The sequence below is a fragment of the Ananas comosus genome, linkage group 18 (genome assembly GCF_001540865.1).
Source record: "Ananas comosus cultivar F153 linkage group 18, ASM154086v1, whole genome shotgun sequence".
Lineage (NCBI taxonomy): Eukaryota > Viridiplantae > Streptophyta > Magnoliopsida > Poales > Bromeliaceae > Ananas > Ananas comosus.
The window spans coordinates 1,032,228-1,104,316 of NC_033638.1; the positions used below are offsets into that span (position 1 = coordinate 1,032,228).

Sequence of the window (72,089 nt, forward strand, 5' to 3'; positions counted from 1 at the left end):
GTGATGAAAGACAGATCACTGATACTGTACAGCTGATGTGGCGCACGCTGGATAACACTGGATAAACAATAATATCTCAATTATAGTGGGAGATAATTTGTCTTACCCTTGGACCACTTTTCATGTCCCAACACGTTTTAATGATCATTTGAAAGTGTTGTTGGTTTAGGCTCTGCTTGAGTATTGATTTTTGTTATTCGTGAATTATTCGTGAATTATTAAAAATCCGAATTAAACGGTCCGTTTACGAATTTTTTCCAAAGAAATGAAATTATTCGCGAATTTTTGGGCCAGCCAAATTATTCGCGAATTATTTCTGAATTATTAAAAATCTGAATAAAAAATTTATAATTTTTATGTTTAAATATAAATTATCTTTATATTTTATACCGAATTCGTTTTTTAAGCCGAATTTTTCAACAAATTTAAAAATTAGAAAACAAATTTTATGCGTGTTATACCTGTACCAAATTTTTGCCAAATCCGAATTAACTAACTATGAGATTGAAACAAGATATACAGTAATAAATTATTCAGTTTTAAATTATTTTATGTGATTAAATATCAGGATTTTTTTTTTTTTCGAAAGATTCGGTATTAATAATTTAGTAAAATAACGTATTTTATTTTTGAAGTGATTTATTTTATTTTGAAAAATGACTGAAAGACTTAATAAGATATATATTCATTTTAGAAATTTAATGTTACTTCTCGCCTATCAAATAGAATATGCTTCTTAAGTAAATTAGAAAAATAGGTCGAATAAGATGTTCATACATTCAAACATATTTCTTTAACTAATCAAATTAAAATTTTACTTATTTGATAAGTGTACTGATTTCGCTGGTCCGTTCAATTGTCTACCAAATTAAATCAGAAACCGATTGATTGAAAGAAAATTAGTACATCAAGAAAAGAATTTGAACAAAAATGAGTTGAGATGAAGGATAATTCATTTTAACAGCCAATGTAACGAGAGCTCCCCGTTAGATAGAGATATAGACCTGACAATCTCGACCCAAACCCGCGGGTGCCCGCATTACCCGCAAATTTACTGGTATGGGTACCAACTTTTCCAACCCAAAAAATTACGGATAAAACGGATGGATACCCATTAAGTTATGGGTAATTTGGGTAACCCGCAGGTACCCATGGTGCTCGCACATATATTTTTTAATTATAAAATATATTTTCTTAATTGATATATATTTTTTTATTTACATATCCTAAAAATCGTAATCCTAATTTTTTATTGCGTGTCTTTTATATTATGAAATATTTTTGCTTTAAAACTTTAAATATTTTTATATATGCTATGATATTTTAAATAATGAGTTATATTATGCTTTTAAAATTTATGTATATGTGTTTTGCATTTAAAAAATATAAGAGAAAAAAAAATTGTGGGTAACCTGCATACTGACGCGTCCACCCGCGGGTGGGTATGGATAAAAATGTTTGCCACTAAAAAATTTATGAATAAATTTTATTCATGCCCAAGTAACCCGGGAGTACAATTACCCATTCGCGGGTTGGGTAACCCACCTATTTGCTAGATCTATAGAGACAAAATTGACACGTGACAGTGGATTAGGGTTTTTCAACAAAACATCATTGGAAAGCCCCCACTGAAATTTTTTTTGTAGCAAAGCAGGTGTGTTGTAAAGCTTGTATTTTTGGCTAAAGTGAAATGTTCCCAACAATAGGAAAAGAAAGGCTAAAATATATAAAATCCTCCTGTAAATATCTGCTTTTTCACTCTCTTTCTAACTTTTAAAAATCTATATTTTATCCTCTCAAAATTTCAAGTTGATGCATTTAGTCCCTCTCCTTCAAGGTTCCTTTATTATTTCGTCTATATCTTACAATTTATACCAAAAATATATTTAAAAATGATTGAAATATATTAAAAAAAATTTTCTTTTTATAGAACAAGTTATGATAATTTGGTCATTGCGACTTCTCCACGAACATTATAACCTTCTAAAATATTTTTACAATTCCAAAAGAGCAAAATATAGATTTTTAAATGTCAAATAATAAATAAATAAATAAATAAATACTTACAGCCTGTATTTTGGTTAAAAAAAGGATTTATTTCTACAGCACTTCCTCAAAATTCCATATAGATTACAACCCCTAAAATCTTGGGATAAGCCCAGAAGCCCTATATTTATTCTATATAGTTGCTAAAATCTTGGGATAAGAACCTAATAAAGCAAATCATGGGATAAGTTCCTATTTATCCCATTTATTTATTTATATATATATATATATATATATATATATAGGCCCTATAATCATGGGATATGGGATAAGGACTTAATTAAACTCTCTCTCTCTCTCTCTCTCTCTCTGAGGAATTCTACACTGTCACACTTACACCACGTCATCAATAACAAGCCAATCACATTCCTTCTTTTCAAACGAAAGTACAATAAAAATACTTTTTTACAATCATGATGGGACATATATTCTTAAAAGAATTAACTTGATTGGTTTGTTACGCCATGTTACTAATATATCCGTTGCATTCTAGAATTTTTCCTCTCTCTCTCTGTCTCTCTCTCTATCCTCCTTTGTTGAGGTGACGAGATAAGAAACTTGGCAAGAGAACAAAGCTCTAATCTAGAAATACCCCAAACACCACATTAATAAATAAAAAAAAGGTTAATTTCTTATAGATCTGTATAAATATAATAAATTATAAATATATTTCTACAAAGTTTAACTTTCATATATTGTTCATATAAAAATTCTACTATTTTATCCTATTTTCAAATATGTCTATTTGGTTTGTTATTGTTATAGAACTGTTTATATTTTAAGTAAAATGTCAATTTTTTCATCACAAATATATATTCTTTCAAATGCCACAACAGCATTATATAAGAAGGACAAAAATGTTAAGTTATTTTATAAACTATTTAAGACTAAGTATTTAACTTATGGTTAACTAAATTTTTCTAACAGATTCTAACGGCAGAGACATATTTAAAAATATTAGAACTTTTATAGAGACAACATATGAAAGTTGAACTTTATAAAAATATATTTACAGTTCGCTATATTTATAGAAACCTTCATGAAATTAATCGTAAATAAAATATCAATTTACATTGTATAGTCCTTTAACCTTCTTTCTCTTCTAGGTTTTTTTTGTAAATAATAAAAAAAGAAAAATCAGAGAAGGGGAGTGGTGGACACCATTGACACGTGGCAGAACCCCACCCCTCACCACGTTTTACCCTGCAAAGAAAGAGGAGAAATAAGAACTCATTAAAAAGATTAAAAAAAAATTATAATATTTTTTGGGTTATTCTTAACAAGTAATACTATCTGTGCAACCAAAAATATGTAAAATTTGGATTTTAATTTATTTAAAAGTTAAATTTTACTCACTAGTCTTATTATAATTTTATCTTTTAATAATAAAAATTAAAAAAAATTATATCAGCTATTGAATAAATAGGAGTGTAAGATATACAATCCACTTTTTTTATATTATTAAGGTGGATTTACCAATAAGTCAATAACTATAAGAGCAATATTACAAAAAATATATATATGTTTTGTCTTTCTTTTTTTCTTTTATTTTAGGATAATTGCATAGATGTCACCTTAATATCCTTGTATTTTGATTTGAGCCCGAAATTTTTTTTTAAAAAAACTTATAATGATAATTTTGCCTGTTTATGAGAAATATTTAGAGATATCTTATACCTTACAATATCACAAAAAAAAGAATCTTGACCTCGAAATGTTTAGGCATAATATCTAATATATCTTTTAAAATTTTTAAAATATGTAATATACTTCTGATCGACTAAAATATTTTTTTTTTGACTTTCACCAATTTTTTCAAATATCTATAAATTATTATTAAGAGTTGGAATATAAAAAGATGTTTTACTAATTTATGGAGAGCTAAATAAAAAAAAGAATAGCCCCTAAATTTGACATTACCAACTTATATTTCTATAAGGGGACCAAAAGACAAAAAACAAGGGCTTAGAATGGGTAGAGAGAGAAAGAGTGAGACATAAGATTATTGTGGGCCCCACCTTTGAAAAGAAGTTGCTTCTACGTTAGTGGCTTCAAATGTTTACGAATATCTAAAAGTTTATCTGAATTCGAATTCAAACGGAGCAAACTTATTCGATACCACATGATTAAATAGTTTATATATAATTTTTTTATATTATATTTAAAAAAATTAAATTTAATATAATATATTTTTAAATATTATAAATAAAAATAATTATTTTAAATTTTAAATTTTTGGTCGAGTTCAGATTTAGAAACAGTTTGACGTATTTGGAGGAGACCAAGAGGAAAAAGTAATTTGAATGGGTAGAGAGAGAAAGAGTGAAAGAAAGAGAGAGAGAGGGACATGAGATTATTGTGGGCCCCACCCTCCTTTCCTACCTTTGGAAAGAAGTTCCACGTCTACATATAAACACCCCCAATGACCCAATCCTCTCTCCCTCTCTCCCCCTCTCCCCATTTCTCTCCATAATAATAATAATAATAAATACATTACCCAAAATTACAAAAAAAAAAAAAAAAAAAAAGAAAGGCTAAACACCATTTCCTCCTATTCTCTACATCAAACGAGGGGAGGAGGAGGAGGAGGTGGGGGATGGCTCGTGCGGCGGTGGGGATCATCTGAGCGCGATGGAGCTGCTCGTCAGCGTGGCGGTGCACCTGCTGTTCGGGCTCTACATTCTGAGCACCGCCGTCGCCTCCGACCTCTCGCAGCGGCCACCGACTGCTTCCGGCCGTCCACCTTCAACTTCGCCGCCGCCGCCGCCGACCGGGAGGGGAGGCGCGGGAAGACTGCCGTCCTCGCCACTCGCCGCAGCCGCCGATCGTCCTCGTCCACGGCATCTTCGGCTTCGGCAAAGGGTATCCTTTTCTTCTTTTTTTTTTTTTTTTTTTTTCGCCCGCTAGGTGTTCGGTGAAATGCCCGTGTGAAATTCCTTCGGAGCTTAACCTCAATTATGCTACTATTCTGAATCGGCTTTCACCCAACCTTTCAAAATGTTAATTTTACTATCCAACCCTTTCAATTTGGTTGAAATTTCGAATCTAAACAATGAATTTATACATGGCGAAGTACACGGACTAAACTTGTAAAGATAAATGATGCAGGGGTGGATAGATTGACATGGGTGTATGTTTTCGCCCGTTAAGTGTTTGATGAAATGTCTATGTGAATTTTTTTTTTTTTTTTGTGGGGGATATTTCTTTTCTTTTCTATTTTTTTAACGTACAGAACTTGAGTTCTGAAATATGAACTATTTTGAATTGACTATCCAAACTTTTAAGATAGTTACTTTAATAAAATTTACAGTTGCGAGAATTACGGGAAGGATACCAATTAAACTTGTAAAGATAAACGACGCATTTAAATTTTAAAGATAAAGCGTCGTTCGCTGATTCAGATCAAACAAATTGAAAAGTTTGATAGTAAAATCAAAATTTTGAAACTGCCACGTGCATCTTTCGTGTTCTAACAAAATTACTAAAATTGCTAACAGAAGGATCTAAATCAAGCGGTTAGTAAGTAGAGAAGCGCAAATCAAATTAAAAAAAGAAGTTTAGGGGGCCAAACTTATTTATTTGTTTATTTTTTTATTGTAATTTTATTTTGTTTGATTGATTGGGTGCAGAGGCTCGGAGGGCTCTCGTACTTCGCCGGAGCGGAGAAGAAGGACGATCGCGTTCTCGTGCCGGATTTGGGGTCCTTGACCAGCGTTCATGATAGGTTGATACGAATAATTCTTACGTGGAATAAAAACTCTTCATCATTTTGATTTTGTCATTGATTGTGTCGTCAACTTTCTATCGTTTTGATTTGAGTTACTTTCCTAAATTGATTTGGAAAAATTCATTGAAAACTAACGATTTCGTGAGCTATTAGCCGTTAACTATGATGAATTCTGCAGTTTCGTCGGCTAAAAATGTGTTCAGATCAATGTCAGGTTTAGCAAAATTTCCAATTTAATTTGATAGAAATAGAAGAAATAGTTTGAGTGGTCTATTTCAAAATCGTTTGTAGTTGAGAGGATTCGCGTGTGTGTTTGGTTATTGATAAAAGATGGGATTTGGGGAATTTATTTTTCAGGGCACGTGAATTGTTTTATTATTTGAAAGGAGGGCAAGTAGACTATGGAGAGGAGCACAGCAGGATTTATGGCCATTCCAGATTTGGGAGAATTTACGAAGAAGGTATCAAAAAAAAAAAAAAAAAAAAATCAAAAGCGAAAGAAAAGGAAAAATGCCCCTTATGTTTCTTCATTTCGGAATTAATACTACAAATTCTATCATGGTTGTCATATTTCGAATCTTTATCTTCTGTATTTGGTTTGATGTTAGGGCATTATCCTTTATGGGATGAGCACAACCCAATACACTTCGTTGGGCACTCGGCAGGCGTGCAAGTGGTGCGAGTATTGCAACAAATGCTTGCCGATAAGGTAATCAATCATATGTTGAACAACTTATCATCTTTTTGTTTGGTTTTTTTCATTTTGTTACGTCTTATTAAAGCTAAGATCACTTTAGTTGCTATTGTCTTTGAGTTAAGAAAGGCTTTTATTGATTATAATCTTGCATTTAGGCATTCAGCGGCCACGACACTTCCGATGAATGGGTATTAAGCATTACTTCCTTATCCGGTGCTCTCAATGGAACCACCAGAACCTATTTCGATGGGATGCAGTGCGTAAAACTAACAAATCGATCTAACATTTTCCTCTGTTCGTATTTTTGAGTTCTCGTGAATTTTTACGGTGAGTTCGATTTTAGGCTGGAAGATGGAAGGGCAATGAAATCCATATGCCTGCTTCAGATCTTGAGGGTAGGAGTCATCATCTATGATTGGCTCAACATATCTTGGCTTAAGAATTACTACAATTTCGGTTTCGACCACTTCGAAATGGGATGGCGAAAAGCGGGTATTTTGGGGCTTTTCGATCTGCTTCTTGGAAACAGTGGGCCTTTCGCTTCTGGGGATTGGATCCTACCAGACTTAACAATTCAAGGCACGCTCATGGTAAATTCAGGTCTCCGAACCTTCCCCAACACATACTACTTCAGCTACGCTACGAAGAGGACAAGGAAGTTTTTGGGCTTGACAATACCTGCTAGTGTTCTTGGAATACATCCGTTGCTCTTTTTAAGAGTCTTGCAGATGTGCCTGTGGCGTTACCCAACTAATGTGCCGCCGCCCTACAAAGGATACAGGTGGGTGGGTCTTTTTCGTGCTAAATTGCAAATTGTAACTTTGTCTGCTTTGTCGATGTTCCGTTTGGGGATATCTTTATCAGTTTGCTCGTAGTTAGATGGAGCAGTCTGAAAATCACGATGTTTTAAACAGGGATGAAGATTGGGAAGACAATGATGGGGCACTTAACACAATATCGATGACGCACCCTCGCCTACCTATAGAACACCCAAGCCATTTTGTCGTGGATGAGTCAGAATGCCATCCTTTACAGCCAGGAATATGGTTTGTAATCTATTTTCCTCGTTCTCACCTAATTTATGTTGGTTCTTTTATGATAATGGCATTTTTGCTGGACCTTCCGAGCACATATCTTTGATTTCTAAAAAAGTCGTTTAATAAACATAGTGATGAACAACCTTCTAATCCATTACACTTGGGCCTGTTTGTTTCGCCGAAGGTGAAGTTCAGGTTGAAGTAGTCTTTCGGATGAACTAGAGTTCATGTGAAAATTATTTTTCTTTTGGTATTTGTTTGTATAGCTATAGAACTGAAGTTCTCCAATGAATGGCGTAAAAATTGGTGTGAGAGATATATTAATATTTTATTACTTTTCCTCACCTTTTCTTTTTCTCATAATTGACTTTATTGACTTCCGCCCAGGGTGGGCCAAAAGTCAATTATGGTATTTTAGGGAGTTTAGTTTCGACCGAACCTGAAGTTTTGGTTAACCAAACAATCGGAGTGGGCATTTAGTGCCGGAAATCACTTCAACCCTCTCCACTCTCAGTGAAACAAACACACCATTATTCAATTGTGGCTTCCTTTGAGCCTTCTTTTACTTCAGCTCTCTTTCTACTTTACGAAGTTAGTCGAGTAAATCGGTTTCTTTCTTTCCTCGAGCTTTATGTACTATAGATGATGATTCCTGTTATCTATCTTTCTCTCTCTCTCTCTCTCTCTCTCTCTCTCTCTCTCTCTCTCTCTTTTATGTTGTCAGCAACAAATGAGTGAGGGAACTAATCGGCAAGTCGTAGTGCCGACTTCTCTGTTTAATTTTGTGTCTAATCTAATCTCTGCTTGTTGCCGACTTCTCTGTTTAATTTTGTGTCTAATCTAATCTCTGCTTGGATAAGTAGTATCCATGTTAGCATTTTAGCTCATTAACTGAGTTATGTTCTGCATTGTCGCAGGTACTACAAAATCATAGAAGCCGATCACATCCTTTTTATCGTGAATCGGGAGAGAGCGGGAGTCCAGTTCGATCTCCTATATGATGGCATCTTCCAGCGTTGCAGAAAGCACGTATTTAGGACGAGCCCAGTGGCGCTGCCGAATCAAAGCAACCGATAGCTCATTACTTTTTGGATATAAGAGATCGCATGAAGGAGCAAACGAGTAAAGCAGATTCATTGGTACCTTCTTCCCACATTTTTTTTAGCCTTTTCTTTTTAGGCTCTGTTATAGAATTTCGTTGTTCTCCATTATCAAGCTTAAGCATTAGCCTTGTGAGGGAAATAGATGACATGGTGATCAATGGGATAAATGCTAGAGCACTTCATAGTTATTGTTGTTGTTGTTGGTGAAGCTTTGGTGTACATAACTATTTGTTCAATTAAAGAGTAAAATTGAGATTTCCATTTACAACTCTCCTTTGTCCAAACTATAGTTTGATTTTCCGCGCAAGTAGCGACAGGTAGAGGTACGTCATAGTTATTGTGTTTTCTTGCTGCTTCCTCTAGCATCTGTGTGACATTTCATGATCAATTTTTGATAGAAAATTACCTAATGATGGTTTTTGACTAATTTATATTGATTCAAGGATTTAGGCCTTGTAAATTTACCTTCTTGTGAGAGAAAAGCAGGTTATTACCTTCTCTAGTGAGTCATTCAGAGAGAGAGAGTAATGTTTCAATTATATTTTCCTCCAATTTGGTGAGAATTTGTGTTACTTAATGGTAATTTTAAAGTAAAATTACACCATTGATCTGTGAATTTATCATGAAATTTCATGTCGGTCGCGAAACTTGTCGCGATTGAGTTATCGAGTTTTAATTTCTATTTAGACCTGGTTTGATAATGTGGTGGTCAAAAGCAGTATTTTTTTTTGCTATCGAGAGTTTAAAATTTTCAAAATCGTCTTTAATCTTCTCTTCTTTTATATTATAAAATTACGATTGCAACGGCTACTTAAAAAGTATGCGGCTTTTAAAGTATCAAAGAAAGAAAAAAGATTGTAAGTGCTATTTGATTTTTTTTTTTTTTTGGACTGTTTCAAAATCTGATTGAAACATGAAACAAAAATAAGTTTAGTGAGCAATGGCATAATCTGAAAATAAATGATATGATATCTAAATCAACATAAATGCAGTATGATACAATATTCCTCATTATGTAATTTGAACGTAATTTAAACATAAATGATATAATATCTAAATCAACACCATTTCATTACGTAGAAATAACAAGTTAGCTAAATCAACTACTGTATTATTATTCCTCGTTATGTAATTTGAATAGAATTTTATAGTATGATCCGATTATGTAGAAATATGTAACGACCCAGCCCACTAGCAACAATAACTCGTTGGGTCGAACAACCGGCCCAAAATGCTTAAGCCCAGTTATTATTACTAGTGTCTAAATCTCTTATAAACCCAATGACAACCCCATTCCCATCCGATATGGGACTATTGGGGTGTCACAGACTCTTCTTTTTAAAAAATAACATAGCAGCTAATCAACTACCGTATTATTCCTTGTTATTTATACTTGAACATATAATTCTCTCCTTACCACGCGAGCGTTACGTTTGTATTTTTAAATTGAACACTGTGAAAGTGAATCACCGTATTTAAACACAATGATTGAATTACCGTATTCATACCCACATTTTAATCTCTTCTTTTTTTTTACTTAAGGATAAAAAAAAATACAAAAGAGAATATAGTAATTTAATCACCGTGTTTAAATATGGTGATTAAATTGCCGTGTTCAATTTAAAAATTGCTCCTACACACTCATGTGGCAAGAAAAGGACTCTTCGTATAAATATAAATTTGTTAAAATTATTTATAAAAGAATTTGAAGGAGCTAAATGCAAAAAAAAAAAAAAAATCCCTTTAATTTTCTTGGGTTTAATTTTTAACTGTTGCAAATAGTAAATCTCATGCTACACATGTTCGTAGTGAGTTTGGAGTTGAGCTAGAATACTTGTAAAAGTATTATGTGAGTGGTGCTTTTGAGTTCTTAGCCGTTGGATGGAGAGATGTGAGGTTAAGATGATGGTGGTAGGTCGTGGTAGGTGGAATAGTGTTTGATCCAAGGGCTATTAGTAATCAAGGAGTAGATCCAATGACTAAAACCTAATAGCATCATGGGGGTAATACTTGTAAAAGTATTCTATCTCAATTCGTGAGTTTTATACCTTATGCTAAAAGAGTTCGGACAAACTCTTGCTGTCAAATCAGCTGTCACTTATGTGGATTTTCTTCTTTTAAGATAAAAAAAAAAAAGTACAAAATTTATGTAAACTACAATGCTATTTAAATTAGCTATCGAATCTTTCAAAATTTTAATTTTATTATATAATATTTTAATTTATTTGATTTGAAATAGTTAATGATCCTTAGACTTCAAACTTTAAACGCGTCGTTTAAATTTTATAGTTCATAAAATTTTTATAATTTTCATAGATATAAATTTATTAAAATAAATAATGAATTAAAATTTTAAAGTCAAAATGACGTTGACGGACTCAAATCAAAGAAATTAAAAAATTAAATAGTAAAATAAATATTTTAGAATGTCCAATAGTCAACTCCAAATGATCCATAGTTCATTTAGGTTCTGTACATTTTCATTTTTTTTATTTAGTTTAGTTTTTTAAAGTGCGGGGCTTTTTCTAAAATTAGGTTTGTTAAAATTTTAATTCATAAAAGTAAGTAAATTAAAAATCTTATTTATAAGACTAGACCTACACTAGCAAGATATTGCCAAGTTAGTGGAATCTAAAGAAAACAGTCTAATTATTTACCGCATCCAAAATACGATGGATAATTCACAATTTTCTATATTGTAATACACTAGTAATTTGCCAATTATTGAAATACAGAAAAAAATGAATCGTTTACCGCATTCAAAATGCGATAAATTTTTAAGACATTTATTAGATCCTACAATACCAACTGCTTTCATGGCATTTGTATGGCAATGTATAAGCCTATTTTTGCAAAAATAAAAAAGTTGTCGAGGGAGACTAGTCTATTACATCTTTTACATATAGGGCCTGTTTGTTTCAACATAAGTAGACTTGGGGTGGAAGTGGAGTTGGGGTGAAAATTAATTCACTTCCGCTATTTGTTTCTAACTGTGGAAGTGCAGTTCTACGAGTTCTGTTGTTTGTTTAGTAGGAAGTAGATGACGTAAAAAGTGTAGCTCTCGACCCCCGGTATACTTACCTCCGAAGTGATATATCATTAGTGAATAATAAATTATAATAAATAAAAATTAATATAATTATATATGTATATAATTATATATATGTATAATTATAAAATAAAATTTTAAAAAATTATATTATTTGTTTGCATATAAATTATAATAATGCAACAAATAAAATTCTAAAGTTAAAAAATTATTAACATTTAACAAATTCATTTTTCATCATTTTCTAAATATACAAATTAGACAAAAAAAAATATATTAAAACTTACCTAACCAAATTTAACAAGTTCCTTTGCCTCTTTGCACTTCACCGGAATTGACTTCGCCCCGTGGGAGGGCAAAGTCAATTACCCTATTTTGGGTGAACTCGACTTTCGGCTGTAATAAAATTACGGCAAAACAAACAACGGAAGTGATAGTTACGGCGTAAACAATTTCCCTCCTCTCCACTTCCCCCTCACTTCCACCCAAACAAACACACCCTAATGAAAGCGCAGTTGGAAAGTGAGCGCGGAGGCCACCCCTATTTAATATTTAAATATAAATTTAAATTTTAAATTTTAAATTTTAAATTTTAAAAATTTTAAAATTAATACTAAATTTTAAATTTTTAAAATTTAAATTATCATTTTTAATTATATAAATTTTAAATTTGACATTTTATATTTGTAACTTGAGATTTGATTTAAAATTTAAAATTTAAAATTTAAAAGTTATAATTTAAAATTTATAATTTTAAATTTTTAAATTTGAGATTTAAAAATATAGATTTTAATTTTGAATTTTAAATTATAAATTATTATTTTTAATTATTTAAATTTTAAATTTAAATTCAAATATAATAATTGGGCAATATTATTATTTTCTATTTATAACTACCCACTATTCTTTTTATTCCATTTTATCTATCAAAATGCTATATTTTTTAATCCCGAAAACAACTCAATTATTATCCAAATGCAAAATTAGTGTATTTTCAAGTTTAATCCTGAACTTAACTCTATTTCTGGAATAACTAGTTCTTACTTAACCCCGAACCAAACGAAGGCCCAGGCATTTTGTGGTAAATTACACTAATAGTTTCCAATTTTCTCTTGATTTTTTTAATTGGATTTCCAACTTTTCTTTCTATCAATTATGTTTTAAATCTGTAAAAATTTTTTCAATTCGGTTCCTACTGTCAATCGTCCGTTGTTAGAGTCACTTTTTTTGATGTTTCAATTGGGTTCCTAATTTTTTTATTTATGAATTAAAAAAACTATAATTTTTATTCACATTTTTATACTTATTTAAGTAAAAGTGTTTAACAAATTTAATGACTCTATTGGTTAATAATTAATTGATCTAATTTTATTTAATAGAAAATAATTATAATTATCAAATTTAATAAAATTATCTATGAGGCTCCACTTTTCAAGAGGCCATTCATCCTACAACTGCTTTAGTTCTCGTACGCTTAGTTCTCTTAATCTCTTGTACATAGCAATACTGCCCAAAATACCATTCCCGAGTTAAGTGATTTAGTACTATTATATCTCATATATCGTATAACATTCCTCCTCTCTTTAATCTCCAATGACAATGTCCTTGTCAGGCTCAAGCACAGTCACAAGTATCAGACGATATGAACTTTGTCTCGTTAACCTTAATCGACTTTACAGGGAGTTGTACTCCAACCATAATAGCCATCAGCCGAGAAGCCACGCTCTACCTATTATATAATTCCGACTCAATCCAAACTCATCTCATACTTCCGGCTGGTAATTGACTCTAATATCAACAATAATGCCCAACTTACCAAGGCGTTACCCATCCTAGAATTACTCTAGTTGTAACACACTTAGCGTTCTTAATCTCTTGGGCCTAACAACCGTCCAAAATATTATAACCGGATTAAGAGGTTTATTTTCTATTTTATATAATACGTAGGAATATTCCGAATATTAAGTGTCACGTCATCATCAAATTTTTGCTAATTTTTTTTCTCCACTATTATCGGTTATAAGTTCAAAAACTCAAAAGATAAAGAAGTCACAATGAAAAAAAAAACTAAAAAAAACAATGCTACCTGTACATTTAAAAATGAGTGCAAATTTTATATCCCCTTATCTAAGTGTCTACAGTTAATCTTATTTTCTCAATTTTTTTTGTTAGGATTCGTCTACATTGGGACTTATCTAAAATTTTTCTAATCCATATGGGATAAGAAATAAATATTTATAATTATCTGTTATATTCCTAGTCTACACGGGATAAGGAATAAATCTAACAGATAAATCCTAATCTGTTTAAATCTCTATCTATGTGAGATTTAGTTAGAATATGATTAGAATTAATATCTTCCTTGTGGCCTATAAATACATGAGGTATTGACCATATACGATATAAGAAACACAACGAAAAAAATAAGAATCATCTCTCCACAAAAATTCTCTCTCTTGGGTTCGCTCTAGGGCACCATCATAAACCCTAGGGATTTGGGCGGTGTGCGGCGATCTACTCTAGTAGTCGGATTGCAACGAGTAAGAACAACGTGCAACAAATTGAGACAGGATGTTGGCGGATCAACGAGTTCGTAAAATAAGACGAGATCAGATTCTGGTAATCACAACATTAATTCCGCACCATAAAGAGGTATGTAAAAATCTATGTGATTTTTGCAACGATTGTTTTTTGGGTGTTTAATTACTTTTATCCAACAGTGGTATCAGAGCCTTAAAGTGCTTGTTTTCGCTCGATGATTCGTTTTTTAACATCGAATATATTTTTAACTTGTTAAAAATATAATAATAATAATGAGTGAAGTTTTTGAGTCGCAATTGGCAGGCTCAACTCGGTTTTTTGAGTCGCAATTGGCAGGCTCAGCTTGAGCCGCAAGGGCCCAAGCTGTGCACTGGGCAATCGGTGGGCCAGCCGTGTGCAAGGCTGTGCATAGCCAAGGCCGCTTGCAGGCCTGACGCACTGGGAGGCGGATGGACCGGACCCGCGCCCTAGGCCTGCAGGTTGATTATTATTTAAATAAAATAAAATAAAAAAAAGGCGTGAAATTTTTTTCTTGTAGGCTGTGCGACTTGAACCGTAACCTAAGCATCAGATCACTATCATGTAACCATTCAAAATCAACTTTACTTATGTAAATTCATGCATATTTTTTTTAATATACTTCTTTGATTAAACTGCATAATGTTCATCATTTATTTTGTGACGTGAATTTATTCTTGATTAATTTGATATATTATTTTTTATCTGCATTGAATGAGATGATTATTAGTCTTTTTTTCAAAGACGAAATTTTCGATTTGAAGATGCAGTGAGAAATTATATTATCAAATTGAATTGAGAATAAGATTTGGATATTTGTGCTTAATTTAAAATTATATGCATTATTGTAGTGATAAATGACTTCCAAAAATCTTTCCATCGCGGATTTGTTAAATCAAAATAAGCTTGATGGAGCAAATTATGACATGTGGCATAGAAAAATTCAATATCTCCTTAATGAGAAAGGGATACTTAGCCATTTAACCAACAGTATGGTTCAACCTGAAGAAGGCACGACGGCTCAGCACCGTCACGATTTACAAGCCTATAACGAGTGACTTGAGAAAGATCGAAGTGCATGATATACTATGTTGAGCTGTATGCACGATGATTTGATCAAAGAATTTGAAAATTATGAGACTGCTAAAAATATGTGGGAGTAGCTCAAAGTGAAATATGGGGGCATGTCGACCACAAGACTTCGTGCCTTGAACCTCAAATTCAATCAATACATGTTGGACCCGAAGCATTCTATGGCAGAGCACTTAAGGGTGATGTCTACTATGATAAGAGAACTTAAAGCAGCCGGTTGCGAGCTCACTGACGAACAACAGGTTCAATCAGTTATAAGGTCCTTACCAGATTCATCTTAGGATCAAATCAAGATTATGCTGACTCATAATGAAGGTATTAAGACCTTCAACGATATATCTCGACATCTTGAGTTGGAAGCGGAGCGCAGAGAGGCGAACCGTGCCAATGCACTCGTTGCCCACGGTGGACAGCGCAGAGGCAAGTGGCCTAAGCACAAGCGCCGAAATGGAGAAAATAAATATGCAAAGACTGGAAACCGCGCACCAAATGAGGGTGGAATTAAGAAGCGCCGCAAAGGCAGGCGCGGAAAGAAAAATTTAAATAAAGTGAAATGCTATAACTGTGGAAATATGGGACACTTCGCTCGTGATTGCACTGAGCCGAAGAAGGTAAATCCCAATCCTGACTCTCTTATTTATGTATGCTCGCACGTTTTTGTTGCTCACGCTCTCTCTGATTGGATTGTAGACACAGGAGCAACAAAGCATGTAACGAGAGATCGAGCAGGATATGTGGATTATCGTCGGGTGTCTGCTAGCAGCCATTATGTCATGATGGGGAAACGACACTGAGGAAGAAATCCTTGGAATTGACACATACCAACTTAGATTGCGCAATGGTCGTTATTTGATATTACATGATGTGCTGTATGCACCGAACATCTGATGTAATCTACTGTCAGTTTTAACATTACTTAGATTAGGTTTTTCTTTTCAATTTACAGATATTCAGTTAGCTATTTATTTGGGCAAGGACTTTTATGGTAATGGTTGTTTAAAGAATAATTTTTTTGTCTTAGATTTGGACTTGGATTTTATTAATAATAATAATAATTCTGCTTTATTAGTTTCTTCTGATATTGTGTCTGATTCTATCAAATGGCATGCGAGATTATGTCACATTGGACAAGAAAGAATGGCTCGACTAGCTAGAGAAGGCCTGTTGGGGTCACTCGCTAAGCTTAGCCTACCTCTTTGTGAACCATGTTTAGCAGGAAAAGCCTGCAGAAAGCCTTTTGGTAAGGCACGTAGAGCAACTCATCCATTGGAACTAGTTCATTCAGACATATGCGGACCTATGAATGTGAGAGCACGTCATGGCGCATACTATTTCCTCACTTTCATTGATGACTACTCCCGTTATAGTTCGGTATATCTGTTGTCCCACCGTTCAGAAGCTTTAGATTATTTTAAACGCTTCTTAGTGGAGGTTGAGAACCAAACAAAAAGAACTTTAAAAGTTCTACGTACTGATAGAGGACGAGAGTATTTGTCAGACCAGTTCAGGAAACTATGTGAGGAAAAGGGAATACGCAGACAGTTAACTATTTCCGGTACTCAGCAACAAAATGGTGTTGCAGAGAGGAGGAATAGGACTCTTTTGGAAATGGTTAGGTCTATGATGGTGCAAGCCAACCTCCCAATTAATTTTTGGGGTGATGCGTTGTTGACTGCTGCCTATATACTTAACCGAGTGCCCTCTAAGTCAGTTCCTTCAACTCCCTATGAGCTATGGCATGGTATAAAGCCAAATTTGGAAGGCTTACGACCATGGGGATCGGCAGGATATGTGCATAATACTTTTCATAAATATGGAAAGTTAGGCCCTATAGCAAATAAACAAATTTTTATTAGATATTCCAATTGCTCGAAAGGCTATGTGATGTATGGCAAGCATCCTGATGGAGGAATGACTGAGATAGAGTCGCGCGATGTGGATTTTCTTGAGAATGATTTTCTAGACATTGGTGAGATTAAAAAGGACCTTGCACTATACCAGTTGCAAGAACCTAAAGGAAATGTTCCATTGTTAGGCGAGAATGAGGCACTGAGGCCATATGAAGAAATAGCCCAAAATAGTGGGAGTGATCCTATGGTCAGTGGGAGTGTGCCGATTGACTATGGCTCACAAAGTCCATCATTACGAAGAAGTAAACGTGGAGGTGTTCCCCATCGTCGATTTGAGATTGAAGGGGAATCGTTCATGTGTGCTTCTACGGATCTTGATGAGCCGGCTTCTTATGCTGAAGCTTTGAATTCACCAGTTTGTGATAAATGGCTAGCTGCTATGGAGGATGAGATGAGTTCTATGGCTAAGAATAATGTGTGGGAGTTAGTTGATCTTCCGTCTGGACGCAAAACTATTGAAAATAAATGAATTTTTAAAATAAAACGTAAGGCGGATGGATCAATTGACAAATATAAGGCTCGATTAGTGGCGAAAGGATACACCCAAAAGGAGGGAGTAGACTATGAAGAGACATTCTCCCCAGTGGTGAGGTTTGTCTCAATTCGCCTGATTTTGGCTATCATCGCACATTTAGATTTGGAACTGTTCCAAATAAATGTGAAGACTGCATTTCTCAATGGAGAACTAGACGAGGAGATTTATATGAATCAACCTCCTGGTTTTATAGCCGAAGGACAAGAGCGCAAAGTGTGCAGCTTAAAACGTTCCATTTACGGCTTGAAACAATCGTCTAGGCAATGGTATCAACGATTTCATAGAGCGATTATTTCTATAGGCTTTGTGATGATCGAAGAAGATCATTGCGTGTACATTAAAAGGGAAGAAAAAAGTTTTCTTAACCTTTCACTATATGTAGACGATATCTTGTTGGCCGGAAATAATACGGAGTTAATAATCACCACACAGGAGTGGTTGTCCTCTACTTTTGAGATGAAGGACATGGGACAAGCGGATTATGTATTGGGAGTCAAGATCCATAGGGATCGATCTCGAAAATTCTTAAGTTTGTCTCAAGAGACTTATATCAAAAGAATTTTGGAACGATTCCGAATGCATAATTCGAAACCTATTGACACTCCAACGGAAAATGGTCATTATCTTAGCCTTGAACAGTGCCCTAAATCAAAAGAAGACAGAAAGCAGATGGAAAAAGTCCCATATGCGAGTGCAGTTGGCAGCTTGATGTATGCAATGATGTGTACTCGGCCGGACATATGTTTTGCTGTTGGCATGGTTAGTCGATATCAGAGTAATCCTGGTGCAGCACATTGGCAAGCAGTTAAAAGGATTTTCAGATATCTGCGTGGTACTACGAACCTTGCTCTATGCTATTATGGATGAGAGCTTAGATTGATGGGATACACCGATGCTGATGGATCCACAGATAAAGATGAACGCAAATCTATCTCAGGATATGCGTTTATACTTGGAGGAGGTGCTATTTCATGGTGTAGCAAGAAACAACCATGTGTTTCCTTATCGACTTGGAATCGGAGTACATTGCATGTACAGCAGCAGTACAATAGGCTGCTTGGCTAAGGAGATTTATGATAAATTTGAGTATAACAGCACGTACAGATGATGCTGTTATTATCTATTGTGACAACAAAGCAGCGATAGCTTATGCGAAGGATCCAAAGTATCATGGAAGATCTAAACACATTGAGACCAGATATCACTTCATAAGAGATATAATTGCACAGGGACAGATTGTAATTAAATTTGCATCTACTGATGATATGATAGCAGATCTTTTTACCAAACCCCTTGTTAGAAATGTTTTTCATAAGCATGTTAGAGGATTGGGTTTGTGTAGGACTTGACTTTTATCTTGTATTAATAATTTTGCTAATAAATTTTTTTGAATTTTTTTTTCATTTATATACATGTTTATTAAATTTTAAATTAGTGCACAATATCCTTGTGAGAATGAATGTCACCAGCCCCTTGATCAGCCCTCTCACACGGGTGATCGCCCTGTCGCTAGGAGAGCGAGCAGAATGAGACAAATAAGATCACATAAATGCAGTTAGTAATGCAGGTGATCCACTTTGCGCTATAAGAGCTGGCGAGTGTTTAAATCTTGAATGTCGCCTTAGATGAGCTAAGATGAGACTGTACGAAGTCGACAGTAAAGATGGTCCACGACTCTACTCGGCCTGTATGAAGCCGAATGTAAAGAAGACACCATGTGGGTGACTGTCTTGAGGTTTGTTGTCTTGAGTTACAACAAAACCGACATTCGTATGGTGTTTTTGAGCGTGACATGTCCTTAGAGGTAGCTCCACCATAGCATACGTTCATACCGTATGTGCAAGATCGATCACTATGTTTTAGAGAGTGACGAAATTGATTCCCATTTCGTCGCTGTGTGAGTTTTGCGTACCCTTTGGAACTTAGAACCATGTTATGAAGTGGATACTTGGTGATGCTACTTTAGCATGATATCCAAGGACCATGATTGATTCGGTCCAGCAGAACATGTCTAGGAAAGCAGTCAAGTTGAAATGGATTGACATGAGGCATCTAAGGAAAAATCATTTGATAATACACCTATGATTTGTTACTCATTGCCCAGACGATTATGTTGATATTCGTTGTCAATATAATCATGAGAACAAATACATTAATGAGAGAGATCTAGTTTGCTCTATGGGATCAGAGATGCTATGATCTGGTGTAGTTCAATGATTTGGGGTATAGACGAGATTTGGAGTTGTAGTGTTATGTTAGTTCGGATGGTGGCTTAATATAACACTCCTTACTTATGATTCTTCTCGTTATTGATCGCACCAACCATTTCCCGTATGAAGAGCAGAACAAGATGAGAATATATTAGGGATGAGAAAGTATGAATAAGTACCAAGTGTGTACGAGTGGGAGATGTTAGGATTCGTCCACATTGGGACTTATCTAAAATATTTCTAATCCATATGGGATAAGAAATAAATATTTATAATTATCTGTTATATTCCTAGTCCACTTGGGATAAGGAATAAATCTAACAGATAAATCCTAATCTGTTTAAATCTCTATCTATGTGAGATTTAGTTAGAATATGATTAGGATTAATATCTTCCTTATGGCCTATAAATACATGAGGTATTGACCATATACGACATAAGAAAGACAACGAAAAAAAAGGAATCATCTCTCAACAAAAAATTCTCTCTTGGGTTCGCTCTAGGGCACCATCATAAACCCTAGGGATTTGGGTGGTGTGCGGCGATCGACTCTAGTAGCCGGATTGCAACGAGTAAGAACAACGTGCAACAAATTGAGACAGGACGTTGGCGGATCAACGAGTTCGTAAAACAAGACGAGATCAGATCCTGATAATCACAACATTAATTCCGCACCATAAAGAGGTATGTAAAAATCTATGTGATTTTTGCGACGATTGTTTTTTAGGTATTTAATTAATTTTATCCAACATTTTTAATATTAAAAATTCTAAGGGCTTCGAATCCTAGGATGAGGGGGTGTAAGATCTACAACTCTTTTTTGAGTATATAGATAGCATTTTTTTTATTAAAAAATATTAAAGTTTAAGGACTCAATAGATTAAAAAAACTCTAGGGACTCAATTGAAAAGAATGGAAGATGGTTGATGAACCAGTCAATAAAAGAAAGTTTAGCTATTGCTCTCCCTGTTCCTTCTTATTTAGCTTCTTTTATTCTTCTTATACTTTTCTGCTCCTATAAATATAATTTATTATTCTTATGATTTTATTTTTATTCTTTTTTATCTTTATTTTTTACTACAACAATTGTTGCTTATTCTTCAACCTTTTCTCCTTTTATTCTTTAGTTGTTCGTTTATTTTTCTTATATCTTTGCTATTTCTTCTTTATTCAGCTTTTTTTATTTATTTACTTTTATAGAATTAATCCGCCGCAACGCACTGGTGCCTTCACTAGTTTTGAAATAATTGTTGATCATGTTCAACTAGTTTGCTTAAGATAAAGGGCTTAGAGTTAATTGCACCATTGATCCCGATCCTCTATAAGAATTTTTTTGTTGGTCCCCAACCTTATATTTTTTTTTTATCAAAATAGTTGAACATGAATACTAAATCCTAAACCCTAAACCCTAAACTTTATATTTTATTTATCAAAATCCTTAACCTTGACAATTAATTGCACCAGTAGTCCCTAGTCTTTACTCTTTTTTGTCATTTTGGTCCTTAATATCTTTTCCTATCTAGGTGCATATTGCGCTAAGCCTGGTCTCACCACCCTTAATTTCATCCTCAATGCTAACAACCATATCGCCATATCGACCTTACACATGATGCCTATTGCCTTTTTTAGAGCATTCAACCTCCTCGGCATCACTTTGTTAGAGTTGACGTGGCTTATTCTGTTGAGATTAATCAAAATTTGAATGATTGTGTTCTTACTAAAGCATATTATGAAAGTTGGGGAGTTAATAGCCAAAAGAAAGTTACAAATGAAAGTGAAAACAATGGACAAAAGTTAGAAACTAACGGATAGAGATGCGAATAGATCCCGATTAGTAGAGCCTCCACTTGGATCTACGCCGAATAGGGCTGTAAGTGGAGAATAGTAAATGGATTTGGGGCAGTAAACGTGTCACACCCCGGATTATCACGTTTTTCCGAGCACGCCAACAGACCCGCCGTATACATAGGAATTTTTCGTATATAGGAAGCGATAGCTGTACCTGTAAGCACGTCAAAGCTACAACCAAATGTATAGAACTGCTAGAACTAAAACATATATAAAACTTAAAGGATTCACTGTACATACAAAAGTCCACTATAACACCTCGCTCCAGTGAGTACTCAAAACACACAGTATGTACATGAAAACCACCCACTACCTCTGACGGGTGCTCTGCTAGCACGCCGACCACGGGTGAGAAGGATCTAGCTCGTGACTCCCTTACTACGGTGAGAATCAGCAACAGCAGCAGCCGCAAACGAAAGCTCTACAAAAAGGTGTCAACAACTGGGTGTGAAAACTACTGCAAAATAGAGTAATCCTTAGTGGGTACCGCCACCGACCTCAACGGCTGACCCACTAAGTCTACAGTAATATGTACGAAGTATAGTAAGGAAAGCTGAAAAGAACTCTATAGCTACATGCCACTATATTATTACTAACCAACACAGACTATTTGTAGATATAAAAATGCATCACTAGCTACCACTGACTCAATCTCTACGGGCTGCCCAAACGGACCCACCCTGCCTATAACCAAGCTACACCGTACACCACCCACGACCAAGAACTGTCCAAACAGAAACGGTGCGACCTCATCGCAAAAAAAGTCTCACTCCGGAGTGACATTCGTGGGCGCGACCCAATCGAGTATGCAAGCGTGTCTCTGTCAAGCTCCAGTAGGCTCTCACAGCCTATAGTCAATGCAAATGGGTCCAACTGGTCTAACAACCAAAGGTCACATGCCCTTGGCACAATCTGATGCAAATCTGGGTCCACCGTCAACTACGACAGCATCCGATAATACGGAACAGTCTACACACTACTGTAAAACGAGCTCGACCCCTCAGCACGAGCGTAAACTCACCCTACACTAATCTGGGTATCCAATACGCACTAATACTAGGGATACAAAAGAACAACAGCTCCTGAAGCTATCTGAGTATCCAATACAAAAGAACAATAGCTCTTGAAGCTATCTGACTATCCAATACGCACTAACAGCGGGGATACAAAAGAACAACAGCTCCTGAAGCTATCTGAGTATCCAATACGCACCAACAGCGGGGATACAAAAGAACAACAGCTCCCGAAACTAAATCTAGTAACTTTCAGAAAATAATGGTGTAGGTTTAACGAGTTTTCTCCTAAGTCAAATCCCAGTTCAACATGTATACATCATCTAAAATCACTAATTAATGCTCCAAAATTCGGATGTCAATAAAGCATGCAAATCCACGAATTTGAGCCACTAACCATGATGAACAAAGCCAAGAATACATGCTGGTAATGCTATGACTTAGATGGAAATCCGACGATTTCGGTAAGGCTAAATTACAGAAAATCCCCCTGTCAAAACCCGAATTTTCACTTTCCCCCCCTGTCATTTAAAAACCTGCACTTTGCCCCCTTGTAAAATAAAAATGTGCACTTCATCCCCTACCGTTAGGGTTCCGTTATAAAATATTTTTTTATGCCAAAAATACCCCTTCGCCCTCTTCCCTGTTGCTTCGCCTCCCTCTAGCTCGCCGCCTCGCCACCTCGCCTTCCTCCACTACCTCACCCTCACCCACATCCCCTTCGCCCTCCTCCGCCGCCTCGCCTTCGCCCTCGTTGCCTTTGCCTACCTCTCCATCAACGCCCACCTCGATTCCCTCCCTACTATCGCCGAAATTGAGGGGCGGCGAGGGTGCAGGAGGAGAAGGGGAGCAGGTGGAGAAGAAACTGAAGAGAAATCCCGGCTGATCGATGTGTGAATCGCAACCGATCGAGGCGGCGGTTGAGGAAGATGATGGAGGAGACGAAAATGGTAAGGGAAAAAATGCTCATTTTACACACCGTACCCCCTCTGTGAATATTTTTCATTTTAAAGGGGGCAAAGTATAGGTTTTTAAATGACAGGGGGGGGAAGTGAAAAATCGGATTTTAACAGGGGGATTTTATATAATTTATCCTTTCGGTAAACATTAATCCACCTTGAGCGCTCGTCCAACATCGGTTAGAAGTCGATAGGAGGATCCTCGCACTAGCTCAACCTCGAGCGGCTCAACCGAGACCGGCCACCGCACACGAACAATCATCCAAGACGACGAAAAGGAAGCTTACCTCGTACCTCCAACGGCTCCACCGGGACCACCCACGCGGTCGAACGACCCTCCTACGATCAACTCCAACTAACTAGGGAGAGGGAAGAAAAAGAGAAGCTAACAGCCTCATCCAACCTTTCTATGCATATAAATAGGTTGAGGGTCGGTTGGAATGAACGACACCTTCAAAAGGACCAAACTGCCCGTCACCAACTCACTTTTCCATTTGGAGTACCGGTACTCGGCCTGAATACCGGTACTCGGTCCCTCAATCCGCAATCTCACGCGCTAGGTACCGATACCAGCCCGATGCAGTACCGGTACCTGAGCTCGATGCTGGTACTCAACAACAGGTACCGGTACTCAGCATCAGATAGGCACAAATCCGAGAGCATCCAGTTCTGCAATCTCACTGGGGTACCGGTACTCCTCTCAGGTACCAATATTCAACACTAAAATCCTGCACTTTACAGATTTTAGTGTTAGCTCTCCACTCTCGCACTGCGCTGAGTCCATTTTACGTTCATTTCGCGTCAAAACGACTCTGACTTGTCTCGACCAGACGTGTCGACAAGCCACAGATGCTGAAATCACACAGACCGTTAAACACCAGGGACACTACAAAACGAGGTTTATTTTATGCCCCGAAATGAATTCGGGATGGAAGATGATAAAAAAATTGATTTACCCGAAATAATATTTAAATTATAAAATAATTTTAAAATTTTTTAATATTATTTGAGTTTTAAATAATAGTTCTTTCTAAAAATGAATGTAATTTAAGAGATTATTTTTATGATACTTTTATTATTTTTAAATTTTTTATTACAATAATAAAAATTAATAATATTTAACTTAAATTTTAATTGATGGGGCGGATTTAGGGCACTTGCAAAGGTAGATTTTTAGGTGGGACATATTGTGAGACATCTATTTCACCCAATCACGGTAGCAGATTGGAAGGCGGGGTGGGTTCAGTGTTAGCGGGGCTGAGACCAATCGAGTCTCCCACCTCTAGATCTGCTTTGTCTGCATCCCTACCAATAATACAATTAGTCCTAACGTAAATAAATAGTGACATAATGTCCATTGTAATCTAACGTGGCCTTTTTGCATAAGTTTCTCACGTAGTTTGAAATGGTACAATTTTCATCTCCAAGATGCAACTTCTGTTTTATATTGTGCAACTTAATCTCAAATAGTTTTTAAATAGTACAACTTTCGTCTCAAAAGAATAACTTTTACCTCGAAGACTGAAACTTTTGCTTCAAAGAATACAACTTTCATCTTAAACAGTACAACTTTCAATTCAAAAATACAACTTTTATCTCAAACAGTGTAACTTTCGTCTAAAACAGTGCAATTTAATTTGTCTTCTTCTTTCTTCTCGATAGTTGGTATTCCGAAGTCCCAAATTTGATGCCCATTTGCTTCGTATTTTTAGATAAATTTATTTCTTAAATAATAATAATAATAATAATAATAATAATAATAAACGAAGCAGACAATTTACTTAAAGCTGTCCAAAATATCCGATATACCATACCCGATTCGGACCCTATTCGGACCCTACCCGAATACGAACCGGACACTATAAAAAATGGATAATATACAATTAAAAAAATGTATCCATTAAAGTTTTGGGTATAGGTCCGGACACTTTATACCCATACCTGACTTGGACCCGACCAGAACCCGACCTTTTAATAGGTAGGGTTTGGAAGAGTTTTCAAATCCGGACCCGGAACCAGACTCGGACCTGGACTCGGTGAAACACCCGATAATAAATAAAAAAAAAATCTGAAGTTGAGGAATCAATTTCAATAGAACTTATAAATAAAGGATCTCTGTATATTTTCATCCTAGTGAAAATTCCAGCTCTTTGTTTACTCACTTTTTATTTTTTTATTTTACTTATTTTTTGAATTCTAGCTGTTTATTGCTTGAATCTTTCTTTTGAATAAATTTTATTGGATTTGGTGCAACTAATTAGAACGTGAGTTTTTTATAGTGATAGATTTATAATTTGTCCGTAAACTGTTTAATAAAATTTATAAAAAATATATGCATACGTGTACCCGTACCCGATCTAGACCCAATCTGTACTCGATCCATACCCGATTTTAAGCGAGTAGTATACGGATAGTTACTACCCTGACATGCTTAAGTAGACCCAATAGGTATATTATTAACTTAAGTACTCGGACTCGGACCGAAGACCCAATCCGAAGTTTAATGGGTAGGGTATAGTTTTTTTTTCGTATCCATTTCTTTTTAGGGTATGGGTATAGTATATCAACTATCCAAACCCGATCCGGTCCATAGACACCTTTAAGTTTACTATCTCTCAAAAAAAAAAACTATTATTCTCTGTCTTCAAATTCCTTATTTTTTACTATAAATACATAAATTTTCTACTTGTGTAGCATAGTTTAACTATACTACATTTTTAAGGGTATCCAAATGGGGCCTAATTGGGAAATGGGAACCCACTGAAGTCCTCCCCTTATTTTGGGGGGTTGTGGGGCCCACAAATTTTTTTAGAATTTTTTTAGGATTAATTGCATAGTGCTTCCCAAACTTTCTATTTTGGTTCTTTTTTTTTGTAATTAAGTTTTCAAACCTCTTAATTTCATCGTGATAAATAGCAACCGTTAAAAAATATTTTAGAATTAATGAAATTATCATGCCATCGCCTATTTAAATTTTTTTTGCATGTCAATTTTGATCCCTAAATTTTGCATATTTTTTATTTTAGTCCCCAAAATGTATATAAATGGGCAGCCCTAAAGAAGGCCTTTCCTTATTTTAGAGGGTTGTAGACCCCACACAATTTTTTTAAGTATTAATTTATATAATAATATAATATTTGGTAGCTGAGTCTTTTTACAGTATAAAAAATATCTATTTTGATTTTGAATGTCTTTTGATTAGTCTTATTTTTGTGCTTTTGATAACTACCTACTGATTTTTTCACTAATTTAAAATTTAGGAATCAAATACTTTATTAGTTATATGTTATTTGTAAATTCTACCTTACTGATAATAGAAAAATATCATTTATTTTTCTTAATACTGTAATTAGCTTTTGTTTTATTTTAAACTGATATATTCATTTTACTTATTAAGTTTAAATATTTTTAGAAAAAAATATACTTGAAAAAAATATACTTTAATTTTATTTTATAATTTATTCTTTAATATTTAAACATTCGATACTGTGATAAATAATATTTAAAAATATTAGTGCATAATAGAAAAAAAAAATAATGTCAATAATTATAATAATTTATTGTTATATTGTCTTCCCGCTGTATCGCACAAGGCCCCTTACCTAGTAAATTATGATTATAGGTGATCTTGTGCTTACTAAGCACTGCATGCAACTCAACTACTGAGCCTTTTATCTAAGTTTCCACCATAGTTCATAACCTTTTTAATTTCTGCAATTGGGGTCCTCCCTATAAACCCCTCCTATAAGGGGGAAAAAGAAAAAGAAAAAAGAAAAAAAAACAATTGAATCAAAACAGAAATTGCCACATAACAAGATTCAGTACCAATATGAATAGAACAGATATTACCACCTAACAAGATTTAGTGCCAACATGGTAAACAGGGTTCGGCGCCGACATCGGTTTCGCCAGAGTTAACAATCCCTCTGACTGAAGGGACCTTGATTGAAACAGCTGATCCACATCAGAAGACCCAACTACAATGAATAAAAAGGTTTGACCCTAAAATGAAACTCAGATAAAAGTTGGGGGGCAAATGGTGCAATTATCCTTACTTATCTGAACTCCATACCAACCTGGTTTTAAGCCTCTGCTGCAGGTGAGATGTTTGTAACAGCAATACAAGCTGAGCTCGAAAAGATGCTTCATTATCTCTTTCGATGATGGGGCATCCAAATCTACGGCATGTACGCTTCATAGAAATCAATTTTTTATGATTTTTCGATATTATTTACTTATTGCTTATGTGGTCTCAATTTTCAGTAGCTAATAATACAGAAGTGCAATTAAGACGACTTGATCACTAGCCTAATAATGTCGAAAAATCACGAAATTTGTTTTCTAGGAAGCGCACATGCCGTAGATCGTGTTTAGTGGTGTCGATCGTCAATTCAGATGCCCCAAAATCGAAACTGACGTGAAAGTACCACTCGGAGCCTCTAAAAGTATTCTAACAGAATTCACAAAGATGCATACCTTGCAAGTCCTTCTAGTGCAGATAAATTGTAATCTATTCTGATAAGTTGCTACTATACAATCATTTCCAGAAAAAAAAATTTGTCAATGATGGATTGTCGCCTTTATCACAAAGATTTTAGATGGGAAAGAGACCGTCTCTCGGAAAGAGGAACCAAAATCTCATAGATATTACTAACAACCCCTTGATCGTACACGTTATTCTTAATGACCTCCTCCTCGCTCTGCTGCGGCGGGGCCCGGCGACAGCACACCTTCCATTTGCTCAGTGGAGACTTCCCATCTCTGTTCACCGCATGTGTGCTCGCCTTGAGAGCCACTGCACTTGCCTTCGCCTCATTCAGCTTCTTCTTCCAGCTTATGTAGTCTTGCCACTTAAATGTCTTTTTTTAAAAAAAAAATCCGAGCATAAAAGAACCACTTAGCACAAAATCCAGAAAATATTCATCCAAATTTGTTATCAAAAATGCACTTTAAGCACATGAGGAACATAAAAACACGCACATATGTGTAGAGGGTCGGAGGAGCATAATACTTTCAGGGCCTGTCTGGATGCATGCATATTTTGTTCAACCTATATCTGTTATTTACTCGTGGGGCAAGTGATAATTGGTTACTGAGGATGACAAAAAACTATCTAAGAGGAGCCGAACATGTTAGATGAATCATCTTTCCATGGAATATGATGAATCACTTGTAGGTGTTATGCGTAGGGTCATCAAACACGAGCGAAATAGGGCCAGCTCAAGATTATTATATGTCAGCTCGTGACGAGCTGGAAAAGCCTAGCTCGTGATCATTATTGCAATATAACAAACTAGCTCATGTTCAGCTCGTTTGCTTGATTGATTAGTTTACCAAGCCAAACTAGCTTGCATATTTGCTCGAATTGTTTACAGCTCAAAATTTAAATCTCAAATTCATTAGAGGATTATTATTTCTTTTCATGAAAAACTTAGTCTAGCATTAGATTACAACTTGCAGATGTTAATGAAAATCAAAATCAACCTACAGACGAATCAACAAATTAGCCAATATAAGTGTAAAATATATGTATTCGAGCTATAACGAGCTGAGGACAAGCAAGCTGACCCTAGCTCGTACTCGGTTCGTTATTAAGTTGGAAAATCCAGCTTTGGTTGGCTCATTTATTTAAATGAGCAATTCGATGTTGAGCTTATTTCGAGCCAAACACGAGTTGGCTCGCGAACAGCTAGCTATGTCAGCCCTAGTTAGTAGTTACACGGTATCCGAAAAATCCATGCCCACCGAACTAAAATTGCACTCTTGAAGTTGCAAGAATAAAAGAAACTTTCTAGGGATAACTCATTCCGACATCCACACAGGCCCTTTCTATTGACGATTTTCAACATCATCAGACAATTAAATATTGCATTTGAAAGACACGTGAGCAATGACGGGAAAAAGACAAACTGAATATTACCTCATTGGTTGTTGTGTTTGTCAAGCAGAGATGCACATGGTATCCAAAAAAGCCCGCAAGTAGCATCGCGACTACGACTAAAAATACCGTAAGTAGTATTTGTGTGTTATAGGAACCCAGAAACCACTGCAAAATTAATCAACTACCATTCAACAATGAGAATCTTTGAAAAACCCATGATTTTAATTGACCTTTTCTCTACCTGTACAACATGTGGAAATAAGCCGGAGAATGAATTCTCGATACCATAATAAACTGAAAGGGTAGAGAGAGCGAGAGAGAGAGAAAGAGGCTTTTAAACAAATTAGAATAGATTGATAAAATGAGCCATCTTTCAAAAAGAATTTAACAGTTACCTGTCAAAATGTATATAACCTTGCGTTCTTTCAATTGACCGGCAAGAATGAGCCCAAGGAAGATTGCTCCATACAAGCAAATTAGGATATGCCTGCCGGGCACCAAAGGAAAGGGAAGAAAGAATTATAGAGAGGCTCATGAAGTTAGCAAAGCCAATAAATGTAGAACACGAAAAAAAAGAAAAATCTCTCTGTAGAAAAATATTTATAACAGTATCCATCTAGGTGCATCAAATGCTTTTACTAACTATAATTATTTTGTTTAACAATGATAATCGCTTCCAAGTCTCGAGTAGAAACTGCAAGGGCAGGCTCACAGAAGTAGGTAGACGTAACAATGAACAGGAATTTTGGGCAGTGATTTTGGATATCTATATAACTCAAGGTTAAAATAGAAAGTTTAAATAATTAATTCTTTGAAATGAACAGGTATTTTCAGACATCACAAAATGGAATGACTGACAAATAAACTAGGAGATAGGAAGTAATACTTTTAGCTGTAGTTGACGTCAGAACGAGTAACCGGTACATTATACCACTTTAAGCTGGTTCAAAACTGGAACAAAAATTGGCACTTGGTACTAGCTTTTTTTCTATATCAGTATCAATTTAAACTGGCGAGGGACACGTATATATAAATCAATACAAATGAGTGTACGTGAATACCCTTGAAGGCCAATGTGCTTTTCTAAATAAGGGCTTATTTGGTCCAGTTGGATCTTGGGCAGAAATGTTTCTTAAGATTTGAGAAGAGCTGTTTAAAGAAACTACAACAGCTTTTTTTGTCTAAAGAAATTATCTACCAGCTTACAACTGCAACTAATTCCAGCAGTTTCAAATTAGAGGTTTTGCTTTTAGGACCAATAGCTAACTTTCGCTTGCCCCTACAAACAGAAGCTCCAAAATATGCCTTTCTAGATATGACATTGCCGGCGAGACCACTACGTAATTGTGGACTACATTTGGATATCTCCACAGAAGACAACTTAAGACAACTTAAGACCTTACCAAGGAAATTCAAGGAATTAAGCCCACAGCTAGAAGTGGACCTCCTTATCTTCAAATTAGTTGAGATGTAACAAAGGGAATAATTATCATTCTATTAATAATCGACCAATCCAACATTTTGTTGGGCAGGGATCGGGACTACATTTCATATTTAAAGGACACAGGAGTTACATAGAGGAACACATTGAAGAAAATATCACAGGGATAGTAGATTTAAAATTTAAAACTAATTACGTAGCAACATTCATGCTAGTCATTTGAATCTCGTTATCTAAAAGTGGTAATAACTATCTAAGAAGATGCTATAAAAATTATATAACAACCTAAGCGCATTTTCAGTTGTTTGTGTCTAATGACATGCACTAATAAAGGTGTAAAAAACTACAAGGGAACTGCATTCCACCACTCTTACAAGAAAAGCATTTCTAAAGGCCATTGAAGAATGATCTAATTCATTAAAACTATAACGAAGTACAACAACATTTGAAGGATCTTAGGACTACTATAGCACAAATGCAGAAAAGGAAAAAAAAAATTATTAACAAAAAGGACGGATGAACAGTGCTTAGCAAATTGTTGATCTAGAGTGGACTATTTATTTACATATCCATTACAGTGTTACTACTTTTTTTTGTTACTAGAAAATAAACTAAGAATTAAGAGCATTAAAAAAAGGAAAAAAAATCAAATAGTACTCACCAAAGAAGAAAGGCAATGAAGTACCTGGTATTTTTCTCTCCGATGCAATTATTCTGCAAACAATGAAAACACAGGAAATCATCCTAAACTTCAGAGACACTGCTAGAATTTGCATAGACTCCGTTAAAGAGAAATCACATGTACCATCCATCCACAGTGGTGGTCAAATCGAGCCACACATCTATCGCATATGCTACAGTGCTTAGATCTCGCAGGTCTGCAGATTAATGCAACACCAATCAAGGAGTGAAAAGCAGAGCAGTTGTGACACCATCTATGAAAGGTAGAAGGAGCATTTTACACTAGTACTCTTGTAAAATTTGAATTTTCATGTGAAACCCTTGAAATGCAGTTACTTACGAAAATGCCTTTTCTAAAGGTCCTAAACTCATAAATGACCCAATTCATCCGAATAAGCGGGTTTTCTACTAGAAAAAGTTTTCTAGAGAGTGGCATTTTTGTAAGTCCAAGGATATATGATTACGAATTATCAAGGGCATATATGAAAATCAGAATTTCCAGGAATATATGTAAATAGATAATTTTAGAGGGTGTATGAGTGTGAATATCTCAAAGTTGAATGGACAATCGTGTATACTTTGTAATCTTGCAAGTCGAACATTCTTTCTCTGCATAAATGATGTTATCATACGGATAAGCAGCAAGATATTGAGAAACATTCTCGGCAGTCACAGTTCCAGGATCAGAAAAGCTAGTCAATAGGAAAAGCACAACACCAACACCAACCGCCACCACACTAAAATACCTGCAATTTTCAGATTTAATGTTCAGGACGGGGCTGAGATAGAAAGCCCAATCATTACTGTTGTTGATAGTTACCTGTGAACTTCACCAATATAATGACCAGGTATATATCTGAATGATGACTTTGCAATAATAAAATATGTCATACCAATTATGGCCAGATATCCTAGCTGCATTCAAGATCATAACAGCCATCACTTCTTCATGACATTTGAACAAAGTTAGAAGAGAAAAGTAATTATAGCGTATAAATGGAGTATAACAGTAACACAACTTTTCAGAAATTGCAAGAGAGTAACTCGACATATACTTTCGATTCACAATTTGGCAGATACAAAAAAAGTATATGCATACATCATTAAGCTATCTAGATCAACATCAAAACACTTGATCTTAAGTTGAATAAACCTATCCTCTGTTTTATAAGGTTGTCCGATTTTTACTGTTCATTTCTATGGCCGCTTTATGCACTAGAAAATAATTTTCAAACACCGTAAATTGCAGTTCCTTGAGATTTCAAATACAACATATTGTTTTAGCGGCATAAATCATTACTTGGGTGCCCTATCATTGAAAATGAGTCAAGCACTCCAGCTGCTAAACAGAGCAATCGTTAACTCATGTTAGAAAGCACGAGAAATGAACTAATCAAGTGATATGCAATGTGTATCAAGTTATAACAAAGGCATATTATTTAAATGTTGCTCATCTGTAAGCCATGAGTACGACTCTTGATAACAATTAAATGCTTTTGGGATCTCAAAGCCTGACCATGTGAGCTATGGAAGACTAAAATGACATATCACATGAACAGTAGATTAATGATGTCCTAAGGGCCATACTACTTCGAGGAAGACATAAAGCTTGCGATGCTTTACAATAGCAAAAATCTGAAATCATCTAATATACTTTTAAGGGTTATTTGCATACACGTCCCTGCAAATATAGTGAATTGCGGAAATATCCCTGCAAAACGAAAACTCCATAAGTTGTCCCTGCAAAAGTCGTAATTTATGCAGATATATCCCTCTGATTAACATCTGTTAGAGAACTGTTTATTTTTTAACAGTTTTCATGTGAAATGACCATTTTGCCCTCACAAATATATCCCTCCAAAAGCATCTTCCCCTTCTCTTTCTCTTCCCCTTCCTCTTCGGGCCGCCGGAGCGGATGGCGGCGACGGCGCGGGTTGAGCTCGCCGGCGACGAAGGAGAGGGAAGAGAAAGAATGAGAGGAAGAAAAAAAGGGAAGAGGAAAAGGGAGAGGAAGAGGGAAGAGAAAGATGAAGAGGGAAAGGGTTCGTCGCCGCGCGCCGCCGCTGCATCTCCTCCTTCGCCGGCGACGAAGAAGAGGGAAGAGGAAGAGGAAGAGGAAAAGAAAAAGGGAGAGGAAGAAGAAGAGGGAGAGGGAGAGGGTTCGCCGTCGCCGTCGCATCTTCTCCCTCGCCGGCGATGAAGAAGAGGAAAGAGGAAGAGGGAGAGGAAGAAGAAGGGATAAAAGGGAAGAGGGAGAGGAAGAAGGAGGAAAAGAAAGAGAGAGGGTTCGCCGTCGCCGCCGTCGCTGCCGCCGCCGCCCTCGCCGGCGACGAAGAAGAGGGAAGAAGAAGAGGAGGAAGAAGAAGAAGGGTAGAATCGTAAATTTACGTTATAATTAACCATGGTTAAGTACTTTAACCGTGGTTAACGAAAATTTTCTAACAGTCCTTAACGGCAGGGACATATCTGCATAACTTTAGACTTTTGCAGAGATAACTTATGGAGTTTTCGTTTTGCAGGAATATTTCTGCAATTCACTATGTTTGTAGGAACGTGTATGCAAATAACCCTACTTTTAAATTCATTTTCTTATCAATCCAAAAATTGTGTTACTATGGAATTTGGGGTAATACATGATCCCAAATCCTTATTCTATGACACTTCTAAGTTTATTGAGAATACTGATAGAGATGCCATGGTGTGAACTAAGAATACATTGAGCAAATTTGAGTTCATCAGAAAAGGCAACTACAAAGAACACAAAAGAAACAATAAAATCTCACAATATCTTCTCTTTTTTTTTTTTGCAATCGATACTGATAAGCCAAGATCTTTTTAACAGGCTTAAAACTTTTAAACATTTTAATAACTAAAAATGATGTGCATCATCCTAATCAGCACATGATATAATGTATACCTGATGTACTATGCTTATTAACAATATTCTTTGTAGTTGTTACTAAAAGCTTCAACGTCTATTTTACCATCTGAATTACCTCATTTAAATGTTAATTTAACTATACTATAACCTAAAAGTGAGAAAAGCTAAAAGGTGGTTAGACATGAGCAACAACAACAAAACAAAACAAAAAAAAGAAACAAGAGTGCAAAGATAAAATTTATGAAATCAACGAGCAAAAGAATTAATAAACTAAAAAGAGTGAACAAGAATAGACCTGTAAGATTGGATTTGGCCGCTCACAACAATAGTGCTCAACAGTAAGAAAGCAATCTCTTCCTCTAGAACCAAATATTAACGCTACAAATCGTCTGAAATAGTATGAAAGTATCAGGGTGACAGCTAGAAAACAACTATGACAAGGAGTATATGTAAAAGGATTAAATGCACTGGTACCCCCAAACTTTATCAAGACCCCCCCCCCCTCCCCGGAAGAGTCATACGATCAATCTCTCTTTAAAAGTCAGTTTAAGTGTGAGAAAATGTAGAGCGTCCTAATGGAAGAGAAGTTCCTTTGGTTTGTCGTGTGATTATCAAAGTCCAAAAGATAAAATAAAATGAAAATTATTTACATAACAAGTACAATACTAAAAATGTTTTATCGCCCATATGCCGGGTAACTAGGAAACAACATATGCAAAATGTTTAGCCGATTTTAGAAAGTTAAGGCAGATACACAAGGTTACTAGAAAAGATAGAATAAGAAATAACTATATCTTACACAACTTAGCTCTTGCATCCATGAAGAAAAATTTGCATCAAAGCAGTTAAGTGAATGTGGTAGCGTGCAATGGAGATCACATAGTTTACCAGTAAGATAAACGATTTTCATCATCAAAAAGGTGCTTTAGAAGTAAGGGAAGAATAAAAGCGATATTAGAATAAATACTAAGAAATGATAAGATAATGCATGCTCTAACATTGCTCGAAGAAGAACTAAATGGAAAAAGAGGATCCATGCAACTAAAATCAGTGATAATAATGATTTAAGCCAGTAACGATTAAAAACTTGGCTATATCAACTTTATTCTTCAATTAGACTCGATCGAAGATGAGCATTTCCATCATTGCTGGGTCAGTCAAAGATGAGCATTTCCATCAATTAGACTCGATTAATTGACAATTTTTGGTTGTGGCAAGCAAGAAAAGCATGACCAACATACCCAAATTAGCCAAGGAGGAAAGAAACTTGGATTCAAGAACCACCAAGAAACCCATTTCTACATTAATTTGGATAAAAGAAACTAAAATTTTTGTACTGGGTCGGCCAAAGATGAGCACTTCCATCATTTTGACTCGATTAATCAGCAAAATTCAATCCTCACAACCAAAGAAGAGCACAACCAACATACCCAAATTGAGGATGGAGATGAGATATTGAATTATGATCAACCAAATACAAGCATACCATCAATTAGACTCAATCAATCCACAAAATTCAACTTTAGCAAACAAAAAAAGCACGATCAACATACCCAAATTGGGAAATTTCATTATAGGTCGATCAAACATAAGCATTTCCATCAATTAGACTCTATTAACACACAAAATTCGATCTTGATAACCCAATAAAAGCAAAACCAACATATCCAAATTGAGAGAGGAGATGAGATATAGGATTATGGGTCGATCAAGATAACTATTTCAATCAATTAGACTCAACTTAAATATACAAAATTCAACTGCGGCAAATTCAACTGTGGCAACTAAGAAATTGCATCATGGATCGATCAAACACAAGCATTTCCATCAAGTAGAGTCAATTAACACAAAAATTTTGATCTTAAAAACCAAGAAAGCACAACCAACATATCCAAATTGAGAAATAAGACAAGATATTGGATTATGTATTGATCAAGCTAAGCGCTTCAACCAATTAGACTCAATTTAATATACAAAATTCGACTTCAGCAACCAAGAAATTGCGCTATCAGTTGATCAAACACTAGCATTTCCATCAATCAGAGTCGATTAGCACACTAAATTCAATCTCAGTAACCCACTAAAAGCAAAACCAACATATCCAAATTTAGAAATGAGACAAGATATTGGATTATGTGTTGATCAAGCTAAGCGCTTCAACCAATTAGACTCAGTTTAATATACAAAATTAGACTTCAGCAACCAAGAAATTGCGCTATCGGTTGATCAAACACTAGCATTTCCATCAATTAGAGTCAATTAGCACACTAAATTCAATCTCGATAGCCCAGTAAAAGCAAAACCAACATATCCAAATTGAGAAAGGAGACGAGATATTGGATTATGGGTTGATGAAGATAAGTATTTCAACCAATTAGACTCAATTCAACATACAAAATTCGACTTCGGCAACCAAGAAATTGCGCTATCGGTTGATCAAACACTAGAATTTCCATCAAATGGAGTCGATTAACCCACTAAATTCAATCTTCGTAACCAAGCACAAGCATTTCCATCAATCAGAGTCGAAATTTGACTTCGGCAACCAAGAAATTGCGCTATCGGTTGATCAAACACTAGCATTTCCATCAAATAGAGTCGACTAACCCACTAAATTCGATCTTCGTAACCAAGCACAAGCATTTCCATCAATCAGAGTCGATTAACACACTAAATTCTATCTTGGTAACCAACTACAAGGATTTCCATCAATTAGAGTCGATCAACACACAAAATTCGACCTCGGCGACCACGCGAAACGCACAACCAACATGCCCAAAATCGGGAAAGGGGGGGATTACTAGGGTTTGAAGATGAAGGAAGTGGACTTACAGGAAGTAGTCGTAGGCGCCGAAGGTGAGGAAGTGGTGGATGCGCTCGACGAAGGTGCCCTGGAAAATGGGCCACTGCCCACAGAGGAAGGAGACGACCACGAGTAGCGTGATCAAGCCATGCGCCACCAAAACCCACTGCGTCGCCATTGCCACTCCCCCTATCTCTCTCTCTCCTCACACAGCCTTTAGAGAGATTAAAGAGAGAGATAGAGGAGAGAGAAAAGTAGAGGTAAAGGAGGAGTCAAAAGGAAGAAACGATAGCAAGGAGTGTTCACTTTGGGCTAGAGCAAGGCCTTTTTTTGGGCCTAATTAAGCCCACAAAGATTTGTAATTGCAAATATAGGTTGTTTGGTTTCTCGCCGTCTGCAATAGTCGATGGCGAGAAAAAACATCACAATCTCAAGAAAGGAGGTAGTAGAGCTAGAAGAAGAAGAGGTTGAAGGGCGACGACGGCGGAGGGCAACTACGCTGAGAAAAAATATCACAATCTCAAGAAAGAAGGTAATAAAGGTAAAAAAAAGAAGAGTAGGAGGTCAGGAGGCGGCGGTGGCGGAGGGCAACTACAACGGAGACGAAGGGCGGCGATAGCAGAGGGCGGCGAGGAGGTAGGAGGCCCGAGGTTGATGGAGTTAGAGAGCTCGTGAGTATCAACAGTGGAGTCTAGGAGGAGAAAGTGGTGGAGGATGTAGGGGACAAAAAGAAAGAGGTAGGATGAGCTCTCTGGAAGGATAAAAAAAAAAAAAGAAAAAAAATTCTATTTTGAGCTCATTACTTTGTTTTTTGTTATAATTCTAAAACGTATACAAATAGACTCCTTGTAATATTTCAAAAGTTGTAAAAAATACACTATAAAAAAGTTAGATTATTACTTTGTTTCACGGAGTACCCAAACAGACCCTATTTTTTTATAAAATATAGAAAAAAAATTCCATAAAAACTTGTTTTTCTTAAAACGAAATGGACGGAAAACTATTTCATGAAAAAAAAAATTCTTGAAAAAAATTTTCACTCTTTCAAAGAACCAAATAGCCCCTTAGGAGTTATTTTGTTCATGTTGGCACCACAAAAATAGCACCACGTGAAAGAACGGGCTCGGCCACGTGGACAAAGCAAAAGAAACAAATACGAAGCAACACATGGTACACCTAGAGTTAAGAAAAGGATACCTGAAACGAGAAAATAGTTTTAGGTGGAGTCGAAAACATAGGAAGAAATGGTCGTGGCATAACTCGATAGAATAAGGACGTGGCCGAAATAAACCAACATCCAATAATCGCAGGCAACGATATAAGTAAGGAAATCACACATGCAAAGAGCATCTTTCGCTACATACAAGAGATCACTGCAATTTCAAATCTTATATTTATCTGCTCTTATCGTTTTACTACGAGTAGCATGTTATAGTAGATTTTCTTGTTAGCGTCGTAGATTTTATTGCTATTTTGACTAATCTTTGTAACAATCCCTGCATTCCAAATTTTTTTCTTGAAATATATTGAAGTCACTCAACTCATTCAGCCGAATCGTTAATATATTAGTGTCCGAACTCGGTTAGGAAGATCCCTCCTGAGTCGATCACTTGACTAGCCTGGTGTGCATTCGAGAGTCATCATTAGGAGCCGACCCACCTTCCGAGTCGCTTCCCGAAGAAGAATTTGACCCTGTCACCGGCCCTTCCAGTCTGTGTTTTCGGCTCGCAGCAATTTTTGTCACGCCCGATGGAACACACTTAGATAATCCTAATTTTTGTCTCATGGCTGATGATAACGCAATGACCCTTTGAAATAGGGTTATTCCCAGGCCTTCAAGGAATGACCCGGCTAGTAGCGCCGAAAATGCGATGAGCATCAAGCAGTGTTACCGGCTGGGTGTGAGTGTAGTAGACACTCTGCTCATCAGGAGCCGAGTCTAACTTAGGCACTCGACCAAATGACCTGAGTCCTGCAAACTTTGATCAAAATAGTCATCAAAGTACCGCTCGACTAAACGAAGAAGTATTGGCAGTCATCACGACCTCCAAAGAAAACATTGTTCGAATTGGACAACTAGCGCCAAAATAAGCAAACTTACGGAGGTCCACGAGGACCTCTAACTGCGCCGTTACCACAAAGTCCTATCATGCCGGTGGTCACACAAGCACAACCCCAAATGGCGTCTTTTTAGCTTGCCTACAGGCCGCCAAATATAAACACCGGCCCACAGCTAGAGATTGCGTGGGTTTACCTTCTCCATCTCCTTTGCTAGCTAGCCTATCAGTCCCAAAATATGGATGTAAGAGTTGGGGGCAAGGCCCCAACGTATCATAGGGACTTAACCCTACAATACAAAATTACGGACAGCCTCCATAGCCAAATGTGCCTCCAACCCAGCTTCTGCTCCAGCAATAGGGAATAATGAGCTATATGCTCAAATAAATAAGACAATCCAAAATACATTTGGTGTAGGGGCAAGGTCGGCAATGCGACCTGTATTTAGATTCCCGTATCCAGCTAATATCAATGCAGAGCATCCATACTGGGCAAATTGGAAAATATCGAAATTCGACAAGTTCTCGGGCAAAGAGACCAAGAATAATGTGGTGCATGTTGCTCGGTTCACGACCCATTGGAGAGAAGCGGCTGCTTACCTATTTTTGAAACTTTGTTTGTTTAATACGTCGCTAACTAAGATGACATTCACATGGTACACTAGTCTACCCACCAATTCTGTCTGCGGTTGGGACAAATTGGAACATAATTTTCATGAGCAATTTTATAGGTATGAACCTAAATTATCAGTGGCTGACTTGGCCTTGTATCGACAAACGTTGAGGGAAATGGTTGAAGAATATTTGAACTATTTCAAAACAGCTAGAAACCAATACTTTGTAAGGATACCGAAATCTGAGTTTCACAAAGATAGTATTTAATGATTTGCATTTTAAGATAAAAGACAATTTTGAAGATAAATATTTTCTCAATCTGTTCGATTTGGATGTTCGAGTCGCCCAATACAAACAATTTAGAAAATAAAATAGGGAGGATCGGCCGTGTTGGAGCCGAAACAAGGAATAAAGTAAGGAGAAAGAGAAGAATGTCTCTTTTATTGAAGAGGGATCAGCTCAAGATGAGCTGAACAACTCCAACTAGATAGAAGACTCGGCTGATGAGGCCGAGGTGTATGCGGCTGAAATGGTGAAAAACCATCAATCCTATAAATGTGCATTGCTCAGGCTAGCAAAGGCCAGCGAAATAAAAGCATGAATGGTAACGTACATCTATTCCTTTGACGTCAACAAAACCAATCAAATATTCGATCAGTTATATAAGGATGGCAGGATCAAGCTCGAAGAAGGTCAAGCGTTATATCTAGAGAGGAACTAAAAAAAAGAAAATATTGCAAGTAGTACCAATCATGGAGCCACAGTACTAATGACTGCACAACCTTTAAAAGGCAAATTAAAAAAAATTAAATGAGGATTGTCTAGTATTTGCCGAGTAAGAAAATAAAAGTAATATAAAAGTTGACCAAAATCCCTTTCTCTCACAGGTCAACATAGTGGACATAAAGAAAAAAAAAACCACTCCAAAAGGAGAAATTTTAAGAGGATGTGGACAAGACAGGAAGAATGCTTCAGTTTTGCATCAAGTACAAGGCCAAATGACGTGTTAGGACTGGAAAGCCATCATACGCGAGAATAAGGTGTACTGTGAGTGGAACAAGTTCATAGCCTTCCTTGCAGAGTGGGAGGTACCTGATGCCATCGGCTACTCCGATGAATGCTTGGAAGAGGCCTCTAACAATTTTGAAGAAGACCTAAACTCTGCCAAAGGCATGAAGGACCCACCGATTCAGAAGGTCCTGATGAGTATTACTAGACATAAGAGAAGATGGGCCGAGAGGATCACCCAAGACAACCCTTCGGCACCTAGCGCAGAGGCACCTGAAATAGCAGCCTGCATGGCACCAACAGCCAAAGCCAAGATCCGAACCGAAATTTGAAGGAATGATCGAGGGGGACATAAAATTTCTTGGTTGGAGGTTTGTGAATAAACTCATCATTTAGCCATGGCTGAGACCTTGGGAGAGAAGAAAAATCTTGAGGGAACACCTCAAGATGGTAAAGATACCAGCTAACGTGCCGACTGACCAATGGGTCATGGCAAGGGTGCCGGCTAGATGGTATGGGCTGGCACTGACGAAGACACAAAAATGGCAACAACAGAGGATTTAAGCCGAAATGAGAAATCATTGGGAAGAAGCGAAAAGGATGAGGTCGAACACGTAGAAACAGCCTGCGCAGTGGCTGCCCCCCTCGACCTATGAAGAATGGCGATGATGCAAGCGACTCAAATCCCATCCTATGGTTGAAGTCCAAAATAAAGCAATCGGTTGCAGCAGAGCCAATGGAGAAGATCACCCACAATGAGCTAGAGAAGAAAATCACGTCCCTTGAGACCTTCATCAAGCAGGAGCGATGGCCACCCAAGGAGAGAGATGTGAGGTCAAAGAGTGAATATTCGGCTAAAATGGCAAAAGAATCCGAGGAGAAAAAATAAAAGACCCGAGAAGTTGCAACCGAAGAAAGTTCAGCGGACATAAGCATAGTGTACGCTCTGCCATGTTTGTTCACGACAGAATCAGTAGAGATTGAGGAGGAACTTCAATATAAGGAGGAGCTGGCCGTTGCCCAGCTCCAACTCGAAGATGTAAAGGTGGCCAATACGATAGTATTTGAAAAGCCATCGGCCCTATGAACCAAATTTATCCGACCCTTATATATCATGACTCTAATAGAAGGACGGCCTAGAGGCTGTGTAATGATCGACAGCTGGGCCATGGTCAACATCATGCCTACGTCATTTTTCAAGAAGTTGGACAAGAGTGAAGACAAGCTCAAGCCTATTGATACGGCTATGACTGACTTCACGGGAAGCAATCAGCACAAATGAATGCACATATGAATCAAAATCCTTTGTATCATGTAGGCTAACATATTAACCGTCATAAAAATAGTGTAGTAATGTTCACTAATTAATCAAAGAATGTTCACTAATTAATCAAAGATATCATGTAATTGGGTTTCTAGAAATTCACCAATTTAACTCGAAGGGCACGCAATTTCTCAAAAAATCCTCTAAAACAAGTATATGGACAAGAAGCATTTTGGACAAGAGACATTTTAAACCTTGCTGTAAAATATAATGTTATTTGAATAGTGTTGTTAAAAGTTGTTATTCCCATTCCTTCTACCATGCCCAATAAGCTTCTCTTTGCAGTGCAGATAAAAATAAAAAGAACTAGTATCTCAAAAAATAAAAAAAAAATGTTATGAAATCGGATCAACTATTTCCCTTTTGGTTATTCTTATTCTGAAGGCTTAATTAATGGGGTATTATTCATGACCCTCAAAGAAGCATAAATCAAAAACATGGGCATGCAAAACTCAACAACCAAAACAAGATCATTAACCACAGCAAATGAAGCAACCACATGAAATCATCATTCAGGTTTCTAAATTACTTCAAGAAACAAGTAGATTCATGCATGAATTATAGAATTTTGTGCAATTGAGATAAAGAGAGAGAGGAGGTGAAGGGAAGGAGGACCTTTCTCTTGTGTGGAGATCAATGACGAAGGGCATCGGCGAGGACAACGATAGTAACAAGGTCGCCGCGAGGTGATCGGTAGCAAGCGGCTTGCCGGCAAGGCAATCAACGGCAAGCAACTTACCGGCGAGGAGATCAGCCACGAGGGGCTCACCAGTGAGGATAATGATAGTAAGAAGCTCGCAGGCAAAGAGATTTCGGGGAGGAGCTCGTCGCCTATGAGTTCACCGGCAAGGAGCTCGTTGGCCAAAGCATGTCGAGGGGAAGAGGGAGAGGATAGGGAGAGTGATGTTTGGGAGAAGGCAGGGAGAGCACATGAGTGGCGACAGCTAATACAAGGAACTCTAGTTATTATTTTTTCGAAAATAAACAAATAATTAAATAAGAAGTGCGATAAGTAATAGTAGACTCTAAGTCAACACAAAAAGTCTATTAAATAAAACATCTCTTATTGCTAAGAATTCATTTTAATTTATGATACTTTAATTTTTATAAATTTATCACAAATAAATTTATGAATATTTATAAGGCCAATTTGTATAAAAAATTCACAAGTTTTGAGCTTTTGCAAAATTGGGCCTCCTTTTCGATTTTGCAGATTCATTCCAAATTTTTAGAAAACTGACCAAAATACCCTTATTCCTTTCTCTCTCTCTTTTTTTTTCCTCTCCGAAGAGAGAGATGAAGGTGGAGGTGGAGACGAGGCCGCCCGCCTCGCCTTTGCCCCTCCCATCCCCCCCACTCTCGCCCACTACCCGCCCTCCTTACCTCCGACCCTACCAAGGCTGATTTGCCGCCTCCCTTTGGGACGCCCCTCCTCGCCTCCACCCCATGTGCCCTTGACCACCTCCCGCTCACCTCCCGCTCTTCTCATCTCCGACCCCGCCGAGCTACGTTGTGATCCTCTTTTTTTCTCTTCAAACCTCCTCCGCCGCCTCTGCGGCCCTTTGCGACTCATCTCCATCTCCACTTCCACCTCCACCTCTACCTCCACTGTAGCAGATTTTTCACCTACCAAACCCACTTCTGGAAACTCATCGTCCTCACCATTGCCGACGACGAAAAAAAGGAAGCGCTTCTCAGTGCCAAGAAGCTCGCTTGCGATGGAGAGGGCACACGACCCATTGCTCCCATCTAGGGCCGACGACGAGCGAGGTGGAGACGAAAGAGAACGTGACGACGCCAAAAAAAGCGCTGGGCGGCGGCGAGCGCGGCCTTAGCGAGGTCAAAGGCAAGGAAGGCGGGGGTGTACGGGAGTATATCTAGTCAAGCATTTTTATTTGCTTACAATAAAAAAAAATTAACTAAAAATAAAAACTAGAGAATAAGAAAGAATAATTAGAGAAGAAGGAAGAAGAAGATGAAGTTGCACTGTTAAAAAAAAGATACATTATTTTAAAAGAACGTTGCACTATTATAGATGTAAGTTGCATTCTTTGAGATATAAACTGCACCCTTTAAAATAAAAATTACATTTTTTAAAACAAAAATTGCACTATTTGAAAGGAGAAAGTGTAATTATCTCCCAAATAATACAACTTTCGTTTCAAGAGTGTAATTTTTATCTTAAAGGGTACTCTTTGGGAGGAGAAATAATATAACTATCTCCCAAATAGTGTAACCTTCATTTAAAGAGTGTAATTTTCATCTTAAAGAGTGTTCTTTGGGAGGAGAAATAGTGTAACTATGTAGCACACTGAACTTCTACAAAATACGGAGTTCTAGTGAGAGAATAGTGCTTTTATACTATTCTGAAGGATTTGACTGAGTTTGGAGAGCTTAGGAGTGTTTTTGAGGCCTAATAAGCGCGAAAACGGACTCTGGAGATCAAAATCTGTCAAACTGCAGTTTTTGTATTTGGCATTGGTATGGGATTTGGGGTACCGGAACCCAGTTGAGTGTTGGATTTGATAGCTCTTGGGTTTTGCGGAACTCGGCTATGTGTACCGATACGAAACCGAGTACTGGTACTACATCGGGCTCGTACCAGAACGCAATAGAAAACCAAAATTACTAACGTTCGAGTTTTGCGAGACTGGGTCTCTGGTACCCGAACTGCCGAGTACCAGTACCCAATGCTGCAGAAATTGTTTCGTGCAGTTTTGTAATTTTTGAGTTTTTGAGGGGTCTTAGGGAATATTGTTACATCATGTAATATATCCCCTTATCCCTCTTATTGTTCTCTTTGTGCTGAAGTTAAAGAGAAAAGAAGAGGTGAGCTCTTTCTCTTATCTCTCTTAGATTTCTTTCCCTAACCCTCTAATCTTTGGGTTTGATCTCTTTTTTCTTCCTCTCCTCTTTAGATACAAGCATCTAGGCCTTGGAGGGGAGCTTGAGATTGAAGGGAGGAGTTTGTTTGAGGATCAACTTCAACCCTAGCACCTCATAACTTGGTTTGGAGCTCGATTTGAGGTTAGTAGCATCCTAGTACTCTCTATTTGGGAGATTTACAAGAGATTTTGGTAGAAAATCTAGTTTTGTAGAAACTAGGATTTGATTTGGGGCTTTTCTTTTGTGAGCTTTTGGAGTGGAATTGATAAGTGTTGAACACTCTTGTAGGTTGCTTTTGAAGCTCCATTATATTGATTTGGGCTTTGCACAAGCTTGTCTCGGATTAAGGTAATTTTCACCTAATTTCTGCTTGATTTTTAATGAATTTCGTGGTAAGTTTTTTAAAAGTTAGTAAACCCATGGAAATTTTTCTTAGGGTGTTAGAAGTTTAGAGGACAACTTCATTTAGAAAATGATCAAGTTTTCGAAGGTTATCCGGTGGATTTGACCTCACCGAAATGGGTGAACTCCATCTATATCTCCTATTATGTTATAGGACTTAATAAAGAGTTTAATATGCACCTTGTGGCATTCTTGAATTTTTGAGCATATGATTTGGTCATACTTCACATGAAGATTCATATCCTCTATGTAGTAGAGTTATGTGAGATAAAATACATATATGTCATGATACATGAGCTGCCTGGAAACCTATTCTTTTTCTTGTTCTAGTACTTTGGTAAACTACTCTCATGCATGCTATATGTAGGTACATAGTTGCGCTATCATGTGCATTCAACATTACAAGCTCAATGGAACAATTTGATTAAGACATGATGGCAAATGTGTAAAATTGCTTAGTCAAATGAGAAGTAAGTGCTTGCATGATGAACTTTCTTTTCTATATGGTAGAGGCTTATATAGCAAGGCACATGCATGACATGAAATATGAACCTGGTTGACATCCTCATATTCTTTGAATATGACATTAATAAATTGTTATCTTACATACTATAGAGAAAATAGTAAACACTTATAACTTCCCATGGTTATGCATGAGATATAGAACTATCCTTGCTAGGATAAAAAGTTGTAAACCTTTACATGCTTGAAACATATTGCATATTGGTAGGGATGCATTCCCACATTGATTGAGAAAAGGATCATGACATATATGTTATAGTACCCGACTTTCGAGTCGATGATTGAGATTTCATGTTTTAGACATAATGATCGAGACCTATGGCCTTGGACATGACACAAATGATCATGCTTGCTTGCCTTTGTGTTCATTTGTACAAGTTTGTGAGGGTCACTCCCTATAAGCCGGCACTCCAAAATTAGCCTTTGCGCATCATGCTCGCCCGTGCGAAATTAGGCGCCGAAGTGGATTGCCGTGAGCAAGGCTCATTCCTAGAGGAGGAATATTAACTACCACGGGGCCATTAGGTATGGCACAAGCCGGGATGTTATTATGTGTAAATCCCTCGTTGATTGGGTAAAAGTTAAGTAAATATAACATTGTACATCACAACTAGTTGATGCATATATAGTAAATGGATATTCAAGTTGATTATTACTTTGTGACATTATACATCACAATCAATTGATGCATACACAGTAAACGAATATTCAAGTTGGTTATTATTTATATTGGCAAACTTAATATTAGTAGATCTATACACATGTTGATCAGTATAGTGGAGTAGCCACATGATGATAATGAAAATTTTTTCTTTAACTATTGCTCTTAATATAAAGATGGACATACATATAAATTTGTATATTTACACTTATACATATGACAATCTTAGAACCACATTCATGTTCGGCATTATCACTTAGGGGCAGGATAGTAGTAAAACCATTTCATTTCAGTTCCTACATTTATGCTCATATATCAGTTATAATTATCTTGTCTTACTTGATCTAGTGGTGTATTTCGCAACTCTCAGCGGCTTATTTACTGGGAACTATTGTTTAATAGTTCTCACCCCCATTGGTTGCTTGTTTTTGTTTCAGAGCGTTCCACACATGAGAGGCTTTGGATCATGGCAAGGGTTAGCGACTAGCTAGAACCTCCTCGGTGTTGCTATTGTTGTACCCATTGACATCATTCTTTTGGTTTTAGTGTGAAAGGTGTACAATTGTATTTTGTGTAAAGATCTCCTAATATTCAAAATGTAAATTTTATTCATACTTGTTGTATATCTTGTGAATGTATATTTGTATTAAACCTGTCTATATAGTAGATTTATATACTTGCTCTGATCACTTTGTTTAGGATTTATTTCTACTTCTTTCTATAGGTGTTGTAGATACCTAGTGTGCACCGTAGGTGCTTCATGTACGGCGTCGTGGATTCGGTGTGATCGAAGGCGGTTCGAGGATTCGGATCGTGGGCTCGTGGATTCGAGTGGCGTTTGTGGATTCGGACGTGAGCGAGGCGTTCGTGGATTCGAACGTGAGGGCATGGACAACCCGGGGGATTGCGCGAGATTCATAGGAGGTTAAGAGAGGTCGAGTCCGTGGAGTCGGTAATCACCTTGTAATCTTTTCTCTTAGTGAATTATTTTTTCGCGTGTTGATCCCGTGGGTTTTTTACTCCAAATTGGAGTTTTCCCACGTAAATCTCGGTGTGATTTTTATTTTACGCATTTACTTTTATCGCATTGAGATTTATGATTTTTGGTCGTTACACATATTCACCCCTTCTAGGTGTTTGATACAATCTAGATAGATCCTAGGGCTCTTCATAACTTACACTCAGGCGGTCCGCCGCCGCCGCCCCGAGCCGCCCCGAGCACCGCCGCCGTGCTACTTTAGCCCTGCTGGCTGCTTCGGCGGGATCAGACAGAGCTGACCCTGCATCCTCTCCCCGCGCGCCGCAGCCGCCTAAGGCCACTCCTACTGCCTCCCCCGGAGCCCCGGCGACCCTCGCCGCCGCCCCGAGGCGCCCCGACCGCCGTCGAGGCCGCATGCCCCCGAGCTCTGACTCGGCTTTGTGGCAGGCTCGGTTGCTCCGTCCGCCACCCACCGCCGCCTCCGCGCCCCGCAGGTGCGACGCCTCGCCCCTCCCTACGATTTTCGACCGCACCCATCGACTACTGGCGCGCCCGCCGCAGAGCCACCGCCAGCTTGCCCTAGTTCCTGCTGCTCCGGTAAGCTTAATCTAGGGCTTTTGTTTACTATTCTGGGTTGCACGCATTTTTTCGGCAATCCGAGGCTATCCCGATGCCTCCGAAGATGAGCACGGTGATCGCTGGTCAGTGCCGATCACAATGCTCACCTCACTTTGGATCAACGAACACCGAAACTGCATTTTTGGCACAGTTTTCCCTGAGTGCGTGCTATTCGCTGATAGTTCGGGTCGCTCCCGCGCCTCCCACAGTGAGCCATTGTGCTCCGGATCGTGAGCACGGTATTCGGCATGTCGAGACCTGTCAGTACGTGTCTCGGCGAATCTTGGAAGTCCTTAGTTTGCGTTATCAAGCCACAAAGTCGCCTTATTTACATAAAATAGTGGGATTTTATGTAAATAGAGGGACTTTTATGCAATTGTGCATCTTGTGGCTACTGTGGGCAGTATATAAGTATGTGTAGTGACCTCTGGACTGATTGTCCAAGGTCCGATAGCTTTCGCGGAAATCAAATAGCAATTTTAGTGCATTTTTTCGGCGAAATTCGCCGGCGGAACGCGGTTTCAGTTTGGATTTCTTCCGACGTTGTTTGTTTGCCCTAAGCTTTGTCACTGAGCCTTGTCGGCTGGTCACCATCGTCATAGTGTGAGTTCGGAGATGACGGGTGAGCGACGGGGGGTTCCAGTGTTGAAATAGACACTTCCGGGAATCCGGATCCAAACAATTATCCGATGATAATTGTTTATTTGTGTTACCTTGTGTTTGCTGCCAACGCATCCAAATTGATGTGTTTTGTGGCAGTGGGTGACTCGTGGCACGAATCGGTGAGTTTTGGGACACTTAGTGGGTCCCGACGGCGTCCCGATGTGGTTTTTGGGACTTCCGGCTAGTTATGGTGATCGGTTTGGGAAACTAATTTTCGGGGATTTGTGTGGGGGTTCGTGAGTCGTATACTTTGGGTTTGTAAGTTGGATACTGATCCAGTGGATCTTCGTAGATCCGGTTGACTTGTGCACACCCAGTTTTCCGACGCGACAGTGACAGGTAGGTACTTCGAGCTGGTAGTCGGTGAGATCGTTTCACCTTCCTCTGTTCTTCTATTTCAGCATTGTAGTCTCTATATGTCAGTTGCTTTGTTTATCATTTGTATATCTATACTGTAGTACACTGAACTTTAGCAAATTGTGAAGTTTGAGTGTGGGGATGACGATTGGAACTATCCTACATGTTCTAAAGGGTTTAGAGAGGTTAGTGGACAAGTATGAGAGTGATCTGAAAGCCGGAAGTGAGAAAGTGCAGTGTTCCTGCGAATTTGGCAGATTCTGCATTGTTGTACTGGTACAACATTGATGTTGTACCGGTAAAACCAGCAGCAGCAGTAGCTGCGTGGCAGCTGGGCCATTTTGGTCTTTTTCCTTTCCATCTCTATCCTCATCCTCTCAGCACGACCCCAGCAGCTACCCAAAGGGTGCTGGAGTCCAGGGATAAGGGTTACACCTCTCTAACTTTCTCTCTCTAGATTTCTCTCTCTCTGATGCAAGGAATGGTGGACTTGAGCTTAATTTCCTCCTCTACTTGATGCTAGCTGAGCTGAGAGAGGTTAGAGGACAGCTAGAGAAGAGCTAGTTCCTGGGGTTCTTCTACTTTAATTTCAAAGAAAGCTGAATTGAGACTTTGGAAAGGTGAGTAGTTAATTCCCTGCCTTATGTTGATAACATATAGGATGTAGTAATGGAGTGGAGATGCTGATTTTTGGGTTTATGTTCTCAGCTGTTGGTTTTCCCTTCGAGCTAAATTGAGGGGTAACTGTGAGCTGGATTCAGGTGTGTAATCGAAGTCGGAGTAAAGGTCTGACCCTGTGCTGCACCTAGGTAAGAATTATGCCGAATTGAAGGTTCTTATGATAGTTTTGATGCAGTTTAGATGTTTATTCGCAGCAGGCTTGTGACAGGGTATTGGATGATTCTCGGCTGAGTATCGGGAGCTTTTAGAGGCTGAATTAGATGTACTAACCTGAACCAAAATAGGGGTACAAGCTGTAGCTTTGCACAAGGTGAGAATGTTGCTGAATTGGGATGTTTTGGTACTAGTTTCAATGCAGTTTTATAATTAGTTCACAGCAGGATTAAGACTTGGTTGAGCTGAATTCGGGAATCGCTTGAACAGCTTTGAGCTGAGTATTGGGGGGGGGGGCTTCTACCTACCTTGAAGAGTAGACTTAACTTTTTCCTAAACCTAGGTAAGTAATTACTTCCTATTCGGCGAATAGGTGAAGTTTATTATAAGTATCTAAATTCAGCTTGTAGCTGATTTGAATTTGTACAGTAGGGAAACCTGGATACCTCGGATGGCTGATCAATATAAATTCGACAAGAGTCATCAACTAGTAGGTGGGTTTGACCTTACCAGAGCAAGTGAAACTCCCCTATGTTCTATATGATACTATAGAACTATTAATATTGTGCAATTGAACTAATATGTGTTAAGTGAAGAGTAATTGAGGCAATGCATTGATCACTAGCTAAGCTTGAGTTTCCTAAACTAATGACCTTAATATGTCCCTTTAAAGTTGAAAATAAGGACATACACTTGTGATATGAGTAATAATGCATTTATATTATTAAGTTTCCAATGACATATGTATGTTAGCATCGCTTTTATGAGTTATTAATCTAGTGGATACTAGTATTTTTCATTATACTTAAATACCGACCTATTGGTCGAGAGTGAGAACTTTACATGTTAAAACATGACAACTGAGAACTGTTGGACTATAGATCGTGCTTGCTTGCCATTGTGCTCATTCGCACATGCTTGTGAGGGTCGCTCCCCACAAGCCGGCACTCCGGAGTTGGCCTACGCGACAGATTGCTCACCCGTGCGGTATTAGGTGCCGAAATGGATTGCCGTGGGGAGTGTATACTATCACGGGGCCATTAGGCGCGGCGCAAGCTGGACTACCTTGAGTAGGTCCTTATGAGCTAACCCAAAGTACTAAATGATGACGATAGATGATTATCACTGAGTAGTGTACAGTTACATCCCTACATGACTTGTTTATGTTCATAGTAATCATTTTACTTGCTTCTAATGGGTTGATATATTGGACAGTATGCTACATGCTTATCGTTAATTGTCATTGATATATCTATTATGCAATAAATGTTCTTACATTTTTAGTAGTACCTTATGAATCTAGTGGTGTAATTCGCCGAGGCTGGCGGCTTACCTATTGGGAACTATTGTTTAATAGTTCTCACGCCCTTTTTTGTTGTTGTTTTTACAGAGCCATCCACGACGGGAAAGGCTAGGGATCGCGGCAAGGGAGTCGCGTCTAGCTAGGCATAGCGTGGAGTCCTGCTAGGTGATCACCTCGCTATTTTGAGATCCTGACGAGGATGATGTGTACCCCTGTATAGAGAGACTACCACTTATGTTTATATAGTTTTGGGCGACCTTGAGATGTATATGTTGGTTTAGACTGATGTATTTACAGTTTTAGGTTTCTATCTCTTGTTGAGTTTCTGAGACTTATACTTACTTTTCTGCTAATAGTAGTACTATTGGTTTATGTGTTGCTCTGATATCATATTAGAATCTCTTTGTAATCGGTACCTTCCTGACATGATTTAGTAGACACCTTATATACTACAGGTGTATGGCGGGTCTGTGCATGTATCGGGTCTGCTTCCGCTGATATCCGGGCGTGACATATACCTTGTTGATTGCATGACAGTAGTTGTTGATAGACATGTAGAGCAGGCTTGCACATGTTGTATATCTATGGACTTTGGGTCCAAGCAACACATCGACTCCTTTGTCGGGTGTTTCGATCTAGTTGATCGTGGTTCGGCATTGTACGCCCTTGCATCTGGCTTCGGCCAAGGCACCGGTCTCCTTGCCGGTTTTCGTTTTGAGCATATCAGCATGATTTAGTCACAGCACTGTGTATTCTAGACACCAGTTGGTTTGGCCACCAACCAGGGGGTGTACGTATCCGGATAGGTCGTCGGTGGACATATGAATCATTGGCAGTGTCTGCTCTGTGACAGGCAACGCTTGAGGTCTTCGGACCAATATAGCAGCTCCAGATTGGGTTTGATTTTGGACTATTTACTCTTGAGGCATCCGTTCAGTTGAGTTTTTGTTACAGTAGTAGTTTCGTTCTCGCTCATTTGCCATCCTGTTTCTAGTACTACTGTAGTTGCTTTTATATCATGCCATATACATATTTGTTCTCCTATCTCCTTTGTTTTTCAGTAAATACGACTTGCCTTCGTGGCTCTGTCGTATCCACTGGAAAACCTTGATTGTAGTTTCTCACCCCCTATTTCCCCAGGTGATTCGGGCAAGGAGTTGGCTTTTGGGCTCGACGGGAGGACGTTCTAGCAAGACGGCAGTAGCGATCGTTACCCGGGTTACTTTTATTTCTTCATTTAGTAATTTAATAATTAAATGGTTCAGTTAGATGATTATTATTGATATTTGAATGTTTGTGAACATGTTTAACTTGGTGATTTCCATTATGCATGCAACTGGAGTTTATGGATCTGTGGTTTTGGTTTTATAGATAATTGGTTCTCGGACTTATGTATTTATGCATTATGGTTTTCTACCCCTTGAGGCAGTTGATTTTCAAAACGGAGTTTCCGAGTGGGAAACAGTTTTAAAAAGGTTTTCGAATGATTTTTATGGATAATTAATTAGAGTTTAAAAATCAAAGCTTCCGGGTGGGAGTACTTTTAAATAGGATGCTTGTTGTACTATGCATTGCATCATCCAGCACCTAAGGAGTGTTTAGAGGCATGCATCATCTCTGAGGAACGCTAGCTGTATGTAAACGTATCGCATTTAGGGCATGTTTGTTTCGACGTAAGTAGACTTGGGGTGGAAGTGGACTTGGAGTTGAAGTGGAGTTGGGGTGAAAATTAGTTCACTTCTGCTGTTTGTTTCTAACTGTGGAAGTGCAGTTCTGTGAGTTCTGTTGTTTGTTTGGTAGGAAGTAGATGACGTAAAAAGTGTATATCTCCACCCCTGGTATAGTTACCTCCGAAGTGAAATTATTGTCTATTTGTAACTTATAGTTAATAATAAATTATAATAAATAAAAATTAATATAATTATATATGTATATAATTATATATATATGTATAATTATAAAATAAAATTTTAAAAAATTATATTTAATAATCAGAGCAACACAAATTATATATGTATAAAATTATATATATATGTATCATCAAAAATAAAGGGCAAAAAATTAGAAAATGCAGTAAATAAAAAAACATGATTAGGTACAACACAAATGTTAAATCTTTAATAATCAGAGCAAAAAAATAAAAATAGCAGTAAATTAAAAAAAATTGAAACTGCAGTAAATAAAAATGTTAAAAATTANTAAAAAAACATGATTAGGTACAACACAAATGTTAAATCTTTAATAATCAGAGCAAAAAAATAAAATTAGCAGTAAATTAAAAAAAATTGAAACTGCAGTAAATAAAAATGTTAAAAATTACAGTAAAGAAAAAAATAAATAAAAACTACAATAAATCAGAGACGAAAAAATTTATTTGCAAACCTTGTCAACTACGATAGGGAAGGAGATGGAAACGGAATGCGAGATCTGAGATCGAAAAAGATGAATGGTTAGAGACAGAAGGAAGGATTGAAGAAACAAAATATGAAAAAAAAAAAAAGATAAATAATATAAACCTAATAGTCACCAAAGATGAAGAAGCGGGCTTAAGAAGATCAGGGGCGAAGGAGATGGAGTAGGTGGGCTCAACAATGCTCTGGGGGTGAAAGAAAAATGAGGGAGAAATTTTTTTTTTTTTTCTGTGGGGTCTGCTAAGAAAAAAAAAATGGCGAGAGTTGGTGGGAGGAGAGGAAAGGGTAAAGAATGGAGAGAGTAGGGTCGGGAGGAGAGAGAAGGGTAGAGTATGGGTAGAGTTGGGTCGGTAACCCTAACACATTACCCACTCTTGCTTTATTTTCGACTTCACCGAAATTGACTTCGCCCCCGTGGGAGGGCGAAGTCAATTTCACCTTTTTGGGTGAACTGGACTTTCGGGCGTAATAAAATTACGGTGAACCAAACAACGGAAGTGATTAGTTTTCACTGAAAATTACTTTCCCCTTCCCACTTCCACCCCACTTTCGTACAAACAAACAGACCCTTATTGGTTGCTGATTGGTGAATGTAGGTTGTGGTTGAGATCCTGATGTATTGTTGGTACGCCGTGCAAATACAAAGAAGACTCTGTCCGAGTGGATAGAGGAACTTTGTATTTGTGGCGGGTCTATACATCACGTGGGCGAGGTTGCATTCAAAAAAATAAAAAAAAAATGACACGCTTTCCGCAACTCTGATTTCTGAAATGGTAATCGTTTTAAAAAGGCTTTTAAAATTGGCCCCGGGGCATGACATTAACGATGTACAACACAGCACTGTAGATCTGAAATATCAGTTATAAGCAATTGGAGAAGCCACTGAGCAAAAAATACAAATAATGTAAGTGAAAGTTCTGTTTTGACTTAAATTACTTTTCTGTATTGTAATCCTTGATATACTGATAAGGGGAGCATTTTAGGCATACAATTACAACACTGTAGATGTGATGGAGTATTATGATATAGGATGCTTTAGTATTTTAGACATGCAATTACAATATTGTAAATCTGATAAAAAAGTATTATATGTAGGATGTCTTATTTAAGCTCTCTATATAATTGCAATTACTTGGAAAGTGCACTAGTTACATCATGGCACAGGCAATTGCTCATATACGAACAATTTCGTGAATAATAATAATATCATTCAAGCTCCAAAATATAAATCACCACATCCAAAAAATAACAGTACCATCATCATCCAAAAAAATAACAGGATCATCATCATCTAAAAAATAATAGAGCTATCATCAAATAATAAAAAACAGCACCATCATCATCCAACAAAAAAAACATAACATATTAGCAAAGCATGAGTGCAATCTTTACATGAATTAACTCTCAACTTAGTAATATGCTTGCATCAATGTTAGAAATGGTTGAACCCTGTTGTGAATAGAGAATTGCCTCATGTTGCTGCTGCGAGTTTGTTGTTGCTGCTGTATCATGAAATACTCCTTGCTGTCGTGATGCTACTGCTGCTATATCTTGAGAATCTAGCTCTCGTTGCTGCGATCCACTATTTTTCCTTCTTTTCTTACTAAAAATGAAGTTTAAAGTCATTAAATTTAGCAATTAAGTCTATAAGAAAATTGAAAGATATTGTAATCGCTTGATGGAAATAGATTACTTTGAAGATGGTACGCTAGCATCATGAAATACTCTTTGCTGCTGTAATGCTCCTGTTGCTGCATCTTGAGAATTAGTTCTAGCTGCTCCAATCCGTTATTTTTTCTTCTTTTCTTATTGAAAATGAAGTTTAAAGTCACTAATTTTATAAATTAAGACTATCAAAAAATTGAAAGATAATATAATAGCTTGATGGAAATAGATTGCCTTGAAAATTGTGTGTTAGCATCATGAAATAACCTTTCTTGCTGCTGTGATATTGCTGCTGCCGTATGTTCGTAATCTTGCTCTTGTTGCTGTGATCCACTATTTTTTCTTTTTTTTTTGCCGGAAAAGAAGTTTAAGATTACTATATGTAGATGTTGAAACTACTAAAAAAGTGAAAGATGATATAGTAGTTTGAAAGAAATAAATTACCTTATGGATTGTGTGCTAGGGCCTGCTGTTGGAACATTATTCTTGCATGTTCTTGCATGATGGACAAAATCACCACATCTAGCACATTTATGTCTTCTCTTAATCATTTTTTCTGCTCCTCTTATTCTCCTTTTTCATGGCCTGCCAGCAAATCTTGCTAATATAGGTAGCAACACACTAAAACCTATATGGCAACACACTAAAACCTATATCACTCTCTTCCTAATCCTCTTGGGCAGGCAATGGCTTAATATTTAACACATAGGCATCTCAATACCTCTCCACAGTGAAGTATGATTATACATAATCTTCAGCGTTGAGTTTCATCTTAGCTATAAAGGCAATGGCATGTACACAGGGCAATCCAGAGACTTGCCATCTTCTACATGTGCATGTCCTCTCATCCAACCTCACATCATATCTTGAATTAGGCCCTTCTATCTTCGCTTGCTCATCACTACACCTCAACACTTTATAATTTTCAAGATCCTTGCATTAACATAAGATAATAATAATACAATATAAGTTTGTAAGTTTGCTTGTTTGTTTAGCAGTTATAGTAAGAAACAACAAGCAAGTTTTTAAATTTACCATGGTCAAATTGTTGATATGCTTAATTGCTCCTGGTACAAGCTTTGTTGACCATTTTCTTGCATCTCTTATTCTTTTGTTCATCATAATCATTATTTTCTGTCATATGGCATCCATCATATCTATCACCGGTCTATTCCGTTCTTTATTGATCCAAGAATTAAAAGTCCCACAAATATTATTGGTTTCTCGTTTGCACTTGGCATCTATTCCAAATAAAGAGCGAGTCCATACATGACCATGATTCTCTCTTAAGTAATCAATCACTCTACTATCTGCCCTCTGCACTCTTTTCCATATGGTATTGATCAACCTAGAACTTGTATATGCCCTAATTGCTCCCTAGATGTTTCTTCAAAATATCTTCTCGAAACCGTTTCTTGAAATTGCTATATAAGTGACACATGCATTTACGATGTTTAGCAGTAGGATAGACAGCTAGAAAGGCCTTATCTAAGCCTTTTTGTCTATTACTAGATAGAACCAAACCATTAGGACAACCTATTGCTTCCTTGAGAGCTAGCAGGAACCATTCTCAACTCTCTGTATTTTCTGACTCAACCACACCATATGCAACTGGAAACATTGAGTTGTTTCCATCCAATGCAATTGCTAATACAACAATTCCTTTGAATTTACCCATCAGATGAGCCCCATCTAAACCGACATATGGCCTACACCCTCTTTGAAAACCTTGAATACTAGCCCCAAAAGCAATAAGCTTTCGTTGAAAATGTTGTTTCCCCTTCACCTCCATCAATTTAATCTGTGTATGACTTCCTATATTTCTTCTCCTAATCTCAACACAAAAATCAAAAACTCTTGAGAATGATAGTTCTCACTTTCCATGTAATTGGTTCATTGTTTCCTCTTTGCCCTTCCACACCTTTAAATAGGGCAACTCCAACCTTCCATACTGCTCTTTAAGTCTTTTTAATAATTCAATCACATGTATATCACCTTCAGTTTTTAGCCAATTAATGATTCTGATGCAGACCAAACCCGACCCGTATCATCGTCCGAGTTTTAGGTCTATCAACGAAGACGGCGCAAGTTGGCACCCAAACCCACTATATGGATCTAAAGATTATTCCTCATTTACTCTGTTATTTTAAAATTATTTTGTTGTGAATATTTTATTTTCCTTTTAGATAAGTCTTGTTTAGAAATATTTTCTTTTAGGTAAATCTCTAGTTGAGATTTTTCGGTTATTCTCGGATGTAATTACTATACAAATAGCCTACAAGGTTTTATGATGGGGACGATGATTATGGAATAAAATTTTGAACTTTTCTTGCAAAGGTTTTTGGGCGAAAGTTTTTTTTCCCGGAGTGTTTTCGGTTCTAGCGAGGTCCAGAGTTATAATGTTATATTGGATTTGAGTTCCTCTTAATTTTCTGCAAATTTTGACTATTTATTTGTAAGGTTTGGTTAAGATTTTTGAAAATAGAGGAGTTTCTAGTTGAGAGGTGAGAGCTTTGTGCAAGCAGCAAGAAGAAGAAGCTGCAGACGAGGCTCCTTTGCGCACCTCCCGAGGCAACTTTGCTTCCTGCACACGTCAACAGGCACCTGTGAAGGTGCTAAACCAACAAGCAGTAGCCAAACATTGGATGAACCCGGTTCAAATCAATAAATTAGTATTTCTTTCTATATTTCAATCTACGCATATAATCTATTGGTAATAAAAGCTTGGTTTATAGAATAGTTTAATTTCTATTTTCTTTCTCGGAAAAATTCGTAGACTTATTTTATCATCCTAAATTTCAGAAAATTGTTTAGCTCCCTTTGTCCTTGCAAGATACTTGATTACTATTGTCGGGGGAAACTCAATTACACAAGCATTTACAAGTATGACTAGGAGGACGTTGCAAATAGATCTTGGATGATCTGAATTAATCGCAATAGCTTAATCATGCGCTCGTTGGACGTTGTATGGTACGAGCTCTTATCTGATCAGATTTTTCTTATTTTATTATCTTTTTGGACGTTCTTTTCTATATAAAAAAAATTGCTCGTTTAATTTTTCTGCAAAATATTTTGCCTACCACATCTAAGGGATAATTACTTGTAGGATAGGTTTGACCCGTCCTACATTAGATTCTTTCTGCAATCCATCATTTTGTAGCATTCTTGTTTCCATACCTATTGACAACTTCGCATATATGTTCTGATTGGAGAGTTTTGACCTGTCGATATAATAGGTTGAAAGAAATAATTAGATTAAAGTAATATTAGACATAGTAGCAATTAAAATTTACTTCTTTACCTGAAAGGTAGCTCCTCGAATCCTTGCTGCATGTATTCTCCACTCACAACCTTATGTCATACATCTTGCTGTCACTCTAGATTGATCACTTTTTATAACCTTGTATTGAAATTGATTTTGGACAACGAATTAAAAAAGAGCACTTCGGAATGAATTGACATCATGATATTTCACACCATAGTCCATGATTGGATTCTCATTGTCATAAACTAACACATCCTCACTTGAGTTATTTTCAATGGAACTAAAAACTAAATTCTTTTCAAAATTTTCAGTAGAGGATTTATCTAATTTATCTACTCTCTCATTCTCCTCATCATTTCTAACATTATTAGCCCTCGTGTAAGCTTCACCCTTATCTTCCCTCTCATTTCTAATAAAATCAACCATTATATAAGCTCTACCATCATGATTAGCCTCTATATGAGCTCCACCTTCATCTTCAACACCATATTCTTTCTCAGCTACACCTTCATCTCCAACAGCATCCTCTATCTCAGCTACACCTTCATCTCGAACATCATCTTCTTCCTCGGTTACATCCTCAATTCTAACATCATCTTCTTCCTCGGTTACATCCTCAATTCTAACATCATCTTTACTCTCAATTTCACCATCAACTCCAATATCAAGTTTTTCCTTCTTCCCACCATCAACACTATTATCACTATCATTAGTACCACCACCAGTAGGATCAGTAGTACTATCATACTGAATATTGAAATTAAAAAGGATGTCATAGGAGCTAATAGTAACAAATATTTCCATCTCTGTGCCATCTATGAATTGTTCTAACATATCTATAAAATCACTTTTACCTTTAATATCAATAAACTTTTGAGCTTCTCCTTTGGTCTTTTTTGATTTATAAGCCACTTGCACATATTCTATTTCTCCCCAGTCCCACATTTTCTTGATATCTTCAAAAAATTCTTTTAAAATATGTATCGCTAAATACTGTGTAGCAAGTTTGCATTCCATACACATTTTTTTCTGCTTAACTCTGTCTTAACTGGTTTAAACACTCCCCCATACATAACTTTCAATCTACAATCTGGTGCCATGTTGCAATTGCAAATCAATAGCTATACTTAAATAACACCAAATATAATGTAACATTTCGATGGATGAAAGAGATATTAAAGATCAAATGGCAAAAAATTAATTCATAGAATATTATAGAAAATTGCAACTTTTCTCAACGCATGCAAAAATTATAGTTTAAGGATAAAATAACAAGAAGGTAATTCATAGAATATTTCAGAAAATACCATGTACACCTAGAAGCAAAATATAATAGCTAGATTCAAAAACCCTAGATGTAAAAAATTACAAAATTAAATGAATCTTAGCTTTTTCTTTACGTAGAAAGCTATAATAACACAATGTAGACCTTAATTCCTCCCAACAGAGCACATTGGAAACAATGCCGAAGATCCTTGGATGCTATGGCAACATCATGAGGGTTATGTCATTCTTGAGACAACGTAAGATGCTCCAAAACCTTAAACAATGGAAACAGTGTCGAAGTTCCTTTGATACTATGGCGACATCATGAGGATTATGCCATTCTTAAGACAACGTAGGATGCTCCAAAACCTTAAATAATGGAAACAGTGCCGCAGTTCCTTTGATTCTATGGTGACATCATGAGGATTATGCCATTCTTAAGACAATGGAGAAGAAGAAAGTACTTTTTTGCAAGGGCAAAAGAGAAATGGGAAAAGGGAATCGACGGTTTTTTCCAATAGGGCGACATCTAGGGCTTGAAGACGACGGTTGCGTAATGGGACCAAGTTGGAAGAGGAAGAGAGGATAACTTAAGGGAATAGTTTAGTAAAGTAGAGGCAAAATAGGTATTTTAATTAGATTTTAACTATGGTAGACATTTAACCCTTGTTTAACCCGAGATAACTAACAAGGGGTAACTGCGGAGGTGTTTTGGAATAATGGTGGAACATACGAGGGGTATATTAGAAAGAAAAAAAATAGGGGTAAATCGGATATTTCCGAAGTTATGAAGGGTATATAGGCAATTATCCCTATCAAATACAAGATAACCTACAACTAAACACATATAAGGCAACCCACAATTGAACAAAACAAGTACCACCATTTTACAATTCCTCTATGTTCATTTCATTCAAGTATATGATCATCAATGGATGGTGTTAGTACGTACTTTCCTATATAGCAGTTCTGGAACTATGTAGAATTGATGGCTGTAGATTCTTCTTTCTGTCCTACTGTTTATGGACCAATATTACTCCAGTTTAAAAATTACATAGAACAGGCGGCCAAACTGGAAAGCATAAGTATGAATAACAACAATATTATATAAAATTGCAACATTAAGACCTATATGAAGAGTTATTGTGAATATAGAAGAAGAAGGAACCGGTTAGAAAGCAAAAATATTATATTGTAATGGTAAATTCAATTTGAAATAAAGAAGTGTAAAAATTAAATATAAATAGAATAGTAATTAATAGAAATCAAATTGATAAATAGGGGTGAAATTCATAGTAATATGATATTTCAAAAGCTTTTATCAGTCAAAAATAAGTAGTAGTCAACAGTAAAGTAAGAAGTTATAAATTATATAAATTTGGATCTATAAGTATTATACTCATGCCCTGTATTATTTTTAACAAAAAACTAAAACAACAATATAGATTAGCAGAGAATCATTAAATAAATATAATAGTAACATAACTCGACAAGTATGAATCATCATATGAATTGAATTGATGGCAACATTAGTCTAATCCTATGCCTTCAAGCCACAAAACATCCGAATTCCACCATGCAACATTGCTAATAGGATCATTACATCAATATCTATATCGGGCCATTTATACCGCAGTAACCGAGTAAATGCAACAATTTAAAACATTTACTATTTAGATCGCTATCAAAAAGGGATAGGTGTTCCTTAAGCCTCATTTATTCTCGAGAAGGGTTTGCATCTCAACACAAAGACATATATTTAAAAAGGAAAAGACAACTTGTGTTAGGTAGAAGGGGATAAACTATTGGGAAAATACAGCACTGAAAAATCTGATTGTGTTATAATCTAACTAGTCTTGTGATGAAAATAAATTAATTAACTTATAGTTAAGCGCTAAAATCCAAAATAATGGAAGAAGAAGAATCAAACGATTTGATCCAGAAGCGTGGGAGACACTGCCCTAAGGCGTATTCCCGTCCTTCTTGCGGTAGTAACCGGAAACACCATCCAAAGGTACAATCGAAATTCCTCCTCATACGAGTACGAATAGGGAAGAGGTTGTTGGAGACTTTTTCAACACCCGGTGATGTAAATATCAAACAAGTAGGAAAAAAATTATGAAAATATCTCGAAACAAAATTTCTTTCTCACTTTTCTTCGTGCATATAGATCATGTGTTACTTGCAATAGTAGACATAAGATACAAATATATATATATAAAGGGAAAGGAGTTGTCACGCCCCGGATGTCTCGTTCCCCGGGCACGCCGACAAATCCGCCGTATACAAAGAAATTTTTCCTGTATACGAAGCGTCAAAAGTACCTGTAGATATGCAATACTACAAACAGTAGCATAGAGCTGCTCAATAAACAAAAGCTAAACCAACTGAGCTTCATATACATAGTTCAGAAACCAAAATACAGCGTTACTCGCACTGGCGAGTTAAGTACTATGTACATAAGCTCGAAGTAAAACAACTACCTGCGGTAGGGTGCCTCTAGCTCTGTCAGTCTCAGTCGGGTAGGGCTCTAGCTCGCGACGCCTTTGCCTCGATCCTGATCCGCGGAAGGCGCAGCAGCCGAAACCTGTGGCTCTGCAAAACAGGGGTAACAGCTGGGCGTGAGAACTACTGTAAAAACAAGTAGTCCTCAGTGGGTACCGCCCAAAACAATATCGGTCCACCCACTAAGTCTACAGAAGGGAGCAAGAATAGTAGTAAATGCAGGAATAAAGTCTACCGCTATCAAACACTACACTATCATGCTCTACACTAACCAACTGTAGGAAATGTCCAACCTGACCCAATCCAATCGGGACTGTAAGCATACCCGTCCCCGGGACTGTGAATACACCCGTCCCTGCCCCGTTGCGACTATCAGGCTCTATCCACACTAACTGGTCCGTGGAGAGCAAGTCCAACTGGCATGAGCGACACCAACGCGAAAGCACAAAGCCTGACTCCGGAGTGGCACTCGTGGGCGCTACCCAACCGAGTATGCAGCGTATCTCTGTCGAGCTCAATCAGGCTCCAACTAGCCAACGTCAAGTGAACAGGGTCAAAACAGGTCTACAAACCAAACCCACGTGCCCTCGGCACAATCTGTGACCAAAACAAGAATCTGGGTCCACCGCTAACCCGAACGGCACCCAACGACCCGAAACAGCCTAAACTCTGCTGAAAAATAAGCTCGGCATCTCAGCACGAGCGTAAATGCCTTCTAAACTACCCCAGGTATCCATCGCAACGATATTGCAACGATACAATCGAATCACGGCTCCTATAGCTAAATCCGGTAGTTTAAGCATATGACGATTCTAATGTGTTTTCTCCTAAGTCAAATCCAGTCCAACATGTACAATTAAGATTTACTAGTCATGTTCTCAATACCGATTATATCCAGGATAGCATCACGAATATCAAGCTACAACATGATTACCGAACTAAAAATCATACATGTCGACGATTACGGTACTTAGGAATAAACCGATGTAAACCCACCTCCAAAAAGCTAATCCCTGGCAGCGAAGGACTTCCACTGGTGTAGAGCGACCTGCTGGATCACCCGGAATCCGCCGAGTCCAAAATCGAGCTAACTCTACGCCCTACACAACACAAGTCACCATTCAGCCCAGAAATTGCAGTAGTGAGGTACAACAGAGATTCGACCAAGCTAACCTTCACCGAATCTAGCAAGTAAGGGCTTCGTGGATTCCTCTCGAAGTCCCGAATCCAACGAACCAAGTCCTGTCGAAATTTGATGCTCCTACACCGAGTACGAGCTGAAATACTAACGATCGACGATAGGAATCAGCAAACAGCACCTAGCTCGAAATGTCAATACTTGAAGCAACGCAACGGAACGCTCACCTCAAAGTCTAATCGGTCAGCGACACGGCGTCGAGAACGGCGAAAACGCACCCTCGCCTAGCTTCCTCACAGCGCCACGATCCCAACCGTATCCCCGAACGGCTTCGCGGCGCGACGTCGGTGTCGAATCCGAGCTCCAACCGAACTCCTCCACGGTCGAACCAAGCTAGAGAGGGAGAGGGGAAGAAGGAGCAGCCAGAAAACTCCCTCTCAAGCTCTCTACGCCTGTATAAAGAAGTAGGTGGAGTGGTGATACAAACGAGGGAGATAATTACATAATTAGCCCTCTACCTAACCCCCTTGTACCGGTACACGGGCTCTTGTACCGGTACAAGAGCCAACCCGAGAGCTGCTAATCCTCTGCGCGATGGTTGTACCAGTACAGCCCCGCTGGTTGTACCGGTACAGCAAGAAGAGAAATCTGCAGTTTTGCAGATTTCTTCGCTAAAAGCTGCCCTCGCGTCGCACGGAGTCCGTTTTACGTCTATTTGACGCCAACGCGACTCGGACTTGTCCCGACACTCTCCAGAGCTGTCGGCAAGCCTCCACAGCTGAACACAAGGGATCTCACATCCTCCCCCTTTATAAAAAGTTTCGTCCGCGAAACTGAAACATACCTCTGCTCAGGCATCAAAACAAGTAGCAGTAAGCTTCCCTCATCACCGTCTCAGGCTCCCAAGTCGCCTCCCGCTCCTCGTGATGGCTCCACTGCACTTTCACATACGGGATGACCCGGTTGCGCAATTCTTTCGTCTCTCGAGCAAGAATCCGCAACGGTCGCTTCTTGTATCTCAGATCCTCGCTAATCTCGAGTGGAGCGAAGTCAATCACGTGAGAGGGGTCGAAAACGTACCTCCTCAGTGCTGAGACGTGGAAAACATCATGGATGCCAGCAAGTCGCGGGGGTAGAGCTAACCTGTATGCAACTGGTCCGATACGCTCCAATACCTCAAAAGGGCCAACAAACCGTGGACTAAACTTTCCACGTACTCCAAATCGGCGTATCCCTCTGGACGGCGAGACTTTGAGAAAAATATGATCTCCAACCTGAAACTCCAAGTCTCGTCTCCTGGTATCGGCGTAGCTCCTCTGTCGGCTCTATGCTGTCAAAAAGTGTCGTCAGACGACTCTCACCTTTTCCTCAGCCTCAAGTAAGATCTCCGGTCCAAGTGTCTTCCTCTCACCCACATCGCTCCAGAATAGAGGGGATCGACATCTGCGTCCATACAACGCCTCAAACGGAGTCATCTGAATGCTTGTTTGATAGCTGTTGTTGTACGCAAACTCAACCAGTCTCACATGTCGATACCACCCTCCTCCAAAATCTAGGACGCATGCCCTCAGCATGTCCTCTAGAGTCTGTATGGTCCGCTCTGACTGATCATCTGTCTGTGGGTGGAACGCCGTGCTAAAATGCAGCGTGTACCCAAGGCTGTCTGCAAACTCCTCCAGAAATGTGATACAAACCTCGGGTCTCTGTCTGATATAATCGACACTGGCATGCCGTGCAGCCTAACGATCTCATCTAAGTATAGCTGCGCGAGTCTCTCTCTGGACCAGGTAGTCTGAACCGGTAGGAAGTGAGCAGACTTGGTCAGTCTGTCCACTATCACCCAAATCGCGTCGTAGCCACCCTGCGCTCTAGGCAATCCAACGACAAAGTCCATAGTGATGTACTCCCACTTCCACTCGGGCACTGGCAGACTCTGAAGCTTGCCAGCAGGCACCTGATGCTCGGCCTTCACCTGTTGGCAAGTTAAACACTGAGCCACAAATCTGCCAATGTCTCTCTTCATTCCAGGCCACCAAAACCGCGCCTTAAGATCCTTGTACATCTTGGTTCCCCCAGGGTGAATCGTATAAGGGGAACAATGAGCCTCTCTCAGAATGTCCGCTCGAATCTCAGGATCCACAGGCACACACAGTCGGTCCCTGTACCGAAGTACTCCCGCACTGTCCAAAGCAAATCCCTCAGCCTGCCCCCTGTCTAGCTGCTGTCTAATCCTCAACAAGTACGGATCTCCACTCTGTTTCTCTCGGATCCTATCCAACAGAGTGGGCTGCAACACTAGAGACGTCAGCCTCGCCGTAGACCCAGGGGGTACTATCTCGAGTCCCAGCCGCTGTAGCTCCTCGAGTAGGGGTCTCTGCTCAGTAATCCTCAAACTCAGGCTCTGCACTGACTTCCTGCTCAACGCATCTGCCACCACATTCGCCCTGCCGGGATGATACTGAATACTAATGTCATAGTCCTTCAGTAACTCCAACCACCGGCGCTGCCTCAGGTTCAGCTCCCTCTGTGTGAACAGATACTTGAGACTTTTATGATCGGTGAAGACCTCGCAGTGCTCGCCGTACAAGTAATGCCGCCAGAGCTTCAAAGCAAAAACCACCGCGGCAAGCTCCAAGTCATGCGTAGGGTAATTCTTCTCATAATCCTTTAACTGCCGTGAAGCATAAGCAATCACCCTACCATGCTGCATCAGCACGCAACCAAGTCCACTGTGCGATGCATCACTGTAGATCACAAATCCATCCCCCATCACCGGAAGGGCAAGGATAGGAGCCGACGTCAACCTCAGTCTCAACTCGTCAAAGCTCCTCTGACAGTCGTCGCTCCAGACAAAACGAATCCCCTTCCGCGTCAAGCGTGTGAGGGGTGTGGAAAGCTTCGCAAAGCCTTCCACAAACCGACGGTAATATCCTGCCAGTCCCAGGAAGCTCCGTACCTCAGTCACCGTCGTCGGTCTAGGCCAATCTCGAATCGCCTCAATCTTCTTCGGGTCCACTGCTACGCCCTCAGCTGAAATCACGTGGCCCAAGAAAGCAACCTCCCGTAGCCAGAACTCGCACTTCTTTAACTTGGCATACAACTTCTTCTCGCGCAGAAGCTGTAGCACAATCCTCAAGTGCTCCTCATGCTCAGCATCACTCCGGGAGTATATCAAGATATCGTCTAAGAAGACTACCACAAATCTATCCAAGAACGGCTTAAACACTCTGTCATCAAATCCATAAATGCGGCAGGGGCATTCGTCAATCCAAAAGGCATCACCGTGAACTCATAATGCCCGTACCGAGTCCGAAAAGCCGTCTTGGGAACATCCTCGGCCCTCACCCTCAGCTGGTGGTAACCTGACTGGAAATCAATCTTTGAGAAGACATAAGATCCCTGCAGCTGATCAAACAAATCATCAATGCGCGGCAAGAGATACTTATTCTTGATGGTCACTTTATTCAACTCCCGGTAATCCACACACAGCCTAAGTGAACCATCCTTCTTCTTCACGAACAACACAGTCGCTCCCCAAGGCGACACACTGGGTCTCACAAACCCTCTATCCATCAAATCCTGAAGCTGTACCTTTAGCTCTCTCAGCTCTACCGGCGCCATCCGATAAGGTACCTTTGAGATTGGTGCAGTTCCAGGAACTACATCAATCACAAACTCAATCTCCCTCTCCGGCGGCAACGTCGTCAACTCAGGGGGAAACACATCCGGAAACTCGCGGACGACAGGAGTATCCTCGAGTCCTGGCGCCGCCGTAGGTACCTCCACAACTGTCGCTAAGAAAGCAATACACCCGCTACTCAGCATCTGTCGAGCCCTCGCCGAAGATATTCAGGTGGCAAACAGCGTGCTCCTGCAGCCTCAAAAAGTAAACTCCTCCTGGCCTGACTCGCGGAACGTCACAGTCCTCGCTCCACAATCAATCGTAGCATAGTACCGCGCCAGCCAATCCATACCGAGCACAACGTCGAAATCCTATAGCTGCCCTAGCACCAACAGGTCTGCGGGCATAACCCACGAATCCAACTGCACCGGATACGACCAACAATACTCTGCAACCTGTAAAACATGGTCCGGGATCTGCACCTCTCATGCCTGTGACAATGCCCCTAACTCTAGACCATGCAACAATGCAAATGCTCGGCTAACAAAAGAATGCGAGGCTCCAGTATCAAAAAGAGTACGTGTACGAATGCCGAAAATCAAAGTGATACCTGTCACCACTCGGTCGGCTGCCGTAGAGTCCTCCACCTGTGCTGCATAGACTCTGCCACTCGGAGCCTGCTGTCGCCGCTCACCTTGTCGCGGCATGGACGACCTATCCTCCTGGCGGTAACTCGGTGCTGCTCTCTAAGTCTGCTGAGGTGCTGGTGGAGCCGAAGCTGATGATGGTGCTGGAGATGCTGCTCGGGGACAAGCTGCCCTCATGTGTCCCGGCTGACCACACCCATAGCACCGGCCCTCCCTCTGCTCACACTGTCTGGGCCAGTGTGGTCCTCCGCAGATCACACACTGCGGCGTCCTCTCTGGCTGTCCCCTATGACGGGAGTCCCTGGATCGCTGACGCCCCGAGAACCCACGACCCTGAGAACGCGATCGTGGAGGCCTCGGCGGACGTCTGCTACTCGACTGACCTCCGTCGTCTGGAGCTGGGCGCTTCCTGTCCTGACTCTGTCCCGGCCCCTTAGCTCTCTCCCGCAACGACACCTCTCCTCTCTCCTCCCATAATGCCTGCTCAATGGACGCATCCGAAGTCCTCGACCTCTGCGCCCTAACGAACCTGAATAGGTAGGGTCTCAAACCCTGCTCGAACAAATAGACCCTATGTGCCTCATCTCTGGCCACAAACGGAACACAATTCAGGAGTCTAGTAAACTCCCGAGCATACTCCTGAACTGTCCGCTCACCCTGCTGGATCCTCTTCAAATCCTCCTCGATCTTTTGTTTCATGCTGTTAGGAAAATACATCCCATACAGCATTCCACAGAACTCATCCCACCTCAACTGCGTCGCCACCAGTCCCTGGTCTCGCTCGCTCTCCGCCACCAATCATGTGCATCACCTGACAGACAGTGTACTCCCAAAGGTACCTGCTCCCACTCTGGAACGAACAGATCCTCGAATAACTTCTCCATCGCACTGACCCATCCCTCAACAATCCAGGCCTCAGTGCCTCTGCCATCGAAGATCGGTGGGTCAAATCGACGAAAACGAGCTAATCTCTCTGTCCACCGCTCCTGCTCGGTCTCTGTCAATGGTACAGGTCCCCTGGCAGGCACAACTGGCGCTGTAGGAATCTCCAATGGTGGGGGCATAGCTGCGGCTGGAGCTGACGCTGGAGTAGTCGGTAGTGGAACAGTCTGCTCTGGTACACTCGGTGCTGAACTCGGTGACTGAGCTATCCTCTCACACAACCTCTGCAACAACTCCCCCTGCTGCCTCGTCACCTCAGTCAGGGCAGCCAGCTGTGCACTCAGATCAGGGGATGCGCTAGCCTCCGGTCGCGCACTCGGCTCCACAACAGGGGGTGCACTCGCCTCCGGTCTGTCACCCTGCTCCATCTGCTAAGGTCTCTCGTAAGGTCCAGCACGATCCCGCGCCAACTGGGCACGCTCCCGCAGCGACGGTCGATCTCGGCGACGATACATAGCTGCAGGGAACAAATCGGGGTCAGATACAATGCAACACTCTCGACCCAATCAACAAAAGTCTGAAAGGCGGTCCCTGTTTTCCTCCAAAATTATGTCGTCTGCAGCCAACATAATTTCTCAGGCCAAAACAGAAACTCCTTCAGTCACTCACTCCACTCCAGGAGGAGTTAGAATAAATAATCATTGACTTTCGCAATAAATTACGCCTCTCGCGTCTTGCTTTCCTAAGGTTTGCCAAACTTAGGTTTCCTAAGTTCCAACGACCTATAGCAAAGCTCTGATACCAACTTAATCTGTCACGCCCCGGATGTCTCGTTCCCCGGGCACGCCGACAAATCCGCCGTATACAAAGAAATTTTTCCTGTATACGAAGCGTCAAAAGTACCTGTAGATATGCAATACTACAAACAGTAGCATAGAGCTGCTCAATAAACAAAAACTAAACCAACTGAGCTTCATATACATAGTTCAGAAACCAAAATACAGCGTTACTCGCACTGGCGAGTTAAGTACTATGTACATAAGCTCGAAGTAAAACAACTACCTGCGGTAGGGTGCCTCTAGCTCTGTCAGTCCGGTAGGGCTCTAGCTTGCGACGCCCTTGCCTCGATCCTGATCCGCGGAAGGCGCAGCAGCCGAACTATGGCTCTGCAAAACGCGGGGTAACAGTGGGTGAGAACTACTTGTAAAAACTAGTGCCTCGAGTGGCCGGGGTACACCAAAAAACATCGGTCCACCCACTAAGTCTACAGAAGGAGCAAAGAATAGTCAAAAGCAGAGAAAATAAACGCAGACCGTACAAATCACTACACGTATCATGCTCTACACTAACCAATGTTATGGAAATGTCAAATCTGATCCCACAATCCGGGACCTGTAGGACGATACCGGTCCCTGGGACTGTTGAACACCCGTCCTGCCCGTTGCAATATCAGTCTATCACACAACTGGCGTCCCTGGAGAGCACAGTCCACCGCAATAAGCGACACCAACCGATAAGCACAAAGGCCTGACTCCGGAGTGCACTCGTGGGGGCTACCAAGCCGAGTATGCGGCGTATCTCTGTCGAGCTCAATCAGCTCAACTAGCAAGTCAATCGTGAACAGGCGGTTCAAACAGGTCTACAAACCAAACCCAGTGCCCTCGGCACAATCTGTGACCAAAAACGAAGGAATTCTGGTTCCACCGCTAACGCCGAACGGCACCCAACGATCCCGAACACGCCCTAAATATGCTGAAAATAGCTTCAGCATTCAGGCTGACGAGCGTAAATGCCTTGAAAAATACCCAGGTATCCATCGCCCAACGAAGACTGCAACGATACAATCGAATCACGGGCTCTAGAGCTAAAATCTGGTAGTTTAGTAGTTTTAACATATGACGTTCACAAGGTGTGTTTCTTCTAAGTGCCAAATGCCAGTCCAACATGTACAATTAAGATTTGACTAGTCATGTTTCAATACGAGTTATATCCAGGATAGCATCACGAATATTCAAGCTACAACATGATACCGAACTAAATCCATACATGTCGCGACGATTACAACGGTATTAGGAATAAACGTGAAACCCACCCCAAAAGTAATCCGTGGCAGCGATAGGACTCCCCTGGTTGTACGAGCAAGCTGCTGGATCACCACGGAATCCGCGAGATGTACCAAATCGAGCTAACTCGTACGCACCTACACAACACAAGCTCACCATTCAGCTAGAAATTGCAAGTATGAGGTACAATAGAGATTCACCAGCTAACCTTCACCGAATCCAGCAAGTAAGGGGCTTCATGGATTCCTCTCGAAGTCCATAATCATACGACAAGTCCGTAGAAATCCGATGCTCTACGACGAGTACGAGCTGAAATACTAACGATCGACGATAGGAATCAGCAAACAGCACCTAGCTCGAAATGTCAATACTTGAAGCAACGCAACGGAACGCTCACCTCAAAGTCTAATCGGTCAGCGACACGGCGTCGAGAACGGCGAAAACGCACCCTCGCCTAGCTTCCTCGCAGCGCCACGATCCCAACCGTATCCCCGAACGGCTTCGCGGCGCGACGTCGGTGTCGAATCCGAGCTCCAACCGAACTCCTCCACGGTCGAACCAAGCTAGAGAGGGAGAGGGGAAGAAGGAGCAGCCAGAAAACTCCCTCTCAAGCTCTCTACGCCTGTATAAAGAAGTAGGTGGAGTGGTGATACAAACGAGGGAGATAATTACATAATTAGCCCTCTACCTAACCCCCTTGTACCGGTACACGGGCTCTTGTACCGGTACAAGAGCCAACCCGAGAGCTGCTAATCCTCTGCGCGATGGTTGTACCAGTACAGCCCCGCTGGTTGTACCGGTACAGCAAGAAGAGAAATCTGCAGTTTTGCAGATTTCTTCGCTAAAAGCTGCCCTCGCGTCGCACGGAGTCTGTTTTACGTCTATTTGACGCCAACGCGACTCGGACTTGTCCCGACACTCTCC

The 72,089-nt window shown here is 38.8% G+C and overlaps 2 protein-coding genes and 1 long non-coding RNA gene across 9 annotated transcripts; 2 read left to right on the top strand and 1 right to left on the bottom strand.

The window, feature by feature from the left end:
* On the top strand, positions 4,594–8,878 carry LOC109724462 (lipase-like). Its single transcript, XM_020253298.1, is given in 10 exon segments — positions 4,594–4,759; positions 4,762–4,851; positions 4,854–4,908; positions 5,675–5,770; positions 6,131–6,234; positions 6,382–6,482; positions 6,626–6,726; positions 6,814–7,251; positions 7,385–7,516; positions 8,425–8,878. Coding segments are annotated over 10 exon segments (1,359 nt in total). The 5' UTR covers positions 4,594–4,677; the 3' UTR covers positions 8,585–8,878.
* LOC109724251 (probable protein S-acyltransferase 17) lies at positions 28,245–38,168 on the bottom strand. Of its 6 annotated transcripts, none has more exons than XM_020253005.1 (10): positions 37,502–38,168; positions 34,965–35,058; positions 32,609–32,703; positions 32,367–32,534; positions 31,913–32,042; positions 31,793–31,821; positions 30,062–30,153; positions 29,908–29,960; positions 29,706–29,831; positions 28,245–28,644 (listed from the first exon to the last, which is right to left on the bottom strand). In XM_020253005.1, the coding sequence occupies exons 1-10, from the start codon at positions 37,648–37,650 to the stop codon at positions 28,369–28,371; spliced, it is 1,212 nt and encodes a 403-aa protein (XP_020108594.1). In that variant the 5' UTR covers positions 37,651–38,168; the 3' UTR covers positions 28,245–28,368. The 6 variants fall into 6 exon arrangements, with proteins under 6 accessions (XP_020108594.1, XP_020108593.1, XP_020108596.1 ...); XM_020253004.1 differs by having other exon boundaries at positions 31,769–31,821; positions 37,502–38,167; XM_020253007.1 differs by having other exon boundaries at positions 31,913–31,985; positions 37,502–38,164.
* On the top strand, positions 50,025–50,555 carry LOC109723692. Of its 2 annotated transcripts, none has more exons than XR_002219723.1 (3): positions 50,025–50,184; positions 50,273–50,373; positions 50,454–50,555. It is a non-coding gene; the product is annotated as an uncharacterized LOC109723692 (long non-coding RNA). The 2 variants fall into 2 exon arrangements; XR_002219722.1 differs by having other exon boundaries at positions 50,443–50,549.

Coding starts and splice junctions, on each gene's coding strand:
- LOC109724251 (XM_020253004.1), bottom strand. CDS start 37,650: ATGGCGACGCAGTGGGTTTTGGTGGCGCATGGCTTGATCACGCTACTC. Junction 29,832..29,907: donor TATTTCCACATGTTGTACAG/GTAGAGAAAAGG, acceptor TTAATTTTGCAG/TGGTTTCTGGGTTCCTATAA. Junction 28,645..29,705: donor CAAACACAACAACCAATGAG/GTAATATTCAGT, acceptor TTTTAAAAAAAG/ACATTTAAGTGGCAAGACTA.